General features: G+C 36.5%; 4 protein-coding genes and 1 long non-coding RNA gene across 7 annotated transcripts in view; 3 read left to right on the top strand and 2 right to left on the bottom strand.

Moving 5' to 3' along the window:
- LOC120326611 (uncharacterized) overlaps positions 1-7,557 on the bottom strand; it is a 13,530-nt gene extending 5,973 nt beyond the window's left edge. Inside the window, exons 1-5 of the mRNA XM_039392932.2 lie at positions 7,443-7,557; positions 5,600-5,676; positions 4,414-4,426; positions 2,173-2,403; positions 470-651 (exon numbers count right to left, since the gene is read on the bottom strand). Coding sequence (XP_039248866.2) covers positions 470-651; positions 2,173-2,403; positions 4,414-4,426; positions 5,600-5,676; positions 7,443-7,515 — 576 coding nt within the window. The 5' untranslated portion in view covers positions 7,516-7,557. The remainder of the gene's footprint in view (positions 1-469; positions 652-2,172; positions 2,404-4,413; positions 4,427-5,599; positions 5,677-7,442) is intronic.
- Positions 7,558-18,530: 10,973 nt separating this feature from the next.
- On the top strand, positions 18,531-19,482 carry LOC120327069 (uncharacterized). The gene is made up of 2 exons (XR_013475058.1): positions 18,531-18,616; positions 19,282-19,482. It is a non-coding gene; the product is annotated as an uncharacterized LOC120327069 (long non-coding RNA).
- A 28,072-nt stretch (positions 19,483-47,554) lies between these two features.
- On the bottom strand, positions 47,555-51,130 carry LOC120326980 (uncharacterized). The gene is made up of 5 exons (XM_039393341.2): positions 50,450-51,130; positions 49,798-49,896; positions 49,116-49,216; positions 48,391-48,475; positions 47,555-47,730 (listed from the first exon to the last, which is right to left on the bottom strand). Exons 1-5 carry the CDS (start codon positions 50,711-50,713, stop codon positions 47,659-47,661), a joined length of 621 nt encoding a protein of 206 aa, XP_039249275.2. The 5' UTR covers positions 50,714-51,130; the 3' UTR covers positions 47,555-47,658.
- A 6,051-nt stretch (positions 51,131-57,181) lies between these two features.
- On the top strand, positions 57,182-65,060 carry LOC120326687 (uncharacterized). Of its 3 annotated transcripts, none has more exons than XM_078112179.1 (5): positions 57,182-58,237; positions 59,833-59,976; positions 60,501-60,554; positions 61,939-62,004; positions 62,599-65,060. In XM_078112179.1, exons 2-5 carry the CDS (start codon positions 59,877-59,879, stop codon positions 62,685-62,687), a joined length of 309 nt encoding a protein of 102 aa, XP_077968305.1. In that variant the 5' UTR covers positions 57,182-58,237; positions 59,833-59,876; the 3' UTR covers positions 62,688-65,060. The 3 variants fall into 3 exon arrangements, with proteins under 3 accessions (XP_077968305.1, XP_077968304.1, XP_077968303.1); XM_078112178.1 differs by having other exon boundaries at positions 60,489-60,554; positions 62,608-65,060; XM_078112177.1 differs by having other exon boundaries at positions 60,489-60,554.
- Positions 65,061-66,404: 1,344 nt separating this feature from the next.
- On the top strand, positions 66,405-71,660 carry LOC120326224 (uncharacterized). The gene is made up of 4 exons (XM_039392474.2): positions 66,405-66,548; positions 67,063-67,128; positions 70,263-70,328; positions 70,928-71,660. The coding sequence occupies exons 1-4, from the start codon at positions 66,449-66,451 to the stop codon at positions 71,014-71,016; spliced, it is 321 nt and encodes a 106-aa protein (XP_039248408.2). The 5' UTR covers positions 66,405-66,448; the 3' UTR covers positions 71,017-71,660.
- The last annotated feature ends 429 nt before the right edge of the window (positions 71,661-72,089 follow it).

Raw genomic sequence — 72,089 nt, 5'->3', positions numbered from 1 at the left:
TGGATTTTAGCACCCGCATATAGAGTTACCCGTGGATATACGCATGGGTTCAAATGTACGTGGGTTCAAATGTACGGTCACCATGTATGTAGGATAATGTCGTATATATATATATATGTTCGATCGCTTACAAAACGCTTTCACCAGCGCAGTGCAGTGCAGTGGATGACTTCAATTGTTTATTAGTATAAATAATAGTCAACAATATTATATAGGAATAACATATTCTGCCTCCACGAAACAGTAAGTATATTTATAAGCTTTCGTTAAATAATAGTCTGACTTCTTCAGATAAAAACAAGATATGGCTTAATCAAATAGCGAATAGTTATTTATCCTTATTATCTTATCTCGTTCAAGCATACTTGTGGCAACTGACACATACGGATCCGCAATAGAAAGTAAACAAATAGAAAAGACTTGCAGTTCAGTACACAATACCCTATTACAACCAATGTTATACACTTACAATATAAGGTTTATCGTCTCCAAACAATTCACCAGCACAGTATACAGTAACGTTTTCGATTTCTAATATATTCATTTGGATTACAATTCCGTAGGTATATTCTTCTATTATGTGATTTTTGTGATCGTAGTCATTGTCAATGTGCGTTTCAAACATGTTTACATCGCAATTCCCGCATTGTTCTGAAAAAATAAACTGGCGGATGAACTTGCAAATAAACAACAACTACATGAGAGGATATAAGGGCAATGTCTGAATGTCCAAAATGGCGCATCGACTGCATGAGCTGAGGACAGATTTGATAAAAATGTCGGCGGACATCCGTGTCGGGGTTAAGTGTTCTTATAAATTATGAATAAAGGTTGCGTGAATTAGTGAAAAATTTTGGGTGAAATATATGACCATATGACTGAAAATTAGACTACTATTGGCTACAACCGTTTTTGGGTACTGTTAAATTTTGATCGAGTGGTCCCCAACCCCCAAATAAAATAATAATAAATAAATAAATGACGCAATAGTAAAACTTGAGCAAAACTGTCCATATGTACACTTCCTGTTCAAATATACTAATTTTTTCAACATCGACTAGATTATTTTCGTGCGGTACAGGGTTGCGCAGTCGTGGAAAATTTTATCCGACTACGAGCCACTGAAAAAAATAGGATGCTCCCGTAGTATGTGTATCAGGTTAGGGTTACGACATAATTTTATTCCGATTTTTCTTTATTTTAGTTCTATTACGAGTTCGGGAACTGTCTGTATCAGCCAAGTGAATATAACCCCTGCCCATCGGTTTCAGTCTCCTCACACAACTTGATGTAAAGTAGGCAAATAAAATTAGTTACATTCATATTAGTACACATACTTCCGGAGCGACAAAAATTGACTCCGTCTCCAACCCCCCTAGCCTCGGCTTCGATTTGAGAAAAATTCATATCCGACTACGACGCGTGCTGTAAAGCTAAAGTCGTTTGTGGGTTTTTCTTTGATTTTTCTTTTATAATTTTATGTGAGATATTGATCGAAACGAATCTTCAAAAACTTCAAATAGGAAATATTTTAGGTACTCCCGAAGTATGTGAACTAAGATGGCGGACACCGGAACGTAGTCTAATTACCAGGTTAGGCCATAATTTCAGGTACAAATACTACGGGAGTCACTTGGCTAGAACCCGAACTCGAAAAATAAGGAAAATTGGAATAAAAGTATGACTTAACCCTAACCTAGTACACATACTACGTCGCGATGTCCGCCATCTTGGTTCACATTCTACGGCAGCGCCGAAATATTTTATGCATATTAGACAGGGATAATTTAACCTTAAATTAAATTGTATTCAAGAACACGTACGCGTATGAGATGCGAAGCTTCTTTTTGAGGTGGAGATGAATACTAAATCATTAAGTAATGTGCTGGGATTATGTCACATTTCAAAGATTTCAAAATTAAACCAAAAAGTCATTCACCTCACCCCGAGTCTAATATGCTTGTGTATTCGAGTAGTATTTGGGTAAAAACAAGAAGATTCCGACTCCGACTAAACTAAGGAAAGTTGAAATGGAATTACGGCATAAACCTTACCTGGTACACATACTACGTTCTGGTGTCCGCCATCTTGGTACACATAAATCAGGAGTACCTATCTATACATACAATGGCTCTACCTAACTCTAATTTAAATATTATTTGCTTCGCTTACTTGGTTTAGGAAACCGAAGTCCAGTAGAAGAATTTCCAGTGGGAGGTGATATATCTATTACGCATTCCGACTTTTCGGTGGTCATAGGTTCTGTGAAGGCGCCGTCTTCATTATTCTCAGTGAATCCTCCGATAGGGGTTACTGCCGTAGACACTGTAGCCACTCCGCCATTATGTTCTGGTAGATGCTTCCCGATAAATTCCAATATCTCAGGCTTATTTTTGAATCCATCTAAAAAAAACGGAGGTCGAGCTCTGGCTAATTATAATAGCGTTTTACGTAACATATGATATATTTTAACAGTTATCTATACCAGGGGTGGGCAGAGTGTTTGGACAAGGGGCCAAAAAATTTGCCCACTTAGACTGGCGGGCCATGTAAGTGTGACGTGAAAAGTTACATTTCATGAACAATATTGACAGTGTTACAGAAGCAAAAGAGGAAACTAAATTTAATCGCAATCTCAACAAATTCCTTGAGCTAATTTTTACCGAAAACGTCAAAACTTGGTTTTTGTTTGATTGTGGCAGCATCAGGCGGGCCAGATTGAGGTACCCAACGGGTTAGATTAGGCCAGCGGGCCTAGTTAGCTCATGTCAGATCTATATCTTTAAATAAGAATAGAAAATGGGCTAGAGTGCTAGACCATGTACAATAAAACTCATTCGGTTTATCTAAAAAAATAGATGTTTATCCATACAAATTGCTTCTTTCAAAATAGAGCCTTGTTCTGAGCGAAGTCACAAACCAGTAATAAACAAAAAAGTAGACTTTATTGCTGTAATTTCTGAGTTTTTAATAAAGCTCGGTTTATATCATTTTTGGCACCGATACCGATATATCGGCAAATTATAGGTCAATAACCAATATCTATCTATGTCCAAAAACTTGTAATGCATCATGATTTTCTACATATTGTCAAGCAAAGGGTTAACTTTCATCAGTAGAGGATTAATGTGCAAGATTGTTTTCCAGAAAAAGTGATATTTCAAAAAATCGGTTTCTCCGGTCGAGCTTTTAGCCACAAAAAGCATTCGCATTCGAGTATTGTGTATATTAGCAAATGAATAATCTGCATGCAGTAATTTTCATTTTTTAAATGGCCCGAAATCAGAATCATACTGTTTATTGTTATGAGTCGCACATCCACGCTTTCCGTTTGAATCAGGTTACCGTTACACCATAAACAAATACTTCGATAGACGTTCGGGTGTTCCCAATGACACAGAATTCAAATGTTTCCGCGTTGTATATTAAATGCTTTGGCGGGTAACCGAAGAATACCCCCCCCCCCCTCCGCGGAGGAGATTCTTCATTTGGACTCACCCTCACCTAAAATTGTTATTCACTGTTATAAATGTGATAGAGACCATATGTTATCAACTGACAATACCATCTGGATATTGCCGCACCACAAATTTCTGGTCTGTTGTATTTAATTCTGTGTTTCTTAAGCGAGGTTAAGATAAGTTATAATATCGAGGGGGGTGGGGGCAATTACAGCCCGCGGGCCAAATCCTGCCCGTTAGATAATTTACTCTGGCCCACTTGTTGATTTCACAACTAAACTAAAACCAAATTTCAATATTTTAGCTGAAAAATAGATCAAGAAATTTGCTGGGATTGCGATTAAGGGTAGTTTCGGGACGATGCTTATTGTTTTCCACTTTTGCTTTTGTAACACTGCAAATATTGTTCATAAAATGGAACTTTTTACGCCACATTCATATGGCCCGCCAGTCTAAGAAGACAAAATTTTTTGCCCTTGGTTCAAAAACCTTGCCTATCCCTGGCTATAACATGATACTACCCAACTATTCTTTACATACATGCTGAAAGTACACTAAGTAACTTCCTCAGTTCGTGAGTTATGACTGAGCTGAATATGCCGCCAAGTCGGGCATTTCGGCAACAACCTTACCTACAACACAGCACAAATGTTCAAAATGAGTTGGCCACTTAATTAAGACGCAATCAAATCATCTTGAAATTTCAACCGAATTTACAAATCCAGACTACGGATTTATTAAAATATTGACTCCGGTACTCGACTTCGGGTTGTAAACAGTTTTTATTCCAGCTCCATCTTCGAGAAAACCAATTTTCGATAACAAAGACTTAAGAGTACGCAAGACTCTTTAACAAAACGTTAGGTAAATTTTTTTTGAGTCTCTGTAAACAAATTTCATCTTCTTTTATCACAATCAAAATTCTGATAGTCCAACATACGTTCGCACTTACCCTCAAGGTCCGACTGTAAAAACAAAAAAGATAGACAAATTAAATTTCTATGAATTACTGAGCTTGTTGAAAAAGATAAGATTATGAAGCGGTTAGCATTTCATAGCTTCATATTTTGGAGGTGATATCAGGGATGTGAGGTATTAATCACCTCACATAAATTGTCCCCTGTAATGTTTGTATCCGACCAATAGTTGAATGAACTACCGTGTTTCCCAGAAAATAAGAACTAGCCGGAATTTTAAAAAGGATTTTAATAAAAGAACTTCCCCCTATAATAAGACCCAGTCAGTAGCGCGAATTTTTCTTTGACCTAGTCGATAGCAGGAAATCTCTCCTGCACGTTTTAAATGATTAATCTAAAACGTGTGAGAGGGGAAAAGGTTCAATGACTTGATAAAAACGTGTCATTTATAAGGTAATGGATATCGGTTTTCATATTTTGTATCGTAATTCTCTACCCTGAATATAAAAGAAATCCCTCTAAAATAAGACCTAGTATTATTCTTCAAATGAAAATAGGACTCTGTCTTATTTTTGGGGAAACACAGTACCATACGTCTGATTAATTCTCTCCTCTATTCATTGGCTAATTATTTACGCAACCTATTTCACATTTAAGCTTCGGTTAATATTTATAAAGATTCAATGGCGAAAAGGAAGGAAGGAATGGTTTCGATGTAGAATCGCATAATAGATGGGAATCCAGCTGTATGATTAAACGAATGCTAATTTTTTTTTATATTCAAAACTAACCAACAGACTGTCTACATTAGTGGTTCTCAAATATTTTAAGCCACGCCGCCTTTTTAGAATTTGTCAAGTCTCACGCCCGCCCTAAAAATACCTAACTAACAATAAGCTACAAATAACAGATAATAAGGTGAAAGTGTGTTTTATTCAAAAAACACGTTGAACAGACGGGGATAGAACGTAAATAAGTAACGTAAGTTTTAAAAAACAATAAGGCGGGCAAGATCAAATCTAACAACTATTTTTATTTTTAATTATCTTCACGCCCTCTTAAACAATTATCTACGTCCCATCGTTTGAGAACCATTGGTCTTCGTCAAAGGGTGTGTATTAACTTTCGGTGGAATATCCTTGGCTTAGACCCAACTCTAAATTCATTATATATAAACAATATTATTCCGACCGATATGTCATGATAGACTGAAAATCTTACCAATTCAATGATGAATTCCCCGCAATGTTCGTCCTCTTCGCTGCAACTTTCACCAAGTTCGATTCCATCACCGCCATCTTAAAAAAACAAATTTTTAATTTTCCATTATTCGCGATGACGTCATCAAAAATTGCGTGCTCATATATTATCGGCTTTTTCTTTATGTATTGTCATTTAAATCTGTCACAGTTATTTCCCTTCTGTTATAATTGTTCTAAATTCTAAGGAGCTTTCAATTCTAATTTCAACACCTACCCCTTACTTAACGATTTTCTAAGGTATTGGTTTTATTTTATATATATATTTTTAACATGGTGACCGTACATTTGAACCCATGTACATTTGAACCCATGCGTATATCCACGGGTTCAATCTATATGCGGGTGCTAAAACCCATGGGTTAAGGTTAGTATGGGTTTAACTATCCGTGAAACAAAAAAAATTCCATAGGTGCAATAGCATACAGGTGCAATTGTCATGGGTTCAAATGTACGTGGGTTCAAATGTAATGGAACCTCTTAACATATATATTAATTGGCAATTTATGTCGTTACACATATCAACTTAAAAATCTTAAAATTCCATTTCAGCCTATATCATTTACTGCTATTGAAAGCAGGTATAAAAATATACTATAAATGCCCCAAATTCCGAATAAGCATTTTGATTTTGCTAATCACCACCCTTAAGATTTGGGTATAATCCGATTTCTTTTATTTATATATCAATCGATAAATATGCAATTGAAAAAAACATTGAAATTTGACATTGACAATTGCGAATGCTACGTTTTGTGCAATTCAGACCTGCAAAATACTCGAAACATTTCGAAGTTAGCAAAAATGTTTAGTCGAAATAAAGCTGTATTTTTACTTTCCGGAGGCCGAAATAGTCATTTCGAAACATTCGGGATTGAAATTATTTACAGACATCTATAGAGATATCCGAAGCGATATTTATAATTGGTGATTTGTTAACACTCCAAAGTTCTTTCCAAGTTTGATAGCACGGGTTGGGAGACGGACTTTGAGTTCAATTTTCTCGATTGAGAGTAGAATTTAAATCGTTTAAGACATCTACAAGGGTCTCGGATTCTAGATCAATGAAATTGAGAGGGGCATGTAAACACCAAGGTTTTTTTCTATGTTCTAATAACCACGGAAGAGGATAATCCCAAAATATGTGAACCAAGTTGGCGGACACCGGGACGTAGTATGTGTATCGGTTAGGGTTAGGCCATAATTTTATTCGTTCCGCTGTCCGCCATCTTGGTACGCATACTTCGGGTGAGTTGGAGCCGGGTTTTTGTGGAAACCTCAAATTTGGGATAGAAAACTATCCTTTACAGCACGGATTGTTTTGGGCGCGGCTTTAAAACTGCAAGTTGGTATAGTAGATTCAGATTAAGATAATTTATTTTGTCGTTCATGAAATATTGTAACGACAAACAAATATAATATTAAAAGATCAACTGAAATAAACAGATATACAATATTTACGCAATTGACCAGGGCTCAGTCATCGTATCGACGATACCTTGTTTGCCGAGTTGAAAATCAATCAGTCAGTCACATGAAATACCAAAACAAAAACAGGACTTTGAGACACATTCAAGCGATCCGATATCCCGGTGTCACTATAGTTAACGGAAGAAAACCCCTTCATCCACGACAGGTCGCGGTAACCATGGCAACCGCAGATCATTGAATAGCCAACCAAGAGTATTGGTTGTTATTCCATCGCTGCACTAAGAATTATATTTTTGGAGCAGTGCCGCATTCGAGTATACATCACAGGACAATTTCAAATAATTCAGAAGCTAAAGCAGATTCATAAGTCTTACCTTCACATGATCCCGTAGCTTCTGCTCCAAAAAACATTAATAATGAAGCGAGCGCAAAAAGTATGACTCTCATATTTTGTTAAATAATGGTATCGATATGTGTTTATCCACTAAAGGTGCAATAAAATAGAAACAACCCATTTATTGACATAGCATTCCGTGATCACTTTTTAGGCCTTTCGCTAAACGAGGTTCTATACAACTTTCGATACTCCAAAGCAGTGATTCCCAAACTTTTTAGAGTTGGGACCCACTATTTATTACCACAGCTTATGGCGACCTATTTAATTTTTATGACTTAAAACAGAACACAGCAATGGCTAATCATCGCAAAACTACCGTGTTTCCTCGAAAAAATGAGCTGGCCGGAAAATAAGACCTAATGTGAATTTTAAAAATGATTCTAATTAAATCCTACCCTTAAAATAAATTTAAAAAGTGTGGGAGATGAAAGGTTCAATAATCTGAGGTAAGGTGGAGATCACACCACTATTCAAGATTGTGTGATATCACAATTATGATATTTGTTGCTTGATTTTTTATAGGAAATACAAATAAAAACAATGAATGTCGGTTTTTATATAATGTTTAATAAAAAATCTCGTGCTTTTCTACAATGTAATTTTATTTTTAATGTATGAACACAAAAGACCTCTTCTAAAAAAAACATAGTGTTATTCTTGAAAAGAAAAGAAATCTAAATCCTGCCTAAATTTCAGAGAAACACGGTAAGAAAGGCTGTACAGTGTACTAAACTGCTATGCGTGAAAAAGTCACATGGTCATTCTTTGTGTAGCAAATTTTTGTTCGTTTGAGAAGATCGTTAAAAGGAAACTTTCACAAATTAGAATTTAAAACCAATTTAATTTTTTTTTTGAGGATTTACGTAGTCGCTACCGATCATAATAACCAGTATAATTAATCAAAGCTTTCTACATCTTTTCACGACCCACTAAGATTCCTTTTGCGACTCACCAGTGGGTCGCGACCCATAGTTTGGGAACCGCTGCTCCAAAGTATGTTAACCAAGATGGCGGACACCGGAACGTCGTATGTGTACCAGGTTTGGGTTAGGCCATAATTCCTGGTATAAAAAATACTACGGATTCACTTGGCTAGTCACCGAACTCGTAATAGAACTAAAATAAGAAAAATTGAAATTAAGTTATAGCCTAACCCTAACATGGTACATATACGTCCCGGTGTCCGCCATCTTGGTTTGCATATTTTCTACTATTTACCGACAAATTTCTACTAATATTCAGAAATATCTTCCGGGATCTTCTCTATTCAGATTAATCCTGTCTAAAGCAAGATGGAGGGCAAAACACTCCGACCCGGGGTTTTTGCTATGAATCGGTAAAGCATTTACGGAGGCAATGCATAAAACAATGATCTAGGTCAGCGGTTCTCAAAATTTTTGAGCCACGCCACCTTTTTAGAATTTGTCAAGTCTCGCGCCTCGGCTCAAAAATAACTAGCTAACAATAAGCTGCAAATAACGAAAGTAAGGCGAGAGTAATCTAGCATATAATGAAATTAGCATCAAGCACAATAGCTCTCTGCAATATTTAAACAATAAGGAAATGTAAATATTCAAAATAAGGAGGGGAAGATTGAATCTAACAAATATTATTTTTGATCAGTTTCACCCCTCCCCCCTCAAAAATTGTCTACACCTCCTCCCCCATGTCATGGGATGCGCTTCCCACCGTTTGAGAACCACTGATCTGGGTAATTTGTTAATGACCGCGGCGGCCTACAATTTAGAACTCTGAGTAATGATTGTCTCTAATACTTCAAAACAGAGGTCCCAAAACTTTTTTTCGCGACACCATTTTTTATAAAATCAAAGCCTACAGATACTCGCGACCCCGCAGCAAGGAACATTCAGCAACTTCAAAAATCAGTATTTCAGCTTAATTAACTCAATGGGAACAATGACTGCAAATGAACGTTGACGGTGAACATTGGCCAATATATGAACGGGTCTGCCAATGCGACGGAAAAACGACGAAATCTCAGAAGATCCGATAACACATGACAGAAATTAGTCGACCCCGGAAAATCTTCACGCGACCCCATCCTGGGTCGCGACCCACAGTTTGGGAACCCCTGCTTCAAAATTTCGAGTCGAACTCTCTGCGCCCATTACCTTACTAATAATGAGTATTAATAATCCGGAATTAAGTTTAGTAGGTAAAGTTAGTATAGCTCGGTTTTGAATCAGAAAATAAAAATATTTCAAATGATTCTAGCTTATCAATTTTGCGAAGCAAATCGCGGACGCTAGGAAAGATATATTTTATGATTGAACTATTCTAATATATCTGCCAATTTCTCTCTTCTGATAAATATTGACGGTAGCTTCCAGTGACTATTATACGACCATCAACGGCTCAAACACAAAACAATCTCTATTTCTTTCGAAAATAGCAAATTCAAAATATAACATTCGATACGAGAGAACTCAGATTCCAGCGTGATACTCTTGTAACTATGAAATCGGTTCAGTATGGCCAAGAGTTACATCGAACGCCAGTAATTGCCCTTGCCTGAACTGAGATAATCGCAAACGTTTACTAATTAATAAGCTGCATTCTGAAAGCACACGTACTTAGTCGATTCCCAATATCATTGAGTATTGTCCTTTTCACCACGACCTTCTATACCAGGAAGTTATTTATCATGAGTAGCTTATTCATGTCAGGAAATGATTGTACTATAACTATGAGCATAAAGTTAAAAGGTAACAGATTTATAGTTACCGCGTTTGACTTTGTAAATAATGGATTCGTTTATTGGCGCTCCAGAAGTATGTGCACGAATATTGAGGTAACTAATTTTGTTCGCCTATTTACATCAACTTGTGTAAAGGGACTGAAATCTATGGACAGGGAGTCTATTCACTTGGCTAACACAGACAGTTCCCGAACTCGTAATACAACTAAAATAAGGCAAATCGAAATAAAATTATAGCCTAACCCTAACCTAGTACACATATAACGGGAGTATGCTTTTGTTATCATAGCTTATATAGTATAGATATTGGATAACATTGTAAACGAACAAAATTTAATGTAATGAGCTCACAATCTGTCAATATTAGGTGGATTTGTTAGTAGTTCGTTGTTCCGCTAAGCATTCGTCACACTCATTTTGGAGTTGCAGAAAAAAAGAACTGATTGAAACGTCATGACCACCACGTTATCCATAATGTAAAAAATTGAGTAAGCTGTATCAAATCTCGTCCCTATAGTTCTCAACGTATAAACGACTTTCAAAAAGTCTTGGCGGAAGCATTCTAAATATAACTGTCACCATAGCTGAAACTTTTATTTTACCTTTTTTTGCTTATTCGTTATTAGTACTATAATGAAATTTGCAAGATTTGAAGTCTATTATTTGAAGTCAATATTTGATGAATGATTACGAGAGTCTTGTCAATCGCTATCATATACTATTTTTGCCACAGCATTTAACATTAATTCAATACTTTCTCGCTTTTCTAGCATAATCAGAACCTCGCTTCAGGCTAATTACCATTAATATGGTTGTCCTAAATCACAAAAATGTGGCAACTCTTTCATTGTTTTAAACACACAATGAATCATTAATATCTGCTTTCATTGCGTTTCAGGAAACTGACCCACCTACACAGTGCAGTGCTTAAGCTGCTAACTTCAGTCGCCAGATTACATAGATAGATAGGATAGCTTCAGCGGTGTGGCGCATCGTGCCGAGCATTAGGAGGAATACACTCGCCAACGCACCGCACATTTTATTAATACTTTCCCGCTTTTACTAAGAACATCGACACCTTTCTACAGCCAAGTTATCATAACTATTGTTGTCTCAAATCACAAAATTGTCGCAACTCGTTTATTGTTATAAACCTACACACTATGAATCATTATTATTCCTTCTAATTGCCTGGATTGTATTAAACCGACCCGCCTACGTAGTGCAGCAATTGCGTGTGCGTTCCTGCTGTCTTCAGTCGCCATATTAAAGACTTCAATGCTATAAGAAGAAGTGTTAGTTAGGAAATGTATTTTGGCTTAGATTTCTCTAAGACTTAAACAAAACATCGCCTTAAACATGTTACGATATTTGTAGGGACACTGGCTGCGAAATGGGGGCACTGCCTGTCATATGGGGCAATTGGGAGGGAGGGGGGGTCATTCTCATGTTCTGGTCTGCATTTGATTTCGGTATTGGAAACTTTTAGCGCAACGTATAAGATAATTTTTTTTTAGTTAATTTCATTGTATTGTTTCGTAACAATACTTGTCTGGCGCATAGCTCGGATTTCTTGCCCTTCTACGCTGTTGAGCATGTTACGTTGTTTGAAGCAAAAATGAAGACCAGAGAATTTACAGTCAAGTTTATATCCTCCCTTTGCCTTCACTACACGCCTCGCGATCTGATCGGAACTTGGTTGGACGAGGCACGTATGGCTTCTTCTGAAAATTCGTCCCAACAAATCATCAATCAATCTATGTCTTAGAGCAGTTGTTTTCAACCTGAGGTACGCGCACCACCAGTGGCAAGCAGCTTTGAATTATTGCAACAATTTACTTTTGTATTCGCTGAACAGCATTTATAACGCTACCAATCCTTGTCTTCAGAGACCGCCCTCGCTCGTTATTGTCCACCAAAAACAAAACGTGTGTTCTCGGGCATGTTTTGCGTGTTACGAATCGTACGTAGAGGTAAGATCGGGCCCAAAAACTCCAGCCCGACCCAACCCGGGCCCGTGGGTATTAAACCCGACCCGACCCGAGCCTGACTAATGAACTGGATTAACTAATTAACCGCTGGCATCCCGGCAGCTTAACAATGCATATATATATATACTCCTTACCAATAAGAGACGAATGTAACGGAACTTACATTGACATCGAGAAGAATCTGTCTCTACCAGACATTTTTGTAAAAGAATAAATCTGAACCTGTAGGAAAAAGGAAATTCTAAGAATTTCGTTTTTCGCTTGCGGGACTCGTTAACAAGCCGTTTTATGCCTTTAATAATTGGCCATGTCGTGAATCTTCTGACAATATGATGCTGATCCGAAAGAAGCAATAGTGCTCATGTCCGTATAAAGTATTTTCCTTCAACATTTTATAGTAAAAGCGATGCCAAAGATTAAGTACGAACTGCGTCCTTTGCAACTTCATTAAGTTGCAGATAAGATAAGCTCAATTATGGTACTATACGCTGAATTAAAGGGCAGTTTGCAACGCTAGCTACGACAAAACATTTCATGGTTTAAAAATAGTTTGGAATTGTAAACACGTGGATTTCTATGTCACCTTCAAAATTCCCCATACTAACTTTCAGAACAGCAGTTGCTTCAAGTGATTCCGTTGAAATGGGGAATTCTACATCCATCTGTTGGTCTTATGGCTCTTTAATTAATATAACCTCTACTATATAATATTTGGTGAGCTGTGTTAGTTAGAAATTTCATACAGTACTCACCGGCAATATCAGTAGTTTCAGAACTCTAGAATTCCAACCCTCTCAATATAGATATTATATTCATTAGAACCTCGGATGTCACTGTTCGATAACCAGCTTTGATTCTTTACGACTTCCCTTCCCCAGTAAATACATGTATTATATAATTTTCTCGTAATTTATACTCGTGTAGAAATTTTTTGACTGGTTGGAAAAAGTAAACTTGACTTGGTATTTCACTGTACTTCAATACTGTTAATTTTTGATTTCACTGAAGGTATTAGTTTGGGTCAAAACGCAAGATTAACTCTATTTAGTCCTGCTTTATAATTTTAACAGATTTGTAGGATTATAATAATGCAAGGATGTTGTAGCCAGGGCGGAATCAACCATTAAGCAAAATAAGCACGTGGTTAGGGCACCAAGGAAAAGGCGGCACAGGAGAAATGTATGGAAATAATTGGTCAGGCGATTCAGACTCCATCTGTTTTGAGCAGTAATATTAATAAAACATTTAGTGTAATGGAATATTGCTTAAAGCAGAACTGTCATTCAAGTCAAATAGCAGCATAAGGTAGCATTTCAGAATTTTTTTGTTCATTGTTTTTTTTTGCTGAAGAACATACACTATTATAAAGCAGAACAGTAGTATCAGGTATTCAATCAATGACGTATTGTATGATAGACGTAGCAGTTGACTTCTGGAGTTGATTTTTTTGAAGGCTCAGCATATTTTTCCATTTTGATTTAAAATTAGTCGAGCTAAGAGTTACGTGGGGATGACTTTCATCGATATGGTATTTTTGGCATAAATACTACTGTAGCTTCCGCGTCACATCCGTTATCAATATCTTGGTATATCAGTTTTCTGTGTTTCGTTGGGGCTCTGCCATACGGGCTAAGGAGATACGTGGTATCCTAATGATTTTTATTATCTGACTGGCAAGATTGAAAAATTTTAAATACTTGAATATCAGTAAAATTATATGTTCCGATGGCTGCCTGCCTAAACCATAAAGGTCTCGCATTTATGGTTAGGGAATTTACCTTAACCGAGTGATGTTTTTTGTTTGGCTTTGCTGTCGCGTTTGCATTGAATTAATTGACTTTACATTCACGTAATTATACATACAACGTTTCGCCCTATGTTTGACTATTTTAAAACTGATAAAATCTTTATGGTTTGAGTTGTATGAGGCGTATTGTCGTATGTGTACAGGTATATAATATTGTATCTTATTTTACACTATAGTATAATGGTTTTCCTTGCTGGGAAATATGCGCAATGCTCCAAATTACAGTGACTATAAAAATTACACGTATCGATATATTTGTGGTTTAGGATGCTAACTTTAAAATGGCTAGTGGTGTCATTTCTATTATCTCATGAGTGTAATACGTTGTATAAATATTTGCCTAATTCATTGTATACGTTCATATTGCGAGAATGTCTGATACAAAACAACGATGTGTAATGAATTTTGACTTGTTAGAATGTCGTAGGTGAATATCTTGTTTGCTTAAATATGAACGCAGACATAAATGTCAATACTGATAGGTTCAAAATGTTTACATGGCACTTTCACAAATTTTAACGATTCAGACCAGCATACAAAAGCAATGCTTTGTCCAGATGAAATAGGTATTGTACGAAATTCGAGAAATTGAGATACAAGACTCACCAACATTTAGGTACAGCAGTTTAATTCATTGCTTTAGTTACCCGCGCATTTTTTACGCTTTTTCACGTTTTTCGTAGGCACAGGCAGGTTCTGCACGCTTGCGGAACACAGTTTGGGAAGCGCTGGTCTAACAAAACTAGAAATCTCTGGGAGAATAGTTCGTTTGCCCGCATATATTGGATAAATACATATATTGAATAAATATCAAAAAAAATTGAGTATTTGCTTCCTCAAAATATCAGATTGTATGCAATGTTAGCCGGAGCCAGTAAAGATCTCGGACTTCATCGTTCATGGTCTGAATCCATCGAATTTGGAAGCGCTCAACGAAAACTCAGGAGTCATACTGTTAAACTAATATTTATACAATATATACGACGATAACGATAACGTGGTGTGTTTAATGACCTGAGAAATGAGCTAGGATTCTCAAACAGTCAAGAAATGATAAATCATATGCCAAACGTATCGGTACTGGAATGTATTTGAATGTCTCCTAATTATTCAACCGTTGGATATGATGTTAATTCAAGTAACCGCAACCTGCTATTTGAACCAAGTTGGACAATTTCGGTATTTTTATGTTTTGAGCAGTAATATTGATAAAACGTTTAGTGTACTGAAATATTGCCTGATTGCTTAATGCAAAATACTATTCAAGTCAAATAGCAGCATAGGATAGCATTGCAGTAGATTTTTTTCATAGTCATACACTATTGTAATGTAGAACAGTAGTATTAGGTATTCAGGCAATGACGTATTATAGGATAGACGTAGTAGTTGACTTCTGGAGTCGTTTTCTGATACAAAAACAACAATGTGTCATTAATTTCGCCTTGTCAGAATGTCGTAGGTAAATATCTTGTTTGCTTAAATATGACCGCAGACATAAACGTCAATACTGATAGGTTCAAAATGTTTACATGGCACTTTCACAAATTGTAACGTTTCAGACCAGCATACTACAGCAATGCTTTGTACAGATGAAATAGTTATTGCACGAAACTCGAGCAATTGAGATACAAGCAAGACTTACCAACTTTAGGTACAGCAGTTTTATTCATTGCTTTAGTTACCCGCGCATTTTTACGCTTTTTCGCGTCTTTTGTAGGCACAGGCAGGTTCTGCACGTGTCCGGAAAATTCCGCCATAGGAAATCTCGCCGTAAGAAATTTTGCAGCATAGAAAAAAAAGTCAAGAGCATTTTGCTGTAAAACAAGTATTTGCGATACAAGCAGTTAGGTTTTATGCTCTTACATATCGAATCTTATTTAAATAAGGCGATTTTTCATGCGGCTATTATTTCTATACAGCGAAATATCTTGCGGCGAATTTTCCTAGAATCGTTCCTGTACATGTATCTAGTGAACTTTGGTTCTTAAAAGCTAGAGCATTAGAATTAAATACGTTGATATCACGGTTTACAGAACTGGGGCACAAAACCCATGCCCCTGACTGCCCTTATTACGTTCTTGTGTCATCAATAGGAACAGTCAGTAATATCGTCTATTTTTGTAGGTTTGTTTGTTCATATTGAATTCTTCAATAGCCTTACTATTATGCATTTTTTTAATATGGTATGTGAAAATATTTGTATTCATTTTTAGCTTTGTTTGTATTCATTCAGGGTTTTTAGATTTTCTTTACTTGTTCCTACATACAGATTGCTTTCATTCAGTCTATTTTTAAGGGAAAATTGTATTGCCTAGTATGCTCAATCATCAATATAACATGAAGCCTTCAGAAATTCGCTTCAGTCAAGACGATATTGGGCCTAACTTTCCTCTAATGGCAAAAAAGTTAATGACGTCATTCATGAAATCCTGCAAGGAGAGACTTTCGTTTCCGACTTCCCTCCGATCTCTGTTTGGTACGAAAACGGTTCATGGTATTCGGAAAATAATCGTCGTATGTACATGTTTAGAGTCTTGGAATATAAAGAAAAAATATCGGATATAAATGTAACGGAGGTAAACAATGCTTTATGTTTGGATATACTTATAAAGAATATGAAATTGCATCATTTCATAAGAAAGTCATAGTAATAAGCCAAGTTGTCTTTAACAAATTTCGATAAGCTTTTTAACGGTATTTTTTCTGAATTTCTCACGTTTTATTCACAAAAGCAATTGCTTCACTTCATAGCTTTTAACCTTCAAGATGAAGACTGTTCACTTCCCTAATTTCATAATGTTTAGCCATTCAATAGATGCTACTTTGAAGCTCACAGTAGCCTTTAGATGTCGGTTGTGGCATGTGTGAAGGGGTAGTGCCTTCACTTTGTTTCGATTGATTTAATTTTGATTTAATGGCAATTAAAAACGTAAGTCAAATATTACGATATTCGAAATTTATTTGGCAGTACTGGATAATGAATTCGAGGCCATATAATAAATATTCCTTTTTATTTGTTTGGTTTATTCCTTTATTAATTGTTCTGAAATTGCAAACTAGGAATAGAACGAACCCATGCTAATAGTCACGGTGTAGGGTATATTTTTTTACCATCATTCAATTTCCTGACAGGACGATCCCCCAAGATGGCGCCCAAATACGTTGCGTAATGATGGAGATAGTATCCGATTGCGTGGAGGAGCGCAAACCTATCCTCACAGCATTGAAGCTGTGAGTATCACGAATGTTTACCAAACAAAATGCCTAACTATTGCTGCAACAATATAAAACGCGTGTACGTGAATAGAAACCACTTGTATATACAGTTCGAGAATTCACGACCTTCAAGCATTTTTCCATACCAGTCAACAAGGGTCACATATGCATCTTTTTCCGTTTTCTTTCAACCCAAATTTTAAATGGACTTGTGCAATTTGTAATGACGCCCTACTATTCTTGAAAATACTTGGAGCCTTTGGCTTTGACATCGTATATTTACAGCAGAGACAATAATTTATTTATAGTCTCTCCCAGGTTAGTAGGTGTATTTTGAAAATTTCAAGTGCCAGGTCCATTATTTCCTAAGCTAAGAGCAACGCAATAAATAAATACAATTGAATAGAAAAAAGAGGAAAATGAAAGAAATGGGGGGAATATAGTTTTCTATCATTCATTACTGCGGTTTGCAAATTATAATTTAATTACGTTGTTGCTATATATCCTATATATAAGATTCATGCTAATATTAAAGTGTTTACCTAGTTGAGTATTTAATAAAATTATTCTGGTAACGCCTGGTATTGTGCTATCCGTTTCAGATACGCGAGGCTGAACGGGGCAGGGCAATGCCTTTACGTCGAGATCACGGAAACATCGGAAGTCATCAGGGAAGGCAGGAAGTCGCCGAAAGCAACCAGGGATGAGTACAAGTTGTTGAACAAAAGAAAGAATTGAAGAAAACGTTCTAAAGCGGTACATTTACGACATGCTTGATGTGTTGGCGCGGTGGTGTGGCTCATCGTGCTAAGCGTTAGGAATACGCTCGCACTTCTGATTACTCTGCGTGGGTTCGCAGGTTCAAATTCCATGCGAGGATAGTTATGTGCTAGACCATGTAACCGCTGGTCGGTTACGGCCTCCTTCATCATCAAGAGTATTCTCCCGAAAACAAATAACTAACTAATTCCATACCCGACGTGGAATGGTAACCGGACGAGAGGCCGTGGTTCGCCATATGGTTAAGATGTCATATCGGCTTTCCTTTCCCCTGCGATAAATATGTAAAACTATCTTATCCTAATTACGTGGCTTGCGTAGGTTCTAATTCTCTGAAATGAGCATCCGCGAGTGTTTCTCTCTTCACCCTGCAGTGATTTACATAAACCTATTTCACATCTGGTGGCGGGTACCCCTATATTTAAGCCCTTCCTTTCATAAAATGTTGCTGTTTACCTAACTGATAACCGACTTCAATTGGTAACCAGGAATAAAATGTGATGTTGTTGATTTTCTTCTCCTTGTAATAAATATGCCGTTTTTATTGTTACAGGTTTGGTTGGGGAACTGCTGCATTGGTGGGAGGGGCACTACTGGCGGCCGGAGCGGCTGTCATGGCGTCGTCAAATAGAGAAAATGTGAGTGTCGAATGACAAGTAGTCCGTCATTAGTTTGCTTGGAAATTTTGTTCCTTCTAAAGATTTCATAAATATATCGTAAATTATTCAAAAACTGGGTAAAAGAATCATGAAACAAGCCAAATTAATTTTGAATTATTATTATGGGAATTATCATTTGAGATAAAATACAATTAAATGCTGATACATTAGTCATTTTCCACGTGATCTTTTTCATCCATTTGTTGCATTCCATGCTCACAAACTACTATCACAGACTTGTCTTGTCGGTGTTTGAAAGCGTTAACCTCTTTTTAGTCATGCATATTTAACCTACAATACATATTTTGTTTTATAAAATAGACAATTTGCATCAAATATATCGTTGCACATTCATTACGAATAAACCAGAAATTGGAAAAGTTTGTGTTTGAATAGGGAACAAGACAAGTTAGATATTACTGCATTTCAATGACCCCCGTTTTGTTCTTCCCAAGGCTAAATGACTTACGAACACTGAAACTGAACCAAGTTCGCGAGCCCTCAGGCAAAACCACTGATCATACATACCAGAGATATTTCTCAATTGACGCCTGTATAACTTCAATTCAATATTTTCAACAACATACATAGTATTAGGCAAAATATATTTGACACATATTTATTGACGAACATTTATTTAACAGAATCAAAACGACATACGTCGTCAACAACCGCAACCGGAGAATCCGAAAAAATGAAGATTGGGCCACCCAGTGATATAAAAAGATTTATTTGAAAATAATTTTGTTAAATATATTTATAAGATATACCGTCAATGGAATTAATTGTAATTAAAGTAATTGCGAAGTTCCTTAATTCAATTAAATGGTAAAAATATAGTGGAATTTGATATAGATGACGCAAAGTTAGGATTCCGTTAGAAAAGTCGGACTTCGCTCCCTCCGCGAGAAATTAATTGGTTTTGCCAAGCCAAACTACGTTTCCGGACATAACAAATCTCTCAAAAATAAACAACTTACTTCCTACGTCCATCTATACGTGCGAGGGTTCCTGATTGGGAACGTACGCGTATAGGTTCAAATAATGAGCAATCGGTTATTGATGACAAGGCTGCAATCTCACCGCATGTACAAAAGCAACTGCCGATTTCGTAACTATTTTGAAGAGCAAAACGAAGATAAAGTTCAGTGCAAGTCTAGGGAGAAGGCAGGATTTTTTAGTTTCTAGTTTCGTCACAAAACTGAGATTTGGACAATATTTTTAAGGCATTGCACTTCATACAAGACTCATACAACTGGCGGCTGCTAGATAATATCAAAATTTTCAGTCCAAATTTGGAAAGCTTGCAGTCGACCCCAATCAACAGCAGCACATACCAGCGTTTTAGTTGCCACAGTCCTGCTGCAAACAAAGTTTCATTTGTGTTGTAGGAAATGCGAATATCTCAAACCGTGTTTTTGCGGTCGCGGAAATTTCACATTGTTCGAGCATTCAGATCGCTAGATGACATCGCCTCAACAGACAGCCATTCGAATTTTTTATTCAAGTTTAATAAACGCCATATGATTTATCAACCGTATCCTGTCATGGGTCAAAGAATTCATGAAACTATTATTTATGCGAAACAAGTCAGAATAACCGATCTTCTGCACCCAGTCATTATTCTCAAATATTCCAAAAATGAGTATTCTTTGTTGGATTTCGTACATACTCGGGGCTGGGGCCGAGCCTCCAATTAATAGTAGGAATGTAATGATATGCAAATTGTACAAACCACCGATGTACTAAGACCCATACATAGGATTTTGAAAACAATTTCTCACAACAAGCTCTCGAGCTTATTAGAAGCAAAATCAAAAGTAATAAAAGAGTTGCAAAGTGACACTTGAAGATATATTTTGGTCCATCCCTTCGACAGAGATGTTGGCGGTAACTCAAGACATCTTTAAAAGATTTTAGTCAAGTTGTAAGATTTCACAGCTAATTGAAATGCCAAGGCCAATGCATACTTTTGCTGCAAAAGGCCATATATGAGTAGCCAGAGATGCGCAGGGAGCTTACAATTTTGAGATATTCTATTCATTCTGTCAATACCTTCATCACAGTGATAGGTAATGGGATTGGATACCGATATTGTTTGCTTATGTTAATAACATTGATAAATTCAACATGCCACCTAGCAACATGCTTAAATAATGCAACTTTGGCTAGAATAATCGCAGTTTTTCTCCGCCTGTCTTCATTTTTAAATCAAAAAAGGTTAAAATAAAACAATATTGGCAAAATGCCCGGTTTTAATAACGTGAAAAGCGAGTAAAACTATAGTGTAAGGATTAATAACATCAACATGTTTCGTCCCTGAGTCAAAAAAGGATTTCTTCAGAATATATTTATCATGTAAAGACAACATAAAAGTCATACGAGTTTCTCATTCGTGGGGTTCAAGATGATTACTGACATATAATGCAATCTGACATGTTTAAGGTATTTATACAAAGTGCAAATTTTGATAACAAATTAATAATAATGGTACGCTTTTAGGGTTGAAATAAGTTCCGTCGTTAAGTGCTTTTAAATGCATCATTAAATTGGTTGCTTTTAATTATATATAATTATATGTTTGATTATATAATTATACACCTTAACCTTGAGAAAAGATTCAATTTCCCATTTGTGGCCTTTATATTAGAGTTGTTGCCACATGTCTTTAATACTTTTCAATACTGAAGAACTACGATCTATCTACATACTCGATAATGAATAATCGGGAATGGAGTAAGCTCGTTTGTGGTTTTTGGCTTGCAGACGAGGCCACACACAAAATTTTTTTCCTACAAGGCAATCACCGGTATGCTTTTAGAGCTTACCTACAGGATATTATTACGCAATCGTCCATCCGATATTAAAGATGATTGATTCTTTCGATACATGACAATTTGCTAGTTTACAATTTATACGATTAAGTAATGACGTATAACATAACCTCTAGATTTATCAAAAAAATTCTAAACGGTGGTATAAAAAGAGGTTCCACTTTGGCGTGCGATTTTAGCGTCATGAAACTACGTCGGTACGTGGTCTCACTTGCTTGATGTGATCTCAATCGCATACCAAAGTGAAACTAATAGTGGTGCCAATTCTGTAAGCGTTTAATCTCATAAAGATATTTTCATAAATTTAGTTTTTAACCCTGTCATTGTTGGGCTTGGGTTAGGTTGATACTGATATCATTGAGATCACACAACAGCGCATACGAAAGTGAAAGGACTTATGTAGCCGCAAGTTTATATTCATACTTAGAAGACGTCTTTCGCCTTCGAAATATGTCTGTTATAAGGTGTTAACGTGAGCTGTTTTTGGTATCGTGCACATATGAGCATAGATTAAATCACTGTAGCATTGTTCCTCTATAACGAATCTTCTATCAACTACATTCTACACTAAGTTCAGTACTTTGTACTAAGAGACTGATTACAACAACTTATATAGGAGTAAACCTTCGGTCAAAGTAAAGTTAAAATTCTGGAAATATACTTTGAAAATATGAATTCGGAATTTAAAAATACGTCCGATACTTACTCTGGCACCTCATCATCTTACAACGAAACTCAAGTAAAAGATTTTAATAGAGCAATGGATAAAAGCTTGGTATCTGAAATTGCCTACATATTCTACGCATTGGTCATGACGTACATTATCATCACGCTCACCATCGACATCAGACGTCGCAAGAACGTTCCGGGAAAAGGAGCTTCGAAAAATCTTGGCACTGCAATTAAAATAGTTCGGTATATATTCGCATGGGATTTATTGTTGGTAGCCATTCATGCAGGCGTAGAAAAATATGTAGTGGAGATGTATTTTCCGGAATTGTGTTCAATCTCACACTTCATGTATGTTTTCTGTACTTCGACCGCATCGATTTTCAGCTACCTAATTCTATGGTTGCGACAGCGACTTCTGTACCAGGAACAAGCGATGAAGCACCTGACAACATGTTCAACAAGATTTTTGAGCATTGCGTCACTGATTCTAGTAATTTCTTTGCCTTCAACTTTAATATTTCTGGGTCCCATAAGTTCTGAAATTGGAATGACCGAACGTGGATGTGGAATTGTTAGAATTAGGGTAGAAATTAACTTTATGGCTTATTGGATTAGTTATGGCGTGTGGACAATTTTCACCCAAATGGTTCTGCTTTATTTATATTTGCTTCCAATATTCAAGCATAAAGAAAATGCCGGCAATGCTTCTCGTGAGTTGATGCCGGTGTTGAAAAAAGCAGCAATCGCAGCTTCCCTTTGCTTTCTGAGCGATACAATGGCGTCCATTTTTATTGTTTCGATTTTCTCGAAGCTCGCATTGCTGGCGAACCAAATTTCAATCTCATCATGACGATTATGGCGTTCGTCGACTGGAAACAGATGCTGCTGCCGTTTGGTTTTAGAGATTCAGTTGCAAGCAATTGATTTCAAAAAATTCCCAAAACAGGATTGTGAAATCGATTGTCGTTTATGCTGGTATTGGTCGGAGTTTTTTTTTCAAACAAACTGAAAGGCTCGAACTTGAGGGAATTTTTACCCGTACCCGAAAAACTTCAAAATCAGCATTATTTTTTGAATTTAGTTGTTTTTCAAGACAATTTGACTGTGAAGATCTAGATCTCCGACAATAGCTATAAAAGCCTTGACTACGACTCCGTTAAACACAGAGCAGGACTATTAAAATTTTAACTATTTCCCGTGATTTGCGACTAAACGCAAACTTTTTTTAATTTTTATTCTCATTTGACACTGCTATTTTATGAAATGATTTTTTTTCAAAACCAGTTTGATCTTATTATTATCAAAGTTTTGTAGATATAATTTCAATGTGATCGGTGCTTAGATATTTTACTAATATTAATATAACTTATTGCAGTATACACGACGTATTAGTGTAAAGGGTGTGAGGGGGCAGACCCCTGTTTGGTTCCCTTAGAGCTTAAGTACAGGTTAGTTAGAGCAGGGGTCCGCAAATACGGGGTCGCGGCCCGGCCCGGTGGTTGCCGACCACTGCTTTAGTCATTCAGACAGATTTTCATGGTTGTGAATATTACCTCGTTATGTCGGTTTTCGCGTGGTATTTGTTAGATTTTAGTTTGTGTTTTGGTAAATATAAGTCCTAAACTCGCAAAACCATTCTTGAAATAAGTACCAATAATTTTGCAATGATAGAGTGTAAAGAGGAAGAATTTTACCGTGATCAAAATTCGGGGAAACATTCGTTACTTAGTTGTTCGCATTGTTATATCCTACTACGTACGGAGCCTCAGGACTCCGTTAAAGACACTTAGGGCCTCCGAGAGCTATTCGTTCACTCGGAAACTGTCCTTGACCCACTGCCCTATCTCCATCTATTTACCTATCCTCGATCCACTGTCCGACATCCCTCAACTTTCTTATCCTTGACCCACTGCCCTACGTCCCTCAACCTTTCTATCTTCGACCCACTGCCCTATCTCCCTCAACCTTCCTATCCTCGACCCACTTCGCTAGCTCACTATCCTCGACCCACTGCCCTATCTCCCTAACTTTCCTACCCTCGACCCACTGCCCCATCTCCCTAAACCTATCTATCTATCTTCGACCCACTGCCCTATCACCCTCAACCTTCCTATCCTCGACCCACTGCCCTATCTCCCTCAACCTTCCTATCCTCGACCCACTACGCTATCTCCCCAACTTTCCTATACTCGACTCACCGCTCCATCTCCCACAACCTTTCTATTCTCGACCCACTGCCCTATCTCCCACAACTTACCTATCTTCGACCCACTGCCCTATCTCTCTCAACCTACCTATCCTTGACCCATTGCCCTATCTCCCTCAACTAACCTATCTTTGACCTACGGGGCTATACTACTCAGTACCTGACCTAACGATCTATTCAAGACCCGATCGCCACACTGAACTTTACTATCTCGCGACCAACTTTCATGGGTTATACTGGTCGTGTATGCCAATGAGATAATTCAATCGTAAGGCGACAAAACATGATTGACGGCATTCGTATATGTAGGCTGGAATCTCAAATGGTAAACAATAACCATAATTGGTAGTTTAAAAATGTGTTACTGATTAGGCTACTGATGGTTTCTGGTTTAGTATGACAGTTTTCTAGATTTTAACATGCCGTTTTATGCCTTCGATAATTGGCAATGTCGTGAATCTTGTGGCAATATGATGCTGATCCGAAATAAGCAATAGTGCTCTGGTCCGTATAAAGTATTTTCCTTCAACCTTTTATAGTAAAAGCGATGCCAAAGATAAAGTACGAACTGCGTCCTTTGCACCTTCATTAAGTTGCAGATAAGATAAGCTCAATTAGGGGACTATACGCTGAATTAGAGGGCAGTTTGCAACGCTAGCTACGACAAAACATTTCATGGCTTAAAAATAGTTTGGACGGTATTACACTCACTGAGCGACTTATATTTTTTACTGTTTTGAACTTTTCAGCCTTCTCAGTCACGTAAAAGAAATTTGGGTACTCCTGAAGTATGTGCACCAATATGTCGCATAACCTGAACCCCAACCTGCTACACAACCTGAGTTCAGGTTGTGCGCCATCTTGATGCGCATACTTCAGGAGGTCCGAAATTTGTATATACACCTATCTAATTGGATTAAAAAATGCATGATATGGCAGAACATTCGTTGAAAAAGACCAAGCGTGAAAATATTTTATTACTTCCTCACCGTTTTGCCTTGCACGGAAATATAGGCGACATTAAATGAGTTTCTGAAAAATAACTCAGAAATGTCAATATCGAATGGCCTGTTAAAATTATAATAACAGTGTCTCCAATCCCGATGCAATCAGTAGCCTAATTAGTAGCACATTTTTAAGCTACTAATTATGGTTATTGATTACCAATTGAGATTCCAGCCTACATTTACGAACGCCGTCAATCATGTTTTGTCGACGTACGATTGAATCATCTCATTGGCATTCTCGACCAGTATAACACATGGAAGTTGGTCGCAAGGTAGTGAAGTTCATTTCGACGATCGAGTCGTATCTATGGCGCCGTTAGGTTAGGTAATGAGTGGTATAGCGCCGTGGGTCGAAGATAATGAAGTTGAGGGAGGTCAGACAGTGGGTCGAGGGTGGGAAGTTTGAGGCAGATAGTGCAGTGAGTCCAGAATAAAAAGGTTGAAGGAGATCGGACAGCGGGTCGAGGATAGGAAGGTTGTGGGAGATAGGGCGGTGGGTCGAGGATAGGGAGGTTAAAGGAGATAGGGCAGTGGGTCGAGGCAAGGGACACGGGGCAGCGGATCGAGGATATGAATCGGAATGACTATATTCAATTCAATTCGTTTATTACTCCAGACCGCTGTGGTCTATATAAAAACAACACAACAAATAAACATAAGCAAAACAAAAATAACGCAATACATAAAATAACTGATATGACAATCAGATTCACAGTAAGTCTCAAAAAAGAGTTATATTATAGGAATTTAAGAGACCAAAAGTGAGTTATAGAATCTAAGATAGCCCGTAACAAACAGTATCTGGGAATCAAATAATGATTGTAATAGAATGTTATTGGAGTTCCTGCATCTCGTCATGAACAACCACAGATTTTTTCTATGGAGTGCTTCGAAAGAAGGAATGTTCCCAGATACCATTTTGTGACGGACACTCTCAGATCTAGAGACACAGTGAATTACGCGATAAGCATTATTATATGGAATTTTAACTTTTTTATAATTATAATTATTGAAAAACAACCAGAGCTGGCAGTTATAAATGCTACAACAATACGTTCTAAATAAAAGATTTTTCACAGTAGTGGAACAATTGACAAATTTTTTCAAAATTGTATGGGCTATAAAATAAATTGATTTATACTGACGTTTCAAATCAAAGTCATCTCTAAGATCACTGGATAGGAAAACACCAAGATATTTAGTGGACGAAACATAAGTCAATACAGAATTACAAAATTTGATATCAGGCAAATTATTCAGCCTAAACTTTTTATTCTAGATACACATACAAACAGATTTTTTCGAGTTGTACAAGATGTCATGTTCAATAGAGTATTTATCGCATATGTTAAGTGAACGTTGAAAACCTTTGGCTGAAGATGAAATGCAGCACATGTCATCAGCATAAAAAATATGATTGATAATATTGTTATTCGCTACACATCCAATGGTCTCTTGATTCAACTTAACAGAAAGGTCATCCATGAAAACAACATATAAATATTGACTTAATATACTACCTTGCTTGGTACCATTATGGACAGAGAAAGGATCTGACACACTGCTACCCCATCTAACAAACATGGATTGATTACGATACAAGTGTACAATCAGCGACAAAAAAAAATTGGGGATTCTTCTGTTAATTAATTTACGAAATAGAGTCCAGTGATTAACTTTATCAAAAGCTTTAGTGGCATCCAAAAAAGCTATGTAAACTGGTGATGATTTTTTGGAATAATAAGTAGCTAGCTGCTTTATTGTAAAAATGCACATGTCAGTCCCGTGACCAGGCTTGAAACCAAACTGGTTGTGAGATGTAGTTAAGTAAGACCCAATGTTATTTAAAATGTGTTTTTCAAAAATCTTAGATAAGACAGAGGCCACTGCAATAGGCCTGTAGTTACTTGCACTACAAATGTCACCATTTTTGTTCTTAATTATAGGCTGATTAGAACTTGAAAGGGAGGATGCAGGAAGGAATATAACTATGGTTCATACATGTGTTAATATACAAACATAAAAGCACTGATAGAATTGAATGAGAATATGCCAAATGTTCCCTGGTTATCCCATCAGAACCAGGTGAACAACCAGATTTAAGAGAAGAAACAATACTTGCAAATGCGTCGACAGTGAGCAAGTAATTACTGAAACAGTTATCAACATCAGAATTCAAAAATCCTAACACAAAATTTTTATCATTTTCATTGGGAACACTATTAAACATTTCTTCAAAATGCTTTTTCCACATATTAGTAATTTCATTCTGCCCAGTGGCACCCCCAAAACTAGCTGGAAGTGGGTCGTTATTGTCCTCTGAAATGATCCGCTTAGCGCGAGACCAGAATTGTTTGGGATGGTTACACAATAATGATTTGGCAATAGCATCACATTGATTCCTTGTTCGCTCTTTTTTACAAGCTCGAAACAATCGTTTGAAATGCAATTTTGTTCTAACATATGCATCAAAGATACAGCCATGGCGAGGATTGTTATGATAAACCCACTCAAGATATGCATGTCGAGCAGCAACATAAGAGTCTCGGACCTCACTGTTCCATCCAGGAGTATGCTTAATGTGCTTATTTAACGATCTAACATGTACCATGTGAGACTGTGAACTAATAAGGGCAGAACAAATATCATGGTTAAATTGATCAATGCTTTTACGGGGAGACTGGCAATTGATGCTATGACATCGAATAGCCCCAAAAGGAATTTTTATAGAACTTAAGTTTTTGAAAGTTGAGTCAGAATATTGGTTCAGCTGCGATGATGAAGCTGAGCTCCAGGAAACAAATTGCTTGACTGGATGGACACAGATAAAGGTCTGTGATCTGAAATTATAATGTCTTGAATAACATCTATAGATTCAATAGAATTATGCATATTCACACTTGTAATACAATGGTCTAACCAACTAGTTGTTGCATGTGCATCACTAATGTATTTAAAGAAACCAGGCTGTAGAAGTTCCATATCAGATAAAATGAGACCATTTTCTGAACAAAAATCTTGACCAAAAGTATTTGAGTTGCTGGCATTAAAATCACCAATGATAAGAATATTAGATATAGAAGAGTTTTCAATGATAGATTGCATTTTACAAAGTAAGGAGACACACAAGTCTTCGTTTTCACTGCTGCAACATGGCATATAAACATTTGGAAATAAAATAGAGATTTCCTTATTTTGAAAAGAAATTTCCATCAGTCGATCATCTTTTATAGAGTCAATTACAGAAATGAATGGATGCAGTGATTCATGCCATAAACAAGCCAGACCTCCAAATGGACGACCTGAGATTGGACTGTCATTGGCATAATCTATGGGGGAAATAGCAGCACTACAGAAATTTTTGTGTACCAAATTGAGTTTATGAAGATTTTGTTTTGTAAAGCCAGTGTTCTTGCAGAAATATCATCTGGAAGTTCTGCTTACATATATCTTTCACTTCTTTGAGAGAATTTGTGATACCTCTGCAATTGAGAGACAGAATATTTAACTTGCTATTATTAATTTCAGGTGTCGCCATTTTTAGGTTTCTTTGGGTTGAAATATCTCTTCACAATAATTCCGGAAGGCCAGCTATTTTTGTTAAGAACATCTCTAAACGCGGTGCTAAAAGGATTACTTTGAATGATGAGTATGATTCATATTTCGACTTCAATGATTCGCATTTTGCTGTTTCAGCTACATTAGGAAACTGTTCTTTAACAAATTTGAGCAAATCTTCCTGGTTTGTGTCTGCTTTAAAGCGAGAGAGGAAGATGTTGACTGGTCTCAAAACAGGAGTGAAAATTGTATTTATTAATTTTCCCACAGGTGCCGGTTTCTTCTTTTTGCGGGAAGAAGCTTTTTTCCATTGATTATTTATCATTTCCTTGTGGGTTGAAGGCTGAAATGCTTCATGCTGTGGGGGTTGGTGGTCCCTAAATTTGTCAGGCTCTTCAGCTAATTTCCTGGTTGGGGTTTTTGAGGGTGTGGAATCCTCAGAATTTGGTGCATCGCTGTGAAAATCAGCCATCACTATTTCGGCATAAGATGGTGCATTTTTCTTGGACAACATTCCCTCATTCTGCACAGTGGGTGAAAAGCTTGGAGATTGAATCTTGTTTGCATCGTGCAAAGAACGCAACTGAAGAACTTCTTCTGATAAGTTTTTAACTTGTTGTTGAAGGGAGGTTAAAATATCATTTAAACTTTCTTTATTTTTTATAAAATCTCCCACATCATTTCGGACATTTTTAATTTCCTGGGCTATGACCAAAGAATCAGCATGGTGCAGATCAACAGGAGGGAATTCTGCTGATGCAGTTAAGAAGGTGGGGCACTTGTCAGTTGGTGTTTCATGCAGCACTTTCAAGATATCTCGAAGGTTCGATACGGTTTTGTTCGGGCCTGTTCTATTAATTTTGCGACCAGATGGCTGGCCTAATTTAAATACTTGAGCTTTGGCCTCCTCGACCTCTGAATCCGAATAAAATTTGCTGCGGATGAGAACCAGGTCATCTGCCGTCATCAGATTCATTTTGTTGTAGACGTACCATAGAACAGTATTGATGCAATGACGGATCACCGTATTTTCCTGGAGGAAGCTACATACAGCCTGTTCTCTGGAAGCAACTCGACTCATCTTCTCCGGACATACCGGTACCGGCAAAGTCTGCCCGGTAACAGTGGGCTCAATGCAATAACTATCTAGTATTTAATTTATTGTTGCTAGTAATTAATCTTAATACAACCAAATACTCCGTATAACGTCACTGGCTCTAAAGTCTAACTCTAGAGTCTAGACCCTTCAATGAAAGGTGGATCATTTTACTGTGTCGGCCTATATTTGTCATTCATGCATAGGCCGAATTCGATATAAAGGGATCAAATATAATTGACTTCATAACTGCAAACTTTCCCTTAACAACGAAACATTGCGATAACCCTAAGTGCTGAAAGGGCAACTCAAAAATACAATTTCAATCCATTCATTGCTAGTAGACGGTTTAATTAACAAGTATTTCATGGTTGCCGTAGTATATTAGTCAACTCTAAGGCGAGCAACGATCAACACAATTGAATTGATATGACAATACATTTTAAATTCTCGGGTCGGCCATGGATTGAATATTTTACGCAACAGAAATGTCGTTATCCGCTGAAAAAGACGTTGTTTAAGAAGTGGTCTAATCGCGATGAGTGTTGCTCGGGAATTTTCTATTCTGAACCCCCTCTCTTTTAGAAAACTATGGCTACTGCGCCCTTGGTTATAGATAATGTTATATTTGAATCACTACCACATTTTGACACCACCGTTGTCAAATTTTATTAGTGACGTTAATGCTTCTTCACAGATACAAAATTAACCAAGTCAGTTTTTTAAGTGAACGAATAGCTCGCCGAGCCCATGAGCACTTATAGACCTATATAACAGATAGATGATACCATATTCAAATTACGCCTGATTGCCACATTTCGACACTACTTAAGGGTCTGTCAAGGGTCAAATTTACAGCCTCAATATATAATAAATTCAACTGTGAAATTTAATTTTTTTCTAGCTTGTATAAACCCCATTGAGGAGGTTTAGTATTTTAATTGAGTAAAGGACAATAATCGGTGATAACTAATGTTTTTTTTCTTTCTTTCATAAATTCAGTGTGGGGCTCCGTGAATAATAGTCAACCTCCTCACGGCTCCACAAAACCAAAAGTTTGAGAACCTCTGGCGTAGACAATTGTATTGTTTCGTAGCAATGCGAGGTTAGCAGTATAGTTGTCGAATTGCTTGATACAGACAAATGATAAAGATTTGTCTATTCTGGTTTAAGTATTTAGGGTGCTGTTGCATTTGTTATTGTAAGGCATTCTTGATTAAATAATAATTATATATATTATAAAAGGTTAAGGGTTTTAGAGGTAGTTTCAGTCACAAATAATGTTGACAAACTGCTTACTGAAGAATATCCAAAAAAGCCGCCAGCGGAAGATACAACAGAGAAATAAGTGACAACCGAACACCGTATGCACCCTCAAACATTTTTGTGACTTCAAGCAGTGGGGATCAACGCCCGACAAAAGACTCATCTCTAGGCCATCATCGGATAGAAATACATCACTCAAACCATACATGTAAGCGGAAGAATAGCGAATAATGTATAAAGATTGGTTTCACGTGTATTCTTAAAAATGATGATTCACGTCCTCAATGTGTTGTTTGTTCCAACGAACAAACGTTCCTCATGTTCAAAAAATAGCAAAAAAAGCTTTTGCTAACAATGGATTCAGATTAGTTAATTTTTTTTTTTAAATCCGTCAATAATATGATTGATTGTGAAATATCTATTATTCAACTTCCGATTGTATATCAGTGTGTACTTCCTATATTTCTCCAGGATTAGTGTATACTGTTTGATAATTGCCCTACCTTTATATTAGTATAACATGGTGCAAATTTTTATTATTATTGTGTCTGTTTATTTATATTTTATACTGAACCCGACTCTGTTATGGAGATCTGTAATGTACTAGATCACAATGTAGCACTGGTATTATATATATTTTACACATGTCCTCTAAACTCTATCACAGTGTGCTTTTGGGTTAAATCATGGAACTAAAATACTCATTCTTCGTCTTTTTAATATTTATATTGTAGCAAATAGCAATCAAATCCGACTATTTGGTAACAGTGTTAAATTGGTCAGGAGCCTCGATGACCTTCAACGGTCCTGCGTACTGGCCAACACAAAACAATGTGTGAACTGGATTACTTCTTTATAAATTATCGATACTGTTTTATACTGTTTTTCATTGTTTTCATTATAGTTTTACTCTATAAAAATTATCTATATTATTTAATATTGTTTTTTCATTGTTTGTGGAAATCTCTCTCTCTCTCTCTCTTACCAACGAAAGCTTGAAAGCAGCGATAATGAAACGCCATCTTGCAGCAAAGCATCCAAAATTCATTAAAAAACCAATACATTTTTTCCCGTCTATTAGCGTTTTCATACATAAAATACAATTACAGATCAAGGCTAGAGGTAGAAAAATATCTTCGAGTTGCCTTCTTCCAAATTAAACCTCGAATTGATATGTTGTGTTTTATACAAAAAGCATATAATTTGCATCAGTCATAATAAACGCTATTATTCACAATTTTATGTGCTAAGTTTCATATAATTTTGTGCAAGAAAAATGCTAGTGTCGACAATGGTCTTAAAATCGTTAACTAATTACATGCTCACCAAATGCTTGGGTCGCGAGAAGTGAGAAAATTTTTGGGTCGGGCTAAAAAGTAGTTGCGAACCCCTGAGTTAGAGAAAGGTCTAAAAATTCGAATAATTATGTTCAGGAGAGAAAAGTGGTTTTGACCTCGATATGAAAAAGGACACATTCTCATTGATTTGGGCAAGTCTAAAGGCGTTTAAAAAGAAAGATTCAGATTTATAAATATTAATCAGCGCATTTATAATAAGTACAAAATCTCGCAATGAATAAATAAAATCCAAAATACATAATCGATGGAGGGAGGGTAAGATCGTGATCTGGAGGGGACATAGGGGCAGTCGCGGACGGTGAGTGATAGGGTGAATTTGTTGCTTGGTTTGTTGATTTAAATATTAATATTATCAACATTTCATTATTACTTATTATTTTTGAGGTTAAGTATAAGAAGCATCATTATCAGAAACTCGTCCAAAGCAGCAAAAAGTTTGATGCGACCCTCGATATATGTCACAGTGTCCTTTATGGAAATATGTCGATAAAAACTGATCGATAAAGACCGCTCAAGGTTCACAAATGTTTGTATCAATATGGAGGAAGCTGATTTTGTTCGCCTACTTTACATCAAGTTGTGTAACAGAACGGAAACCTATGGGAATATATTCACTTGGTTAACACAGATAGTTCCCAAACTCGTAATAGAACTAAAATAAGGAAAATCGGTTTGATTTGACAGGGTTACCACTCCGACGCCGAGTGGAGATTTTCGAGCGAATTATAGGCGATGCTGATAGGATTACCAAAATGAACGATGAAATTGCTCAATAGAATTGTCGCTTGCAATTGGGGTTGGTTAACCCCAAAAGCCGGAATAAAACAAAGATTCGAAAACTACAGTGTAAATCATACTGCGCATTGGTCATGTCTCGCGCTATAACTCGTCGACTCTATATTTGTTTACAGAAAACAACAAACTCGGGCATCTATGAGAAACTAATAGCACAATTATGCAAGCTTCTCTCACGTACTAACAATTATAAAGTTAAGTACAGTCGGGCATCCTACTCACGCCAACTTAACCCTAGGGATAAAGATATTGTCAGAAAATGCCAGGGTTTGGATTACCAGTAGCAGTATATTATTGGAAAAGTTTGCCTAAGATATTACTAGTTTTTATATAAAGCCCACCTCTTAGGAAAGAAGATACGGAATAACTTATTTCACCTTTAAACACCGTAATCAATATTTGCTATATTTGCTATGTTAAAACCATACGCCAATCAAACATTTGATGTCATTTGTAAAATTCGCATCAACATGATATCGGCGGGCCAAGGGATCGACCCTATGTATCTCGAGTAATTACTCAATTCTTTCTTCGATCGTCGAATGTGGAGAAGCGCGTTGCTGGGGTGCGTGATGACAAACGGCTTGTCTGTTTTGTAGAACGTTGGGCTACTAATTCATTTGACGCAACATTAAGGTAAGCAGATGTTTCTTGATAAAATATAATATATATGCTTAAGTCGCTGCTATTCTTGGTATTATGTATTATTAATGGCAAATTAAAAAACTTGAGGGATTCAGGCTAATCAAGATTTTATCGGTCGATGATCGCGGAGTCTAACGACATATTGATCAAAAAGGTTGAAGGATGGACCTTCCCAAATAAAATGACAATCGTACATGTTAAAACTCTACTTTGCTAAAGTTTGATTCCAAGAGGCGACGAAATATTTAGATAAGCATACAAAGTATGCAAATGAACAAATCAAGCGGGACTCGGTTACCCGAATAATTGACTCTTTTTTATTTATTTTGCTCAATATTTATTGTTTCCATATACACGTTTACTAACCTACCACTTCAATGGGTAGCATTCGTAATGTGGGTCGATATCAGTATATAGGCTCCATTAACCTATACGCGCAATTGTGACCAACAATGTATTAAAAAGTACTTTTATTATTCTTGGTGCTACTATGAATATGTCAAACATGCGAAGATAGTCGCCACATAGGGTAAATATTACACGCTATGTTATATAATAGGTAATCTACAGCTTATCTGACCACTGCTCATATAATCCCTGGTCCGAGCCTAGAAATAACTCGCCAAAACATTTTATATTAGCAATATTTGCTATATGTAAAAAACTTTTCCATAAAAATGTGAATGAAATTTTTTTTTTATTTGAAATAGACTTGAAATCAATTGAATCTAATTGGTGTATGTCCACCACCAATTAATAAATGTATTTTCTTATTTTTCTTGGACGTGTTTCATTATTTGAAGCAAAAAAAAATGATGTTCACAAAAAGATTTAATACCTGATTAAACTGGGACTCATCGATGCTGCAAACCGTCGTGATAATAGGGTATAATATGTTGCCCAGACTGTAAAACTTAGAAAATAGGGAGGGCTGAAGAATGTGTTCAAATGAAGTGAAAAATATTTGTGTGGCCTGTATTTGGTGATCTTAGATCGTACTTGTGAAAACAAATTTGATTTGTTCTTGAACATTTTCTTTCCTTGTACAACGTAAACTATTACTGGAGTGTATATCAACGATTCGACAAGCAGTCCGGCAAAAACTAAATTAATTATATCACTAAGATCATGAAGAAGAATCATATTTCAAGCAGTTATATTTATAATCTATACCATGCTTTTGCATTTGTGTCACTACTGATGACTTAATCAGAGTAACTTAGCTTTAACTTAAAGATTTGTTTCACTGGTAATTTGTCGACTATGTTTTGTTTAGCCTTTGAGTTGATTTTTCGAAATTTATTAGACTTTACTGAAGTAAATTGCCATTACCGTGGTACTTGAATGCATCTAATGATTTAATAATATTAACTCTGTCATTTGTTGATTTTTATTTCGATTAAAAGCCGCTGGAATGACAAATCCTATTGTTTCATGGGGCCATGTTCACAACACGACGTAAGTACTTCTAGCTGTCGTGGCATAACCATGTTCGCATATGTTATTCCTAACCCCACCTGACTACGCCATTCAAAAATTACGTCACTACGACGTTACAGTAACGCAATAAGACCCTCCAAACCAGAGGTCCGCAACTACGGGGTCGCGACCCAAATTTGGGTCGAGAAGCCCTCCGCTCTGGGTCGCAAAACAATTTAAATGTGCTATAAATACGAGCATCGCGTCAGTGTAACTATACTAACTGTATCCAAGACGCGCAGGCGATCACCGGAAATCGAGTAAACTATTTCTCTCGTTTTCTCATGGTAACGATCCCGATATAAGAGAGATCGCTGGCATTAGTGAGTTCGTTATCGTTCGTAGGTCGTAGCCATATATTGGCAAGCTCTTTGGCGTGATTGTGAGGTTTTAGTGACGTAATCTTTAGATGACGTAGGGGTTAAATAACATATGGAAAAAAAAATACTAAAAAATTATTTGCATAATAAGAACAGTAACAATAAGTTTTTCAACACGTGTTTACATTTCCTACACGCCGGCCTTAGGTTTAGTCCCGTAAGATATTTAGGAACAGCCTCTTCTTGTAGTTGGCAATGGAGCATCGTCTCATATGTACATGTTTTTTCCTTAACGGCTTTTTGTGAAAGCATTCTTTAAATATTTATTTATATTTATTTTTCAAGAATTTCAATACATACAAGTAAAAATTTTCTAAATGCATTACAGTGGTACATTGGATTTGCTTACCCAATTGGCTGGCTCACAGAGACTATAGTATAGGCTTTAAAATTTTGTTTTACTCTTGTCAGAAGTAATGACTGCAGGTGTTATTGAGTTTACCCCTTCAATTATAAATTATTTAATTTCCCAAGTAAATGAAAACTAAGTCCAACTATAAGCTTGTTATCAGTCATACAAGTGGGTTGTGGCAATTTACAATATAATTCTATCAGAATAGTGTATTGTTTATTACATTTTGCTACACTTACAAATTTTCAGAATAAACAAATAAATGGTATTGAAACTGATCATATTTTTCTAGAAACAGGACAGATTTAAAAAAGTAAACAAAGTAAGCAGATTTAAAGAACAAATACTATACTGGGCTTCTACGTGTAAGTTATATGTTGTTGTTAAACAGTGGTTGTCTTACAAATGTTTATAGACGACACTAATTTTTCCCTCCATTTTTGTCGGCCATTTTGTCTTTTTATTCACATACACCAACGCATTTGCCGATTTGAATGGTAATTATTTGCGGCCAAAGAATCAGTTGAATTAAATATAAAGGTAGACTCTGCAAATTTCATTTCAAAATTTCGAGTTGCCTATTGTGCCTTGAGTATTGGCCAGAAATAGATCCGCCAATTCAATTTAATTTTGAATAATGATAATCAACTATCTGAACACTTTAGAGATTCAGTTAACTTTAAACTGGAAAACGACCATAGTGACTCGTGCAAAACAAAAATGAATTTACCTGATAATGCTGAAACAGATAAAACTAACTAACCTTCCATATCTTACACTATTTCTTCATCTTACAGGCTGGGTCGACTATAGACTCCATTGTATGCGATGGATAACGAGTTTGTGACAATGTCAGTGCAGAGAAAGACGTTATATTTGGTCTTTTGAAAAATATATGATAATTTGATCATGCCTTGTCAACAACATTTTGTTCAGCGCAATGGTTTCAATTTCATGCTTCACACAAATTCTGGTTTAGGCAACCGGTGTTGCAGAGTCGACACATAACCGATTTGTACTAAGTTCAGTTAGATTTTTATCCACTGTATGTAATAAAATGGGTAATAATTACATGATTCAACTTTTATTTTATTTTTTTACTAATTTATGCTCAACAAGTTCAATAAAAGTTGTGGTTTAAATCATGTGTCGGACGTGCATTCACAATGTGAAACTGCACTGCATTTTTCATATTCTTTATTTATTTATTTAGTTGTGTTGTTTTATCTGTTTATTTCGTTTTTTTCTTTGCTTTTTTGTCATTTTTCTGGTGCACAGTGTTAGTAGTCAGCCAGAGATAAAGCTGAAAAAGTCTTTATGAAGATATCAAAGGCATCAGATCGAAGGTAGAAACAATGAGCTGTGTATTGTAGGTAATATCGCAGGAGACCGAGTGCAAAATACCAATATACTTGAAACGACTCTTATTATGGTAATTAATAAAATATCCGTTTATTATAAATAACCCGAAAACGTAAACCTGGACATTATCTGATGGCTTCGAGAAATCCAACTGTATTTGAATATGTTATGCATTCTGAAAATTCCGTAAACATTTTATTTTAAAATTCAACTCAAAATTCTCAACTCAAACAAGTATTAAAACAATGCGAACAACTAAGTAACAAATGTTTCCCCGAATTTTGATCTCGGTAAAATTCTTCCTCTTTACACTTTATCATTGCAAAATTATTGGTACTTATTTCAAGAATGGTTTTGCGAGTTTTGGACTTATATTTACCAAAACACAACTAAAATCTAACAAATACCACGCGAAAACCGACAAAACGAGGTAATATTCACAACCGTGAAAATCTGTCTGAATGACTAAAGCAGTGGTCGGCAACCACCGGGCCGGGCCGCGACCCCGTATTTGCGGACCCCTGCTCTAACTAACCTGTACTTAAGCTCTAAGGGAACCAAACAGGGGTCTGCCCCCTCACAACCTTTACACTAAGACGTCGTGTATACTGCAATGAGTTATATTAATATTAGTAAAATATCTAAGCACCGATCACATTGAAATTATATCTACAAAATTCTGATAATACTAAGATCAAACTGCCTTTGAAAAAACATTATTTAATAAAATAGCAGTGTCAAATGAGAACACAAATTAAAATAATAAAATGCCATTGCTTGCAGCGTTTGCGTTGAGTCGCAAATCACTGAAAAAAGTTAAAATTTTAATAGCCCTGCTCTGTGTTTAACGGAGTCGTAGTCAAGGCTTTTATAGCTATTGTCGGAGATCTAGATTTTCACAGTCAAATTGTCTTGAAAAACAACTAAATTCAAAAAATAATGCTGATTTTGAAGTTTTTCGGGTACAGGTAAAAATTCCCTCAAGTCCGAGCCTTTCAGTTTGTTTGAAAAAAAAAACTCCGACCAATACCAGCATAAACGACAATCGATTTTACAATCCTGTTTTGGGAATTTTTAAATTCAATTGCTGGCAACTGAATGTCTAAAACAAAACGGCAGCAGCATCTGTTTCCAGTCGACGAATGCCATAATCGTTATGATGAGATTGAAAATTTGGTTCGCCAGCAATGCGAGCTTCGAGAAAATCGAAACAATAAAAATGGACGCCATTGTATCGCTCAGAAAGCAAAGGGAAGCTGCGATTGCTGCTTTTTTCAACACCGGCATCAACTCACGAGATGCATTGCCGGCATTTCCTTTATGCTTGAATATTAGAAGCAAATATAAATAAAGCATACCCATTTGGGTGAAAATTGTCCACACGCCATAACTATTCCAATAAGCCATAAAGTTAATTTCTACCCTAATTCTAACAATTCCACATCCACGTTCGGTCATTCCAATTTCAGAACTTATGGGACCCAGAAATATTAAAGTTGAACAATTGTTATCACCGATTATTGTCCTTTACTCAATTAAAATACTAAACCTCTTCAATGGGGTTTATACAAGCTAGAAAAAAATCTAACTTTCACAGTTGAATTTATTATATATTAAGGCTGTAAATTCGACCCTTGACAAACATGTTAACTAAGTAGTGTCGAAATGTGGCAATCAGGCGGTAATTTGAATATAGTATCATCTATTTGATGTTTAGGTCTATAAGTGCTTATGGGCTCGGCGAGCAATTCGTTCACTTAAAAAACTGACTTGGTTAATTTTGTATCTGTGAAGAAGCATTAACGTCACTAATAAAATTTGACAACGGTGGTGTCAAAAGATGGTAGTGATTCAAAAATAACATTATCTATAACCAAGGGCGCAGCAGCCATGGTTTTCTAAAAGTGAGGGGGTTCAGAATAGAAAATTCCCGAGCAACACTCATCGCGATTAGACCACTTCTTAAAAAACGTCTTTTTCAGCGGATAACGACATTTCTGTTGGGTAAAATATTCAGTCCATGGCCGACCCGAGAATTTAAAATGTCTTGTCATATCAATTCAATTGTGTTCATCGTTCCTGGCCTTTGAGTTGACTAATATATACTACGGCAACCATGAAATACTTGTTAAACCGTCTACTAGCGATGAATAAATTGAAATCATATTTTTGAGTTGCTCTTTCAGTACTTCGGATTATCGCAATGTTTCGTTGTTGAGGGAGAGTTTGCAGTTATGAAGCCAATTATATTTGATACCTTCATATCGAATTCGGCCTATGCATGAATGGTTTCTAGACGTAGTGATGGGACAAATATGGGCCGAAACAGTAAAATGATCCAACTTTCATTGAAGGGTCCTGACTTTGGAGCCAGTGACGGTATACAGTCATCCAAACTCATATCCTCGACCCACTGCCCCATCTCCCTTAACCTTCCTATCCTCGACCCACCGCCCTATCTCCCACAAACTTCCTATCCTCAACCCGCTGTCCTATCCCCTTCAACCTTTCTATTCTGGACTCACCGCCCTTTCTCTTTCAACTTTTCTATCCTCGATCCACTGCACTATCTGCCTCAAACTTCCCATCCTCGACCCACTGTTCAACCTCCCTCAACTTCCTTATCTTCGACCCACGGCGCTATACCACTCATTACCTAACCTAACGGCGCTATAGTTACGACTCGATCGTCAAAATGTACATTACTACCTTGCGACTAACTTCCATGTGTTATACTGGTCGAGTATGCCAATGAGGTGATTCAATCGTACGTCGACAAAACATGATTGACGGCATTCGTAAATGTAGGCTGGAATCTCGATTGGTAATCAATAACCATAATTAGTAGCTTAAAAATGTGCTACTAATTAGGCTACTGATTGCGTAGGGTTTGGAGACACTGGTGTTAAAATTTTAACAGGCCCTTCGATGTCGACATATCTGAGTTCCTATTCTGGAACTCATTTAATGTCGCCTATATTTCCGTACAAGGCAAAACGAAGAGGAAGTAATGAAATATTTTAGCGCTTGGTCTTTTTCAACTAATGTTCTGCCATATCATGCATTTTTTAATCCAACTCAGATAGGTGTATATACAAATTTCGGACCTCGTGAAGTATGCGCATCAAGATGGCGCACAACCTGAACTCAGGTTTTGTAGCAGGTTGGGGTTCAGGTTATGCGACATCTTGGTGCACATACTTCAGGAGTACCCAAATTTATTTTACGTGACTGAGAAGGCTAAAAAATCAAAAACAGTAAAAAATATTAGTCGCTCAGTGAGTGTAATACCTTCTAAACTATTTTTAAGCCATGGAATGTTTTGTCGTAGCTAGCGTTACCAACTGCCCTTTAATTCAGCGTATAGTCCCATAATTGAGCTTATCTTATCTGCAACTTTTTGAAGTTACAAAGGACGCAGTTCGTACCTAATCTTTGGCATCGTTTTTACTATAAAATGTTGAACGAAAATACTTTATACCGACCAGAGAACTATTGCTTATTTCGGATCAGCATCATATTGTCACAAGATTCACGACATGGCTAATTATTAAAGGCATAAAACGGCTTGTTAAAATTTAGAAAACTGTCATGCCAAACCAGAAGCCATCAGTACCCTGATTAGTAACCCATTTTTAAACTACCAATTATGGTTATTGTTTACCATTTGAGATTCCAGCCTACATATACGAATGCCGTCAATCATGTTTTGTCGACTCACGATTGAATCATCTCATTGGCACACACGACCAGTATAACCCATGGAAGTTGGTTGCGACATAGTAAAGTTCAGTGTGGCGATGGAGTCGTGAATGGATCGTTAGGTCAGGTACTGAGTAGTATAGCACCGTAGGTCAAAGATAGGTAAGTTGTGGGAGCTAGGGCAATCGGTCGAGGATAGGTAGGTTGAGGGAGATAGGCGGTGGGTCGAGAATAGAAAGGTTGAGGGAGATAGAGCGGTGAGTCGAGAATAGTAAAGTTGGGGAGATAGCGTAGTGGGTCGAGGATAGGAAGGTTTAGGGGGATAGGGCAGTGGGTCGAGGATAGTAAGGTTGAGAAAGATAGGGCAGTGGGTCAAGGATAGGAAAGCTGAGGGATGTCGAACAGTGGGTCGAGGATAGGTAAGTAGGTGGAGATAGGGGGTCAAGCGCAGTTTTCAAGTAACTGAATAGCTCGCGGAGGCCCTAAGTGTCTTAAACGGAGTCATGAGGCTCCGTACGTAGTAGGATATAACAATGCGAACAACTAAGTAACGAATGTTACCCCGAATTTCGATCTCGGTAAAATTCTTCCTCTTTACACTTTATCATTGCAAAATTATTGGTACTTATTTCAAGAATGGTTTTGCGAGTTTAGGACTTATATTTACCAAAACACAACTAAAATCTAACAAATACCACGCGAAAACCGACAAAACGATGTAATATTCACAACCATGAAAATCTGTCTGAATGACTAAAGCAGTGGTCGGCAACCACCGGGCCGGGCCGCGACCCCGTATTTGCGGACCCCTGCTCTAACAAACCTGTAACTAAGCTCTAAGGGAACCAAACACGGGGTCTGCCCCCTCATACCCTTTACACTAAGACGTCGTGTATACTGCAATAAGTTATATTAATATTAGTGAAATTTTTAAGCACCGATCACATTGAAATTATATCTACAAAAATCTGATAATACTAGGATCAAACTGCTTTTGAAAAAAAATTATTTCATCAAATAGCAGTGTCAAATGAGAACACAAATTAAAAAAATAAAATGCCATTTCTTGCAGCGTTTGCGTTTAGTCGCAAATCACTGGAAATAGTTAAAATTTTAATAGCCCTGCTCTGTGTTTAACGGAGTCGTAGTCAAGGCTTTTATAGCTATTGTCGGAGATCTAGATTTTCACAGTCAAATTGTCTTGAAAAACAACTAAATTCAAAAAACAATGCTGATTTTGAAGTTTTTCGGGTACAGGTAAAAATTCCCTCAAGTTCGAGCCTTTCAGTTTGTTTAAAAAAAAAAAAATTCCGACCAATACCAGCATAAACGACAATCAATTTCACAATCCTGTTTTGGGAATTTTTTAAAATCAATTGCTGGCAACTGAATCTCTAAAAAAATCTCTCTAAAAAAACGGCAGCAGCATCTGTTTCCAGTCGACGAACGCCATAATCGTCAAGATGAGATTGAAAATTTGGTTCGCCAGCAATGCGAGCTTCGAGAAAATCGAAACAATAAAAATGGACGCCATTGTATCGCTCAGAAAGCAAGGGCCATTCCAAGCAAAGGTTGAATTTCATCAATTTTAATAAAAGTGTAGTGAAAGAAATTTTTTTGTATTTTTTATATCAAAAGACATTGGAATTTTATTGGACTGCATCTATTTCACCGAAAAAGTTAAAATTTCACCCAAGTTTTTGATGGTTTTTAGAAAATGGCCTGAAATGTAGAAATTTTTGTGTAATTGACATATTTTGTGATGATTCGTGACACAAAATGTTTGATTGTGTGATACAGTTACTTCATATGAAATAGACGCACTGGATTTAAGTTAATAAAATTTAAATGTTTGCAGTGCTGTAGGACATGTCTTCACCCATTTAATGATTTATTAACAGAAAATAAGAGATGATAGAGGCCGCTGTTCCGAAGTGGAAAAATGTCTTGTAGTGTCACATCCTGTAGTGTCACATACGAAATGCACATTATTGAGATGGATTTACAGTGTTACATTAAGTAACTTGAGCAACACATAGAGGGGTCCCTCAGCTACTGCACCAGAAAATATTATGGGGTCCTGCTGTACCATCGCAAAAATTTACAGCACAACACAATGTAACGTTGATGCATGGTGGATTTGCCGTCCTGTAGTGTCACGCTATATTTTACGTTATTTTTTCTATCCACTAAGTAAGTCTTGTGTGTAACTTTTGTGCAATTTTTTCCGTATTCAATAAAGCAATTGATTGGACAATGAAACAAAACATGTAGCTGAAAATGTAAAAATATATTGCATCCAACAACATGCAAAATTTCTGGAATTGTCCTGTAGTGTCACTCGGAATAGCCCGCAAAGGGAAGCTGCGATTGCTGCTTTTTTCAACACCGGCATCAACTCACGAGAAGCATTGCCGGCATTTTCTTCATGCTTGAATATTGGAAGCAAATAAAATAAATAAAGCAGAACCATTTGGGTGAAAATTGTCCACACGCCATAACTAATCCAATAAGCCATTGTTAATTTCTACCCTAATTCTAACAATTCCACATCCACGTTTGGTCATTCCAATTTCAGAACTTATGGGACCCAGATATATTAAAGTTGAAGGCAAAGAAATTACTAGAATCAGTGACGCAATGCTCAAAAATCTTGTGGAACATGTTGTCAGGTGCTTCATCGCTTGTCATAAAGGTGCTTCATAAAATTAGGTAGCTGAAAATCGATGCAGTTGAAGTACAGAAAACATACATGAAGTGCGATATTGAACACAATTCCGGAAAATACATCTTCACTACATATTTTTCTACGCCTGAATGAATGGCTACTAATAATAAATTCTATGCGAATATATACCGAACTATTTTAATTGCAGTGCCAAGATTTTTCGAAACTTCTTTTCCCGGAACGTTCTTGCGACGTCTGATGTCGATGGTGAGCGTGATGATAATGTACGTCATGACCAATGCGTTGAATATATAAACTATTTCAGAAACCAAGCTTTTATCCATCGCTTTATTATATTCTTTTACTTCAGTTACGTTGTAAGATGATGAATTTCCAGAGTAAAAATTGGACGTATTTTCAAATTCCGAATTCATATCTTCAAAGTATATTTCCAGAATTTTATCTTTATTTTGACCGCAGGTTTATTCCTACAAGTTTGTAAAAGTCAGTCTCATAATACAAAGTACTGAACTAAATGTAGAAAGGAGTTGTTAGAAGATAGATATACGAACAATGCTACAGTGATTTGATTTATGCTCGCGGCGGAGATGCAATAGATATATGCACGATAATCAAGACAACTCAAGTTAACACCTCATAACATAGAAATTTCGAATGCGAAAAACTTCCAAGTATGAACGTAAACTTGCGGCTACATAAGTTCTTTCACTTTCGTATGCGCTGTTGTGTGAACTCAATGATATCAGTGTTTACCTAACCCAAACCCAACGATGTTGGGGTTAGGAACTGAATTCGGCTCTACAGATGTATGCATACCAATATGGAGGTAACTAATTTTGTTTGCCCCTTATACATAAAGTTGTGTAAAAGGACTGAAACCTATGGGCATGGGTATATTTACTTGGCTAACACAGGCAGTCCCTGAACTCCCAATAGAACTAAAAAAAAAGGAAAATACAAATAAAGTTAATAAAATTATGCCCTAACGCGTAAACCTAACCTGGTACACACACTACGATTGTAACTTGAATTCTACGAGAATGTCTTTATGAGATTGACCACACAAAAATTGACACCACAACTGGTTTTGGTATGCGATTGAGATCACATCAAGCAAGTGAGATCACGTCCCGATGTAGATTTTTGACGCTAAAATCGCACTCTAGATTGGCACTTTTTTTATACCGCAGTTTTGAAATTCATTAGTACATGTAGAGGCTATGTAATAATAGGTTATTACTCAATCGAATGAATATTTAACTAGCAAATGCATATATAAAAAAAAATCGATCTTTGATATTGAATTGACGATTGCGTAATAATATCATTCAGGTGAGCACTAAGAGCATGCCGGTGATCGCTTTGTGTAAGAACTATATACCACGAACGAAAATTTGGTTAGCTCATTTCATTCCCTGTTTAGTCATTATTAAGTGGGTAGATAGATCGTTGTTTTTCAAGTATGTCGACTTCATTATCTATCAATTAAAATTTTGTGAAAATATTTGCATGAGAATAAAACATGTGACAACACTAGATTCAAATTTTTCCATGCTCTAATATAAATTGCCCAACTGGGAAATTAAATCTTCCCTCGAGATTAAGGTGTATCATTATATAATCAAACGAATTAAAAGCAACTAATTTGATGATGCATTTAAAAGCACTCAACGATGGTACTTGTTTCAACCCTAGAAGCTTACTTTAATTGTTAATTTGTTATCATAATTTGCACTTTGTATATATACCTTTACATGTCAGATTGCATTATATGACAGTAATAATCATAAACCTCACGAATGTGAAACTCGTATGAATTTTATGCTGTCTTTAAATGATAAATGGATTCTGATATAAATATTCTTTTCTTGGCTCCGGGACGAAGCATGTTATTAATCATTACACTAGTTTTACTCGCTTTTGTATGACGTTTATTAAAACAGGCACTTTGCCAATAAAGCGATTATTCTAGCCAAAGTGGCATTATTTAGGCATGTTGCTTGGTAGCATGTTGAATAGAATAATGTTCATTGGCATAATGAAAAGACACATGCTATCTCAAAATAAAAAGCGGCTTGAACATCTCTGGCTACTTATACGAGTGTATATAATTTTTTTGCAGCAAAAGTATACACTGGCCTTGACATTCGAATTAGCTTTAAAATCTTACAACTTGACTAGAAAATTTTAAAGTTGTTTTGAGTTACCGCCAACAACTCTGTCGAAAGGATGGTTCTATGCAGTGATGAGCTGGAAAAATCGTAACAACCGGAACGCACTTAATTCGCAAAAATGTAATATAACAACACGACGCGGACGTTTACAGAATGTTTTTACTGTCTTAAGATAAAGTCGAAGAACTGCAATGAAATATGAAGAAATTTTCTGAAATATGTCTGTGTAGAATTACAAGAATATTTATAGCAATTCAATACAAATGTTATTTTTAGAAAGGTGCGGTATCGGATGAATTTCCATGGGGTCAAATGTCGGAGATATATCTATTACACTTTACTTCTGTACTAATTTGTGTGATGTTATGTAAAAAGAATTACGAATTATAATGTAACATAACATAAATTACTAACTAGTTTAACCAGAGAAACTAGTCTTTTCTACCATAATTTTATTTTAACAACCGAAACGCAAATGCACTAAAATGCCCAACAACCGTAACGCCGTGCCGGTGCGTTCCGGCTACAGCCCATCACTGGTTCTATGTATATGTATCCTATGCTGTATGAGTTCTGATACATCGGTGGTTTCTGCAATTCGCATATCATTACTCTTCCTACTTATAATTGGGGGCTTGGCCCCAGTCCCGAGTATATACAAAAACCAACAAGGAATACTCATTAAAAAGTTTATAACATATTTAAAGATGAACAGAAAAATTGAGTGGCCGTCTAAAGATACGATGTCACCTAGCAATCTGAATCTTACAATCGTAGACATAGTGGAACTCCGCGCCGCAGAAAAAAAGATTTGAGATAATCGCATTTTCTGCAACACAAATGAAACTTTGTTTGCAGCAGGAATGTGGCAACTAAAACGCTATTATGTGCTGCTGTTGCTTGTGGCCGACTGCAGCTCTTCGAATTCGGGCTGAAAATTTTTATATTATCTAGCAGCCGCCAGTTGTATGAGTCTTGTATGAAGTGCAATGCCTTAAAAATAATGTCCAAATCTCAGTTTTGTGACGAAACTAAAAAATCCTGCCTTCTCCCTAGACTTGCACTGAACTTTATCTTCGTTTTGCTCTTGTCATCAATAACCGATTGCTCATTATTTGAACCTATACGCGTACGTTCCCAATCAGGAACCGTCGCACGTATAGATGGACGTAAGAAGTAAGTTATTTATCATTGAGAGATTTGTTATGTCCGGAAACGTAGTTTAGCTTGGCAAAACCAATTGATTTCTCGCGGAGGGAGCGAAGTCCGACTTTTCTAACGGAATCCTAACTTTGAAAGCGTCATCTATATCAAATTCCACTATATTTTTACCATTTAATTGAATTAAGGGACTTTAATTTAATTACTTTAATTACAATTAATTCCATTGACGGTATATCTTATAAATATATTTAACAAAATTATTTTCAAATAAATCTTTTTATATCACTGGGTGGCGCAATCTTCATTTCTCGGATTCTCCGGTTGCGGTTGTTGACGACGTCTGTCGTTTTGATTCTGTTAAACAAATGTGCGTCAATAAATATGTGTCAAATATATTTTGCCTAATACTATGTATGTTGTTGAAAATATTGAATTGAAGTTATACAGGCGTCAATTGAGAAATATCTCTGGTATGTAGGATCAGTGGTTTTGCCTGAGGGCTCGCGAACTTGGTTCAGTTTCAGTGTTCGTTAGTCATTTAGCCTTGGGAAGAACAAAACGGGGGTCATTGAAATGCAGTAATATCTAACTTGTCTTGTTCCCTATTCAAACACAAACTTTTGATGAATCATTCGTAATAAATTTGAAACGATATATTTGATGCAAATTGTCTATTTTATAAAACAAAATATGTATTGTAGGTTAACTATGCATGACTAGAAAAGAGGTTAACGCTTTCAAACACCGACAAGACAAGTCTGTGATAGTAGTTTGTGAGCATGGAATGCATTAAATGGATGAAAAATATCACGTGGAAAATGACGAATTTATCAGCATTTAATTGTATATTATCTCAAATGATATTTCTCATAATAACAATTCAAAATTAATTTGGCTTGTTTCATGATTCTTTTACCCAGTTTTTAAATAATTTACGATATATTTATGAAATCTTTGGAAGGAACAAAATTTCCAAGCAAGCTAATGACGGACTACTTGTCATTCGACACTCACATTTTCTCTATTTGACGACGCCATGGCAGCCGCTCCGGCCGCCAGTAGTGCCCCTCCCATCAATGCAGCAGTTCCCCAACCAAACCTGTAACAATAAAAACGGCATATTTATTACAAGGAGAGGAAAATCAACAACATCACATTTTATTCCTGGTTACCAATTTAAGTCCGTTATCAGTTAGGTAGACAGCAACATTTTAGGAAAGGTAGGGCGTAAATATAGGGGGACCCGCCACCAGATGTGAAATAGGTTTATGTAAATCACTGCAGGGTGAAGAGAGAAACACTCGCAGATGCTCATTTCAGAGAATTAGAACCTACGCCAGCCACGTAATTAGGATAGGATAGTTTTACATATTTATCGCAGGGGAAAGGAAAGCCGAGATGACATCTTAACCATATGGCGAACCACGGCCTCTCGTCCGGTTACCATTCCATGTCGGGTATGGAATTAGTTAGTTATTTGTTTTCGGGAGCATGCACTTGAAGCCGTAACTAACCAGCGGTCACGTGGTCTCGCACAAAACTATCCTCGCATGGGATTCGAACCTGCGAACCCACGCAGAGTAATCAGAGGCGCGAGCGTATTCCTAACGTTTAGCACGATGAGCTACACCACTGCGCCAACACATGAAGCAATATTTGATTGTACTTTTAAATGTAAATGTACCGCTTTAGAAAGTTTTTTTTTCACTTTTTTCATTGGTTCAACAACTTGTACTCACCCCTGGTTGCTTTCGACAACTTCTTGCCTTCCCTGATGACTTCCGACGTTTCCGTGATCCCGATGTAAAGGCATTGCCCTGCCCCGTTTAGCCTTGCGTATCTGAAACGATTTTAGGCGTTACCAGAATAATTTCAATAAATACTCAACTAGGTAAACACTTTAATGTTAGCATGAATCCCATATATAGGATATAGCAACAACGAAATTCAATTATAATTTGGAAACCGCAGTAATGAATGATAGAAAACTATATTCCCCCCATTTCTTTCATTTTCCTCTTTTTTCTATTCAATTGTATTTATTTATTGCGTTGCTCTTAACTTAGGAAATAATGGACCTGGCACTTGAATTTTTCAAAATACACCTACTAACCTGGGAGAGACTATAAATAAATTATTGTCTCTGCTGTAAATATACGTTGTCAAAGCCAAAGGCTCCAAGTATTTTCAAGAAAAATAGGGCGTCATTACAAATTGCACAAGTCCATTTAAAATTTGGGTTGAAAGAAAACGGAAAAAGATGCATATGTGACCCTTGTTGACTGGTATGGAAAACTGCCTGAAGGTCGTGAATTCTCGAACTGTATACTGTATACAAGTGGTTTCTATTTACGTACACGCGTTTAATATTGTTGCAGCAATAGTTAGGCATTTTGTTTGGTAAACATTCGTGATACTCACTTCTTCAATGCTGTGAGGATATGTTTGCGCTCCTCCACGCAATCGGATACTGTCTCCATCATCACGCGACGTATTTGGGCGCCATCTTGGGGGATCGTCCTGTCAGGAAATTTAATGATGGTAAAAAAAATTTACCCTACACCGTGATTATTAGCATGGGTTCGCACTATTCCTAGTTTGCAATTTCAGAACAATTAATAAAGGAATAAACCAAACAAATGAAAAGGAATATTTATTATATGGCCTCGAATTCAATATCTAGTACTGCCAAATAAATTTCGAATATCGTAATATTTGACTTACGTTTTTAATTGCCATTGAATTAAAATTAAATCAATCAAAACAAAGTGAAGCCACTACCCCTTCACGCATGCCACAACCGGCATATAAAGGCTACTGTGAGCTTCAAAGTAGCATCTGTTGAATGGCTAAAAATTATGAAATTAGAGAAGTGATCTTCATCTTGAAGGTTAAAAGCTACGAAGTGAGGCAATTGCTTTTGTGAATAAAACGTGAGAAATTCAGAAAAAATACCCTTAAAAAGCTTATCGAAATTTGTTAAAGACAGCTTGGCTCATTACTATGACTTTCTTATGAAATGATGCAATTCCATTGCGTTTATAAGTGTATCCAAACATAAAGCTTTGTTTACCTCCGTTACATTTATATCCGATATTTTTCCTTTATATTCCAAGACTCTAAACATGTACAGACGACGATTATTTTCCGAATACCATGAACCGTTTTTGTACCAAACAGAGATCGGAGGGAAGTCGGAAACGAAAGTCTCTCCTTGCAGGATTTCATGAATGACGTCATTAACCTTTTTTTTCCCATTAGAGGAAAAGTTAGGCCCAATATCGTCTTGACTGAAGCGAATTTCTGAAGGCTTCATGTTAGATTGATGATTGAGCATACTAGGCAATACAATTTTCCCTTAAAAATAGACTGAATGAAAGCAATCTTGTCGTAGGAACAAGTAAAGAAAATCTAAAAACCGTGAATGAATACAAACAAAGCTAAAAATGAATACAAATATATTCACATACCATATTAAAAAATTGCATAATAGTAAGGCTATTGAAGGATTCAATATGAACAAACAAACCTACAAAAAATAGACGATATCACCGACTGTTCCTATTGATGACACAAGAACGTAATAAGGGCAGTCAGGGGCATGGATTTTGTGCTCCAGTTCTGTAAACCGTGATATCAACGTTTTTAATTATAATGCTCTAGCTTTTAAGAACCAAGGTTCAGTAGATACAGTAGATGTACAGGACCGATTCTAGGAAAATTCGCCGCGTGAAATTTCGCTGTATAGGAATAATAGCCGCATGAAAAATCGCCTTATTTAAATAAGATTCGATATTTAAGAGCATAAAACCTGACTGCTTGTATCGCAAATACTTGTTTTACAGCAAAATGCTCTTGACTTTTTTTTCTATGCGGCAAAATTTCTTACGGCGAGATTTCCTACGGCGGAATTTTCCGGACACGTGCAGAACCTGCCTGTGCCTACAAAAGACGCGAAAAAGCGTAAAAATGCGCGGGTAACTAAAGCAATGAATAAAACTGCTGTACCTAAAGTTGGTAAGTCTTGTATCTCAATTGCTCGAATTTCGTGCAATAATTATTTCATCTGTACAAAGCATTGCTGTAGTATGCTGGTCTGAAACGCTAAAATTTGCGAAAGTGCCATGTAAACATTTTGAACCTATCAGTATTGGCGGTTATGTCTGCGTTCATGTTTGAACAAACGACCTACGTGCGTCATCGTGCTAAGCGTTAGGAATACGCTCGCACTTCTGATTTCTCTGCGTGGGTTCGCAGGTTCGAATCCCATGTGAGGATAGTTATGTGCTAGACCACGTAACCGCTGGTCGGTTACGGCTTCCTTCACCATCAAGTGTATGCTCCCGAAAATAAATAACTAACTAATCCCATACCTGACATGAAATGGTAACCAGACGAGAGGCCGTGGTTCGTCATATGGTTAAGCCGTCATATCGGCTTACTTTTAATTACCTACGACATTCTGACAAGGCGAAATTAATGACACATCGTTGTTTTTGTATCAGAAAACGACTCCAGAAGTCAACTACTACGTCTATCCTATAATACGCCATTGCCTGAATACCTAATACTACTGTTCTACATTACAATAGTGTATGACTTGAAAAAAATCTACTGAAATGCTATCCTATGCTGCTACTTGACTTGAATAGTATTTTTGCATTAAGCAATCAGGCAATATTTCAGTACACTAAACGTTTTATCAATATTACTGCTCAAAACATAAAAATACCGAAATTGTCCAACTTGGTTCAAATAGCAGGTTGCGGTTACTTGAATTAACATCATATCCAACGGTTGAATAATGAGGAGACATTCAAATACATTCCAGTACCTTTACGTTTGGCATATTCTTTATCATTTCTTGACTGTTTGAGAATCCTAGCTCATTTCTCGGGTCATTAAACACACCACGTTATCGTTATCGTCGTATATATTGTATAAATATTAGTTTAACAGTATGACTCCTGAGTTTTCGTTGAGCGCTTCCAAATTCGATGTATTCAGACCATGAACGATGAAGTCCGAGATCTTTACTGGCTCCGGCTAACATTGCATACAATCTGATATTTTGAGGAAGCAAATACTCAATTTTTTGTTGATATTTATCCAATATATGTATTTATCCAATATATGCGGGCAAACGAACTATTCTCCCAGAGATTTCTAGTTTTGTTAGACCAGCGCTTCCCAAACTGTGTTCCGCGCGCGTGCCGAACCTGCCTGCGCCTACGAAAAACGTAAAAAGCGTGAAAAATGCGCGGGTAACTAAAGCAATGAATAAAACTGCTGTACCTGAATGTTGATGAGTCTTGTATCTCAATTTCTCGAATTTCGTTTATTACCTACTTCATTTGTACAAAGCATTGCTATAGTATGCTGGTCTAAAACGGTAAAATTTGTGAAAGTGCCATGTAAACATTTTGAACCTATCAGTATTGCGACCTATCATCGGTTATGTGTGCGTTCATATTTAAGCAAACAAGATAATCACCTACGACATTCTAACAAGTCAAAATTAATTACACATCGTTGTTTTGTATCAGACATTCTCGCAATATGCACGTATATCATGAAATAAGCAAAAATTTACACAACGTATTACACTCATGAGATATTACAAATAACACCACTAGCCATTTTAAAGTTAGCATCATACTTCACCAATATATCGATACGTGTAATACTTATAGTCACTGTAATTTGGAGCATTGCGCATATTTCCCAGCAAGGAAAACCATTATACTATAGTGTAAAATAAAATACAATATTCATATACCTGTACATATACGACAATACGCCCCATACAACTCAAGCCATAAACATTTTATCAGTTTTAAACTATAGTCAAACATAGGGCGAAACGCTGTATGTTTAATTACGTGAATGTAAAGTCAATTAATTCAATGCAAACGCGACAGCAAAGTCAAACAAAAAACAGCACTCGGTTAAGGTAAATTCCCTAACCATAAATGCGAGACCTTTATGGTTAAGGCAGTCAGCCATTGGAACGTATAATTTTACTGATATTTAAGTAACTAAAATTTTTTAATCTTGCCAGTCAGGTAATAAAAATCATTGGGATACCACGTATCTCCTTAGCCCGTATGACAGAGCCCAAACGAAACACAGAAAACTTATATACCTAGATAATGAAAACGAATGTGGCGCGGAAGCTACAGTAGTATTTATGCCAAAAATACCATATCGATGAAAGTCATCCCCACGTAACTCTTAGCTCGAATAATCTTTAAATCAAAGTAGAGAAGTATGCTGAGCCATCAAAGAATCGACTTCAGAAGTCAACTGCTACGTCTATTATATATTACGTCTTTGCTTGAATACCTGATACTACTGTTCTGCATTACAATAGTGTATGTCCTTCAGCAAAAAAAATACTGAAATGCTACCTTATGCTGCTATTTGACTTGAATGACAGTTTTGCTTCAACCAATATTTCATTACACTAAACGTTTTATCAATATTACCTCTCAAAACCTAAAATACCAAAATTGTCCAACTTGGTTTAAATAGCAGGTTGCAGTTAGGTTGAATATTATAATTTTTTTTTTTTTCAATTTTTTATTTTATTTTATTTTTTTTCATTCACGGATCAGAACGACAAGTCTGGAATTCAGCCCAAGTGCCTTCATACCCAGACTATGCCGACGGAAGTTTTATGGATCAATTCTCTTTGCCATAGAGATCACCATTTCATATACCACATAAAGAGGTAGTCTTCCATTCTTCACATCCGCTATAAGTGGGATGGTATTATCTAAGTTGAGTTTTATGCCATCAACTGGGCAGTTATTTGTACGAGGGATGTTTAGAGGCCGCAAGGAAAGTCCAGAGTATAGAAATTTGATTTATGGGGTCCGAATTTACTCACTCTTATTTTTTCTTTTTGCCAGATAGTCTGAATGTCAAGGAGGTTGAAAAAGAGGAGTTTGATGATGTTTCTTCGCGGCTTCTTTAATTTGCTGAGTCCGAGTTGTCCAGATTTGTTTCAGATAAGTCCACAATTGTTGGTTTTGATCTGTTGTATTCCAGAATTGCTGGGGCGGAGGATTTTTTATCAGGTGTGGTGTTGAAGACGGATGATGTTGATTTGTCTTGTCCCTGAAGATTGTGAACCATCACTCTCACGTACGGGTTTCCTCTGAATGGAGGATGAAAAGGCGTGTTGCCTATCGTCGACGTTTGTTTCAATCTCGACGACTGTCTTGTTGGTTTGAGCAGCGGTTGGTTAGGCGGAGTTAACAGAGGGCTTAGAGTGGTTCCGGTATCCTCGCACTCTGACCAATTGCTGACTTCCTTCAGGTCAGATGATTCGGTGGAGGTGAAGAACGCCGAGACGAAGTCATTTGTATTTTCCATAGTCAATACAGTTGTACGACATTTTGGTTGTTTTGTAAATCTGAATTTGTTGAAGGTTGTGGAGCATTTTGTAAACCCAAAATTGGTTCAGGCTGTGAGTCATTTTGTAAATCCAAAAATTGTTGCAGGTTATGAAGCATTTTGTGAATTCGATACTGTTGCAGATTGTAAAGCATTTTGGTTACTTGGTTGTTCCGAATGAAGTGAATTTTCTGATTGCTGTTTTCGACGTCTTGAAAAGGTCCATGTAGATCCGGAAATGGATGGAAATTCTTTTCTTCTGGATGGACAATCTTTTAAAAGATGGCCCAGCTGTTTGCAGTAGCGACAGACTGGTTCGCTTTCGCATTCGGTGAAATTGTGACCGGATTTCAAACACCTACCACAGGTTAGCACGTATAATTCCCTGGGCAGGTAGGTTTTGCAGCTTTTCCCGTCGATGACCATGTAATCTGGTAACTTGTCCTTTTTAAAATTTTCGATAAAAAAGGAGGTGTATCCGTTATAAATGGACGTACCTCTGTACCAGTTCCTGGTGGCATTCCGGACTGGTGTAGTGGGTCGAGGATAGGAAGGTTGAGGGAGATAGGGCAGTGGGTCGAGGTTACGGGGATGGTGTAGTGGGTCGAGGATAGGCAGGTCGAGGGAGATAGGGCAGTGGGTCCAGGATAGGAAGGTTGAGGGAGATAGGGCAGTGGGTCGAGGATAGGAAAGTTGAGGGGGGTCGGACAGTGGGTTGAGGATAGGTAAGTAGATGGAGATAGGGCAGTGAGTCGAGGAGAGTTTCCAAGTGAACGAATAGCTCGCGGAGCCCCTAAGTGTTTTTAACGGAATCCTGAGGCTCCGTAATGAGCACTTTGAGAACCTATAGTCTACGTAGTAGGATATAACAATGCGAACAACTAAGTAACGAATGTTTCCCCTACTTTTGATCTCGGTAAAATTCTTCCTCTTTACACTCTACCATTGCAAAATTATTGGTACTCATTTCAAGAATGGTTTTGCGAGTTTAGGACTTATATTTACCAAAACACAACTAAATTCTAACAAATAACACGCGAGAACCGACAAAACGAGGTAATATTCACAACCATGAATTCACAAAATCTGTCTGAATGACTAAAGCAGTGGTCGGCAACCACCGGGCCGCGGCCCATCTCCAGTCCGCGGAAAGGTTACTACCGGTCCGCAGAAACGTGACGCAAAAGACGGACAATGTCCTAATAACATCTTTAGTTGATTGAAATTTTAAACAATAATGAGTTGAAAAGAGTCTTTGCGAGTTATAGGGTAGCAATCTTTAGCAGTATTTTGGCAATCTTTTGGGCAATACTGCTATCTGAATACCCCAACATTGCAAAAAAGCTTTACAGGCATTTTTACATTTACGTGACATCGGGTTTTCAAAATTGACAACTACAAAATTGCAGTAGGCTAAAAGTAAGAAATACGTTACTTGAATAACATCACCTTTATTTTTAAATTTAATATCAACCTAATTCTAAATTTATTTGTTATTATTAATTTATTAGTTAATTTATTTGTTTATTTGTTTATTGTTGCGTCAAATTCTGCACTTATGCTGATTGGCCAAAAGATGATGGGTCGCGACCCCGTATTTGCGGACCTCTCCTCTAGAGTCTAGACCAGTGCTCCGCAACCGGTGTGCCACGGCAGGAATTGCAACTTTTCTCTTCTTTTTACAACTTTTTTTTATCTTTTGTTAATATTACGTTAGTCTACTACTCTACTCTACTAACGTAAAATTAACCTGCTTTTACGTTAGCTTGAGCGACACCAATTCAAAGTTACGCTTTGTTTTTTTAGTTTGTTTTGGTGTGCCGTCGAATTTGGCAAGTTTTATAAGTGTGCCGCAAGTTAGAAAAAGGTTGCGGAGCACTGGTTTAGACCCGTGGACCCCAAACCTTTAAAAACAAATTTTATGGCGGACCCCATGCAATTCTTTCAATGATTCCCTGCATTGCGCACTGAAACAAAACATTGAAGATCACAACAAAAAATCAATTCGACGTATAATGAAAATTTTTGAAAAGGAATAAAAGTATATGATGAAGTTCAATGATATGGGCGTTTTATTGTAAAACAGCATCGATAGGCGGACTGGCATAACTACCTATTGTAGAAAATATTAGCAATTTTAACAAAATGTTTAACAGCAAAGAAGAAATGATGACCCTGAAATATCCCAACTGGCCAAAACTTCTTATAATTCCAAAAAATCTCTTTATATATAACACGTCGCTGTAAATTATAACACATTCGTACTAATTCGGAACTATTATTGATCCCAAAACAGAACTATCGTTTATGTAACATGTCACCGTGAATTGGTCACGAGATATAATGTTCGCGTCGATCTTTTTTATGTAACTCCGTGTCTTGTGTGTTATGATCATTCAGCTTGGTTATTCAAATTTATGATTCAACTTCGTTGATCGTTATTTTGAATTTTTCTGGGTCGTTATAATACAACAAATGAAAGGCTAGTGATTCGTTATTCGTCCTGTTGACTGGGAATTCGCGTTGCTTGCTAAAAGCTTCAATTAACCAAAAGTTCGTGTTCTTCGTCTAAGTTTAGGACAGTTTTACGATACCAAGCTTTCTAAACAACCTCCTATATCAACAGTCAACAAACGTACAAAAAACAGCGTCAGCTACACATCTACAATTCGTAAGCTTGTAAGGGCAGCAACTCCCTCTGCGATATCACAGGCTCATAGCCCTATGACATCTCAGTGATGAAGCATGTTCGAAACAGAAAGTGACAAATCAGTGTCTCTAGCAGTGATTTTGTAGCAGCAAAAGCCTACAAATGTGCATTTGCAAATTTCAGCACTTAATTTTTGTACTATCAAGCTATGAGACATATAACAGATTTTTTTCGCGAACCCGCCAAAAGAGCTTCAAGGACTCCAAAAGGTCCGCGGACCCCACTTTGGGAAGTACAGAGCTAGTCGTTTCCTACTTTCCTAAATAAGACGTTTTGCAAGAACTGCTTCTATTTATAATTATTTTAGGATATAAAATTGAGTGCAAAATATTTCCAATCACTAACTAAACGTACGTCAAAGTTTTGCGAAAACTGCTTCCAATGCCATTATTTTGGAAAATAAAATTTATTAAAAGATGTTTGTTTTATAAAACTAATGACACATATTATGTATCACTTTTACTGTGATTACCTATTGTTTAAACTTGATAGTAGTAGAAACGTTTGCTCATATTAAAGTTTTATAATTCGAATTTTATTTATTTTTTATTTGACGGAGATTTTATTTATGTGATCGCTGTTTCTTTAATATTATTTTAGTTCTAAATAAATTCCGTGAGTTTGTTGAATTTAAACAAACATATGAAGAAAGACTATATATTCTCAATACAAATAGCAGAGAAAATCAGTTTGTTCGCTGTGTAAGAGGTAGCTTATCGAAGATTTAAAACATTTTCAACCCAAACTCAGGTAAAATGTGTTTTATTTTTATTCGTACTTCAGTACGAACCTCTAAGACAGTGTTTCCCATTCCGAGTCCGCGGTCTCAAATGAGTCCACAAAGCGTTTGAATGAGTCCGCAACGAGCAAAAAATTCTCTGCGGGCCGCAAATGTTGTTGCGAAACTTAACTATCAGCTAAGTTACGATTTATATTAGAATTTACATAAAACATAAAATGCAAGTTTATTTGCATAACATTAATCGACTCAATAATTACTGGTTACTGAGTAGTACTGGATATATATTCGAATATTCAACTATTTTACTATTAGAATAGCAATTTACTATTCGAAAATTTGGTAATAGGAGAAGCGACAGGTCATTTGCGCGTCGCTTAATCAAACGATTGGATTTCACAACTCACTTGCGGATTTCCGACGACAACACGCGTCCAATAGATAACTAGGTGGTGTTTCTCGGGAGTTCGAACAACGAAGAATAAATTTTTTACCGGTAGTTGTCAATGGTGGCAACACAAATTTTCTAAATTGGAAAATAAAATAAAAAATACTAAAAATAAAACGGAAAACACCATAAGTTTTGTTTTATGATTGTCCGCGACCGATTAAAAACGCTTTTTTAGACATTGCAAATCGCAAAATTTCTGGTGCACGGTTGAATTTCATAACTCACTTGCGGATTTCCGACGAAAACACGCGTCGGTAGATAACTAAGTGATGTTTCTCGCGAGTTCGAACAACGGGGAATAAATTTTTTACCGGTAGTTGTCAATGGTGGCAACACAAATTTTCTAAATTGAAAAAGTGAAAAAAAATTAAAACGGAGAACACCATGAGTTTTGTTTTATGATTGTCCGACCGATTACAAACGCTTTTTTAGACATTGCATATCGCAAAATTGAGGATGCTACTGGAGTACACGTACCAGGGTATTTTCCCTTAGGATTAATTGCTTTGCTGCCTCCACGTTGGTACGTTCAGATTTGTTGAATTCACAAAAATACGAATCAAAACAAAATATAATCGGGCACCACGCATTTTTGTGTCCACGGGTTGTACCTTCTGGACATTTATAGCAGATAGTAGGATTTTTCTAACGGCGATAACAAATTCGCAAGATCGCAAAAAATATGTATCAAAACTAAATATAATCGGGCAATATATTCTCACATTATTATGTTCGCAGAATACCGTGGCATTTTTAAGAAGTAATGCTTTCAGTTTATCGTAAATCGACGCAACCGCCAGTTACCATGAACGCAATCGAATTAAAATAGAACGACATTCTAGATTCTCGTCGTTGTCATGGATTAAATATTGTGCGACAGAAAAGGCTAGTATACACTACAAAAGTCGACTCTTTTAACGAACGTGAAACTGCGGCAAATTTTCGATTTTGAAATTCGTTAAAATTCTGTTGTTTTTGGTTTTATTGCTTCTTCGCACAGAGTGAGTCCGCGAAGGTTTTCGTCAATGAGAAAATAGTCCGCGACCAAAAAAGGTTGGGAAACGCTGCTCTAAGAGAAAGGAGGTTCAAATTATTTTTCCAACATGCGACAATACGGTTCTCTTTTTATATTTTGTTATTTTTTTTCGAATTCAGTATATCTAGTTTTGAGAAAATTTTTTTAACACTTATAAGTCAATATGCGGATATTACTTGTATCGATCATGCTGTCGGCTGCTGTAATGTTGATGTTACTGGATGGCACATACGGACGAAAAGATCTATGGAGTGTGAACGAAAGTTTGTTTTGTTATATATATTTAGTAAAACTTTAAATTATTTGACATAGATTTTGAAGTTCTACATTTCTCATCGCTTGAATCCATAGAATTATGCAGATAACTTTTCTTCAAAAGAATCCGTCCATAAACAAAACAGAGTTACAAAGCTTTGTTGCGTGTTTTGGAGACAATATTCATACCCATGTCCAGGATCAGGCGGCATTTGTTTATCAATCTTAAACACCAAACCGAACTATAAGTTTCGTTAAAATATTTCATTCGAGCCGAAGCACCCGTCTAAACGACTTGCTGCAACACATATACCTTTCAGTAAAATTTCTATATCGAGGATGCCGTGCTTTAAATATATAGTTTCACACCCTACAGCAAAAGCATCATTTCCATATTCAATATAACAAGTCAGATGTAACTGAAATTATCGATCACCATTTTATGTGCTACGATATTAGGCTTGCCTGATTGTTGTGAATGTCTCAGATTTAATATCTTTCCAATTTTTCTTTTCCGCAGAATGTACAACAGATAAAGACTGTAATGATGGCAGACTTTGCGAAGCAGGAGTTTGTTATTATGAAGGTAAATTTCTTGATATCATGAAACAGAAATTTCAATCCCTGAAATTAACATCCCTCATTGGATACAACGAACTAAAGGTCATTAAGACTCCATCGATCGCAGCATGCGGACCATTTTCATGATTCATAAACTCAACTACCAACAAATTTATTGTTGTATTTTATTTATCGCATAAGTCTGAAATTAAAAATTGACTGAATATTCGACTACCCTTTAAATTAAAGGTCGATTGTCTAATTCAGGGGTAACTAAACGTTTTTGACCGCGGGCCGGGTATGACTCAAACTGTGTTGAAACGAGCCGGATAAATATTTTTGCCAATGAAATACATAAATTCACAAAAGTTGGGAAATCCATTCAATTTAATCAACAACATATATTCTACATTTCTGATTACTTGAATATTAAATTCTATCTATATCGCAGAATATAGATCGAGAACATCCTAGGAAAACAAATATACAAGATTTCTATATCTAGACAACTATCCTGAGTTAAGTTGTTATCAAAACGTTGCAGTCATGAATTAGGAATGTCACAAAATCCGCATTTTCGCGCCAAAAAATGTACGCATCACGTCTGCTACGTACCGTTACGCCGTGTCGGTGAACCACTGTCAAACTAACTAACATGCACAACTCCAGCGTTTATTTGCGACGATATTACGGCGGTGTCAAGACCGGTGCCAGAATAAAATCCTGAAATAGTCTCAATATTCCATAGATGTGACGCAGATCGAAAGATTAGTGATTGATAAGTGTCCTTTTTTCATATTTATTACAGTTCTCATCAAAAAAGTAATACAATCATTTACCCATGGAAAAAATTGTCTTGTCGGGCGTACTAAAATTCCGATATCTCCGTTATTTCTTGACCGTTTTTTATAAACTTGCAATTGTTTTCTTATTTCACTCAGATCTATCCACTGGCGCAGTTTTTGTTTAAATGGGATAATTTTTTTTGAAACATACCTTCATGAATATCCGCATTTAAGCACTACAAAAGTTAGTGTGACTTGACTGCTAGCGCAAAATGCACACTCGACGTTCATTTTAGCACAAGAAACGTAAACAGTTTCGTCGAGAGCACGCGCCACGAATGCATCTTTCGCAGAAAACGTTGTGTAGCGGTAGAGAATTTTAGCCTATTTTGTCACAGCTATTTTTAGACTAATTTTTCATTTCTACTATTGAGACTACAACTACAACGGATCCGGCCCGCGGGCCGTAGTTTGGTGACCCCTGGTCTAATTTCGTAATCAGCATAATACCAATCAGAAATAACTAAAACCGTCGATCACCATTTTTTGCACTACGATATTTGGCTTACCAGATTGTTGTGAATGTTTCAGTTTTAATATCTTTCTAATTTGTATTCAACGCAGGATGTCAAACAAATGAAGACTGTGTTTCTAACGAAATTTGCCAAGTAGGCGTTTGTTATAATGAAGGTAAATTTATAACATTATGAAAGAGAAATTTCAATTCCTACATTACCATCGTCCCTTATTCGATACAAAGAACTAAATGTCACTGAGACTCCATCGCTAGCAGCATGTGGACGGACCACTTTAGGCTACATCATTGGTTCATGAACTCAACCACCAACATGTTTAATGTTGTATTATTTTATTGCTTCTTGTTTGAGGGGAATTTTTGGATTCAAGCTAGATTAAGCCGAGCTTTATTTGTCCATATTTACCACTCAAATATAACTCAAGTTGAAACTGTATTCTTGTCGGAAATTACTCTTTCGTTACGAACAATCTGTCAAACTGACGTATTTGACTAATTTACTTTGCTCAGTCTTGCAGAGAAATTTGATTTTTAGTTGCGGGGACCAAAATCGTATCATACCATACAACAAATGCATTTGTCTGAAATTAAAAAGTTACTAAATATTATACTAAAAGATCGACTAATTCTATAACCAGCATAATACCAATCCGAAATAACTAAAACTGTCGAACAACATTTTTTCACTACGATATTTGGCTTACCATATTGTTGTGAATGTCTCAGTTTTAATATATTTTTAATTTTAGTCATCGCAGAATGTCGAACAAATGGAGACTGTGCTCTTTACCATATTTGCAAAGAAGGCGCTTGTTATCTTGAAGGTCATTTGGGATGAAAAGGAGACGGAAAACGCTGCATGTGGTCCTTGTTGTCGGCTTTGCTGTAACTCCATATATATTAAAGAAACAAATTATTAAAATCAGTGTGAAATAATGTGCGGCATGTTTTAAACCATGTTTATTTTAAGTAAGTGCTTGTTGTGTAAGTAATGAGTAAGTACTTTGTAAGAATTTAACCCAAAGCATAGTCACACGCATTCACTCATAAATGCGTATAGGAAAAAGGCCGTTTAGTTTAATTTCCTTTTTTTTTGTAATTTAAAAATATTAGGTTGAAATTCTGAATACGTTTCTGCCCGGTTTCAATATTTGATTAGATTTCTGTTAATCCAAAACAAATTATTTTAACCCCAAAAGAAAATAAATCAATTTTACGTTGAATTCAATTGTTTTCTATAAACTGTAGCTTGTTTTCCAATTGTCATTAAATTAAAAGTGTTGCTTTAGCCTTTTAGTCGAATACGTGGCCATTTTATGACGAAGATGCTTGATTTATATCTTCATACTAGGGTTACCATATTTGAAAAAGCAAAATTCCGGACAGTCCATGACTATTTTCGGTGCTTCAGAAGTATGCGCTCCAGGATGTCTCACAACCTTAGTGATAACCGGTACACACATACAATGTTCAGGTTGTGCGCCATCTTGGTGCGCATACTTCTGGAGGTCCCTATTTTCATGCGACCATATATATGCGCCACCGAAATGCTAAGGCTGCAAACGCTGTACGATACTCATGCTAAAGCACTCATGCTAACGTTGTACGATACTCGTGCTGAAGCGCCAGCTACCGAAATGAAAAGTATTGTTTTCAGTCACAAGCAGAATCGCACACCAGGCGGGTAAGTACATTCTAAATATAGCTACGGGCCGTCACACAAAAATTCTCATCTTCAGAGTGAAAAATAATAATGAGAATTAGGTTGTGCCGAAAAGGAAGAACAGCAATTTCAGCATGCTTAAAACAAATTGAGAACAGTCACTACAAATTCACTCTTCTGACCATGCATATTTTTCTGAAGATCTAATTCTCTTCAATAGGGCCTTGTCTGATTTCAAAAATGAAAGCAATTCACTATAGTGCATATCTTTGAAATTATATTGAAGAGTCAACATGCCTTTCCTTGTCGCAACTTGTTTCTCTCTTTAGTCCACTGACTTTGCATCAGTGAAAAGACTCTCTCTACATTGGCATTGTGGGACAGCAAATAAAAACTGTACAATCCCTAAAATTTCTGAGTGGCATGTGATGTTCGTAGACTGATCGAAATATTTGCACCATTTCATTTGCATTGGCAGTTTAATAAATTCTTCGTCCTGTAGGTAACTTCCCATAAACTGCTTCAAGTTACAGATTTGGTCAAAGCATTTATCATCGTCCACATCAACCCGTTTACCAAGCTATTCCAGGCAAGGCTTTACATCAGGGATCGGCAACCTTTTGTCGCTCGCAGGCCAAAACCAAAGGTTGCAAGTCAACGGCGGGCCTCATATTTTTAGAATGTTGAAAACCAAACGGATGGCCGATGAATCACACTTTTTCACACAGATCAGAAATTAAATTTTAAACAGCGCACGAAGACTGACCATTTGAATATTTTCTGCACCATTAAACCATTTGCGCTTAGCATCAACTTTCCTGCGTTTTGTTGCCATTTGTGTAATTATAATGAAATTATAGGATCATTAAACACGCAATTGTGAATTATATACTTGTTAGGTTATAACATAATTTAGTCTACACATGTCTCAAAATTAATTCTGTTACGTAAAGAATATAATCGTTAAAACAGCTGTTTTTTTACTACAATTCAGTGAAGCGTCGCGGGCCGGATTATATTGCTCCGCGTGCTGTAGGTTGCCAGCCCCTGCTCTACATCCTTCCAACTTGCTATCTCGTTAAAGGTTATCCGTTTGAAACAAGTAAACTCTTTCATTGGTTTCATCCATTTGCACAAGTACTCCAAGCATCTCTCATGGAGGTTTGCAACTTTGACATCATTGATAAGGAAAACGCTCTGTTTCATAATAATTCCATACAACCTCGTAGTAAAAAATATGCGCACGGTACGAAATACCAATGTTCAGTATTAGCAGTGTGCACATTACGATAGCAGATGCAGTAAAATTCTGGACATTTAAGCATTTTTTTAAATTCCTCCCGGACGCAAAATTTAATACTAAATTCCGCACATGTCCGGAATTTTCCGGACGAGACGGCAACCCTAATTCATACCCAATTTAACACTTCGATGGCGAAATATGATTTAATTTTTGGTTTGGTCAGTATTCACCTATAATATGATATGTTCAATTTTTTTCCATTATATTTTCACGTCATTTGCTTCGGTAATAAATGCTATGTGTAATTAGGACGAGCATGTCCGTTGTGTGAACACTTTTTATACCATCGTGTGTATTGGGACAGAGGGTTTTTGTTAAAGTTTTCACAATTTGAAAGTGCCGGCATCATGCCATGGAACCTGCTTTTTCATAAAATGCGAGAGCTCGTAATACCTTTCTAGTTTGTTTTATGATTGTCCGCGACCGATTAAAAACGCTTTTTTAGACATTGCAAATCGCAAAATTTCTGGTGCACGATTGGATTTCATAACTCACTTGCGGATTTCCGACGAAAACACGCGTCGATAGATAACTAAGTGATGTTTCTCGCGAGTTCGAACAACGGGGAATAAATTTTTTACCGGTAGTTATCAATGGTGGCAACACAAATTTTCTAAATTGAAAAAAGTGAAAAAAAATTAAAACGGAGAACACCATGAGTTTTGTTTTATGATTGTCCGACCGATTACAAACGCTTTTTTAGACATTGCAAATCGCAAAATTGAGGATGCTACTGGAGTACACGTACCAGGGTATTTTCCCTTAGGAATATTTGCTTTGCTGCCTCCAGGTTGGTACGTTCAGATTTGTTGAATTCACAAATATACGAATCAAAACAAAATATAATCGGGCACCACGCATTTTTGTGTCCACGGGTTGTTATGATATTTTCTGAATAGAATTTTTTTTATTTCGTTAACACAGATTAAAATGATCACAATTAAATTAATAATAAAGCAAGGTGATGAATATGTATTTCTGATTTACTAATATACGAGTACTTTAAATATATTTTTAATAAGTACTAAATCATGTTGTACCTTCTGGACATTTATAGCAGATAGTAGGATTTTTCTTACGGCGATAACAAATTCGCAAGATCGCAAAAAATATGTATCAAAACTAAATATAATCGGGCAATATATTCTCACATTATTATGTTCGCAGAATACCGTGGCATTTTTAAGAAGTAATGCTTTCAGTTTATCGTAAATTGACGCAACCGCGAGTTACCATGAACGCAATCGAATTAAAATAGAACGGCATTCTAGATTCTCGTCGTTGTCATGGATTAAATATTGCGCGACAGAAAAGGCTATTTATTATACACTACAAAAGTCGACTCTTTTAACGAACGTGAAACTGCGGCAAATTTTCGATTTTGAAATTCGTTAAAATTCTTTTGTTTTTGGTTTTATTGCTTCTTCACAGAGGGTGAGTCCGCGAAGGTTTTCGTCAATGAGAAAATAGTCCGCGACCAAAAAAGGTTGGGAAACGCTGCTCTAAGAGAAAGGAGGTTCAAATTATTTTTCCAACATGCGACAATACGGTTCTCTTTTTATATTTTGTTATTTTTTTTTCGACTTCAGTATATCTAGTTTTGAGAAAAAATTTTTAACACTTATAAGTCAATATGCGGATATTACTTGTATCGATCATGCTGTCGGCTGCTGTAATGTTGATGTTACTGGATGGCACATACGGACGAAAAGATCTATGGAGTGTGAACGAAAGTTTGTTTTGTTATATATATTCAGTAAAACTTTAAATTATTTGACATAGATTTTGAAGTTCTACATTTCTCATCGCTTGAATCCATAGAATTATGCAGATAACTTTTCTTCAAAAGAATCCGTCCATAAACAAAACAGAGTTACAAAGCTTTGTCTCGTGTTTTGGAGACAATATTCATACCCATGTCCAGAATCAGGCGGCATTTGTTTATCAATCTTAAACACCAAACCAAACTATAAGTTTCGTTAAAATATTTCATTCGAGCCGAAGCACCCGTCTAAACGACTTGCTGCAACACATATACCTTTGGTGGTAAAATTTCTACATCGAGGATGCCGTGCTTTAAATATATAGTTTCATACCCTACAGCAAAAGCATCATTTCCATATTCAATATAACAAGTCAGATGTAACTGAAATTATCGATCACAATTTTTTGTGCTACGATATTAGGCTTGCCTGATTGTTGTGAATGTCTCAGATTTAATATCTTTCCAATTTTTCGTTTCCGCAGAATGTACAACAGATAAAGACTGTAATGATGGCAGACTTTGCGAAGCAGGAGTTTGTTATTATGAAGGTAAATCTCTTGATATCATGAAACAGAAATTTCAATTCCTGAAATTAACATCCCTCATTGGATACACCGAACTAAAGGTCATTAAGACTCCATCGATCGCAGCATGCGGACCATTTTCATGATTCAGCATTGATTCATAAACTCAACTACCAACAAGGTTATTGTTGTATTTTATTTATCGCATAAGTCTGAAATTAAAAATTGACTGAATATTCGACTACCCTTTAAATTAAAGATCGATTGTCTAATTCAGGGGTAACCAAACTTTTTTGACCGCGGGCCGGGTATGACTCAAACTGTGTTGAAACGAGCCGGACAAATATTTTTGTCAATGACATACATAAATTCACAAAAGTTGGGAAATCCATTCAATTTAATCAACAATATATATTCTACATTTCTGATGACTTGAATATTAAATTCTATCTCAGTGTTTCCCAACCCGAGTCCGCGGTCTCAAATGAGTCCGCGGAGCGTTTGAATGAGTCCGCAACGAGACAGAATTCACTGCGGGTCGCAAACGTTTTTGCGAAATTTAACTATCAGCCAAGTTACGATTTACGTCAGAATTTACATAAAACATAAAAAGTGAGTCTTTTCACATACCATTAATCGAGTCAATAATTACTGGTTACTGTGTAGGGCTGGGCATATATTCGAATATTCAACTATTAGTATATCAATTTACTATTCGAAAATTTGGTAACAGATGGGTTCGAACGATTGGATTTCACAACTTGCGGATTTCCGGCGAAATCACGAGTCTGTACATCTCCAATAGATACCTAAGTGGTGTTTCTCGTGAGTTCGAACAACGAGGAAAAATTTTCTTTTTTGGTAGGTATCAATGATGGCCACCCAAATTTTCCAAATTGGAAAGCGGCAATACAAAAGACTAAAAATAAAACGGAAAACACCATAGTTTTGTTTTATGATGGTCCGCGACCGAATAAAAACGCTTTTTTGGACATTGCAAATCGCAAAATTTTGGGTGCTACCGTAATATACGTACCAGGGCATTTCCCCTCAAGATTCGTTGTTTTCCTGCCTACACATTGGTACGTAAAGTACTGCCGTAGGTGTTGTACGAACAGCTCAGATTTGTTGAATTTACAGAAATACGAATCAAAACAAAATTTAATCGGGCACTTTACCACGCATTTTTGTGTACACGGATTGTCATGGGATTTTCTGAGTAGTGTTTCTTTTATTTCGTCAACACAACCGCAGGTTAAAATGATTACAAATAAATTAATAATAAAGCAACCCATCTAAAAAATACCTGCATCGTTCATGGATTGAATATTTTATGTAATCGAAAAAATCATTGAAAAGTCGGCTCTTTTAACGAGTTACGTATAAGCGGCGATTACTTTTGACAAAGTAATCTTGTCGTAAGTCGAAGCAACCGCGGGTTACCTTACCATGAACACAATTAAATTAAAATAGAAAATCATTTTAAATTCTCGTCGTTGTCATGAATTGGATATTCGGTGCTTCCGCAGTATGTGCACCAGGCTAGAGTTAGGCGATCATTTTATTCCGATTTTCCTTATTTTAGTTCAATTTCGAGTTTAGGGCCTATCCCTAGTCTGATATACGTACTACGTCCAGGTGTCCGCCATATTGGTGTACATACTGCGGGAGCGACGAATATCGGCGACAGAAAAGGCCATTATACAATAAAAAGTCGGCTCTTATAACGAATGCGTAATTGCGCCGAATTTCCGATTTGTGTGTTTGGTTTCATGGCTCTTCACACAGAGTACGGTTGCAATAAACGCACCTTGAGTCCGCAAAGATTTTCGCCGGTGAGAAAATAGGCCGCGATCAAAAAAGGATGGGAAACGCTGTTCTATCTATATCGCAGAATATAGATCGAGAACATCCCAGGAAAACAAATATACAAGATTTGATGATTTCTATATCTAGACAACTATCCTGAGTTAAGTTGTTATCAAAACGTTGCAGTCATGAATTTGGAATGTTACAAAATCCGCATTTTCGCGCCAAAAAATGTACGCAACACGTCTGCTAAGTACCGTTACGCCGTGTCGGAATACCGATCATAAAAACCACTACGGACCTGCTGTAGCATGAAATTCCATGAAATTTTGACATAATTTAGATACAATAAACAACTATTATTTGGTATTTGATTTTTTTCATTAGCGCATAAATTTCCCAACATTCGGAGCATATAAAAATTACGCTCAAGTTATACGTAGCGCAAATTAATGATATTGTCTATGGACATCAATAGAATTTATGTGGACGTGTGTATTTCTTTTCTAACTTGATACTTACCAATTTTTATGAAGTTTGTACAATCAGAACATCGCTAATTATTAGCCACAGTGAACCACTGTCAAACTAACATGCACAACTCCAGCGTTTATTTGCGACGATATTTCGGCGGTGTCAAGACCGTTGCCAGAATAAAATCCTGAAATAGTCTCAATATTCCATAGATATGACGCAGATCGAAAGATTAGTGATTGATGTGTGTTCTTTTTTCATATTTATTACAGTTCCCATCAAAAAAGTAATACAATCATTTTCCCATGGAAAAAATTGTCCTGTCGGGCGGTACAAAAATTCCGATATCTCCGTTATTTCCTGACCGTTTATTATAAACTTGGTAATGTTTTCTTATTTTCACTCAGATCTATCCACTGGCACAGTTTTTGTTTAAATCGGATATTTTTTTTTGAAACATACCTACATGAATATCCGCATTTAAGCAGTACAAAAGTTAGTGTGACTTGACTGCTAGCACAAAATGCACACTCGACGTTCATTATAGCACAAGAAACGTAAATAGTTTCGTCGAAAGCACGCGCCACGAGTGCATCTTTCGCAGAAAACGTTGCGTACCGGCAGAGAAATTTAGCCTATTTTGTTACAGCTATTTCTAGACTAATTCTTCATTACTACTATTGAGACTACAACTACAACGGATCCGGCCCGCGGGCCGTAGTTTAGTGACCCCTGGTCTAATTCCGTAATCAGCATAATACCAATCAGAAATAACTAAAACCGTCGATCACCATTTTTTGCACTACGATATTTGGTTTACCAGATTGTTGTGAACGTTTCAGTTTTGATATATTTCTAATTTGTATTCAACGCAGGATGTCAAACAAATAAAGACTGTGTTTCTGACGAAATTTGCCAAGAAGGCGTTTGTTATAATGAAGGTAAATTTATAACATTATGAAAGAGAAATTTCAATTTCTACATTACCATCGTCCCTTATTCGATACAAAGAACTAAATATCACTGGGACTCCATCGCTAGCAGCATGTGGACCACTTTAGGCTACATCATTGGTTCATGAACTCAACCACCAACAAGTTTAATGTTGTATTATTTTATTGCTTCTTGTTTGAGGGGAATTTTTGGACTCAAGCTAGATTAAGCCGAGCTTTATTTGTCCATATTTACCACTCAAATATCTCAAGTTGAAACTGTATTCTTGTCGGAAATTACTCTTTCGTTACGAACAATCTGTCAAACTGACGTATTTGACTACTTTACTTTGCTCAGTCTTGCAGAGAAATTTGATGTTTAGTTGCGGGGACCAAAATTGTATCATACCATACAACAAATGCATTTGTCTGAAATTAAAAAGTTACTAAATATTATACTACCTTTTAAATAAAAGATCGACTAATTCCATAACCAGCATAATACCAATCAGAAATAACTAAAACTGTCGATCAACATTTTTTCACTACGATATTTGGCTTACCATATTGTTGTGAATGTCTCAGTTTTAATATCTTTTTAATTTTAGTCATCGCAGAATGTCGAACAAATGGAGACTGTGCTCTTTACCATATTTGCAAAGAAGGCGCTTGTTATCTTGAAGGTCATTTGGGATGAAAAGGGGACGGAAAACGCTGCATGTGGTCCTTGTTGTCGGCTTTGCTGTAACTCCATATATATTGAAGAAACAAATTATTAAAATCAGTGTGAAATAATGTGCGGCATGTTTTAAACCATGTTTATTTTGAGTAAGTGCTTGTTGTGTAAGTAATGAGTAAGTACTTCATAAGAAATTAACCCAAAGCATAGTCACACGCATTTACTCATAAATGCGTATAGGAATAAGGCCGTTTAGTTTAATTTCCTTTTTTTGTATTTTAAAAATATTAAGTTGAAATTCTGAATACGTTTCTGCCCGGTTTCAATGTTTGATTTGATTTCTGTTAATCCAAAACAAATTGTTTTAACCCCAAAAGAAGATAAATCAATTTTACGTTGAATTTAATCGTTTTCTATGAACTGTAGCTTGTTTTCCAATTTTCATTAAATTAAAAGTGTTGCTTTAGCCTTTTAGTCGCATACGTGGCCATTTTATGACGAAGATGCTTGATTTATTTTCATACCCAATTTAACACTTCGATGGCGAAATATGATTTAATTTTTGGTTTGGTCAGTATTCACCTACAATACGATATGTTTAATTTTTTTTTCATTATATTCTCACGTCATTTGCTTCGGTAATAAATGCTATGTGTAATTAGGACGAGCATGTCCGTTGTGTGAACACTTTTTATGCCATCGTGTATATTGGGACAGAGGGTTTTTGTTAAAGTTTTCACAATTTGGAAGTGCCGGCATCATGCCATGGAACCTGCTTTTTCATAAAATGCGAGAGCTCGTAATACCTTTCTAGTTGCTTACTCGGGTTGCTTTTGTATTTAATTCGAAAATCTACACACATACAGTATGGATTGTTTCAGATCAGCAACCCCACTTTTCCATGTTTTCCGTTATTTTATTTATATCGTTTATAAATAGTGCATAACAAGATAATCAAAGTGATCTGTTAAAACTAGACACGAGATGTACATATGGATCGTTTTGTTGTGATTATTATGTCGTTGATGTCCATGTTCTCGGTGGTGTTTTTCATGTGATTGTTATGAAAAAATGACGCTTTTCTCGGCGCT

Source organism: Styela clava, chromosome 4 (assembly GCF_964204865.1).
Source record: "Styela clava chromosome 4, kaStyClav1.hap1.2, whole genome shotgun sequence".
NCBI lineage: Eukaryota > Metazoa > Chordata > Ascidiacea > Stolidobranchia > Styelidae > Styela > Styela clava.
The sequence above is the reverse complement of the archived record's forward strand: the minus strand, read 5'-3'. Positions and strand labels throughout refer to the sequence as shown.

What these genes read in the sequence shown, in the direction of transcription:
- LOC120326687 (XM_078112177.1), top strand. Translation starts at nt 59,877, where the DNA reads ATGCGGATATTACTTGTATCGATCATGCTGTCGGCTGCTGTAATGTTG. An exon ending in TCTATGGAGTGTGAACGAAA is followed by an intron (nt 59,977 to 60,488) that starts GTTTGTTTTGTT and finishes TCTTTTCCGCAG; the next exon opens with AATGTACAACAGATAAAGAC. An exon ending in AGGCGTTTGTTATAATGAAG is followed by an intron (nt 62,005 to 62,598) that starts GTAAATTTATAA and finishes TTTTAATTTTAG; the next exon opens with TCATCGCAGAATGTCGAACA.
- LOC120326980 (XM_039393341.2), bottom strand. Translation starts at nt 50,713, where the DNA reads ATGCTCAATCATCAATCTAACATGAAGCCTTCAGAAATTCGCTTCAGT. An exon ending in CGGATATAAATGTAACGGAG is followed by an intron (nt 49,897 to 50,449) that starts GTAAACAAAGCT and finishes ATTTCCTGACAG; the next exon opens with GACGATCCCCCAAGATGGCG. An exon ending in ATCCTCACAGCATTGAAGAA is followed by an intron (nt 49,217 to 49,797) that starts GTGAGTATCACG and finishes AAATCGTTTCAG; the next exon opens with ATACGCAAGGCTAAACGGGG.
- LOC120326224 (XM_039392474.2), top strand. Translation starts at nt 66,449, where the DNA reads ATGCGGATATTACTTGTATCGATCATGCTGTCGGCTGCTGTAATGTTG. An exon ending in TCTATGGAGTGTGAACGAAA is followed by an intron (nt 66,549 to 67,062) that starts GTTTGTTTTGTT and finishes TCGTTTCCGCAG; the next exon opens with AATGTACAACAGATAAAGAC. An exon ending in AGGCGTTTGTTATAATGAAG is followed by an intron (nt 70,329 to 70,927) that starts GTAAATTTATAA and finishes TTTTAATTTTAG; the next exon opens with TCATCGCAGAATGTCGAACA.